At 63.4% G+C, this 68,200-nt stretch overlaps 1 protein-coding gene and 1 long non-coding RNA gene across 2 annotated transcripts; both read right to left on the minus strand.

Annotated features, from left to right (window-relative positions):
• Window positions 1–944: 944 nt before the first annotated feature.
• Window positions 945–42,280, minus strand: NOTCH1 (notch receptor 1). Its single transcript, XM_090274976.1, has 34 exons — window positions 41,986–42,280; window positions 40,192–40,273; window positions 24,533–24,795; window positions 23,654–23,992; window positions 21,695–21,817; window positions 20,979–21,212; window positions 20,491–20,646; window positions 20,126–20,311; window positions 19,834–19,947; window positions 19,039–19,152; window positions 18,516–18,749; window positions 18,323–18,433; window positions 17,609–17,801; window positions 16,216–16,361; window positions 15,947–16,060; window positions 14,233–14,352; window positions 13,760–13,912; window positions 13,123–13,351; window positions 12,299–12,500; window positions 11,559–11,712; window positions 11,238–11,422; window positions 10,583–10,715; window positions 10,122–10,379; window positions 9,919–10,031; window positions 8,708–9,279; window positions 8,022–8,450; window positions 7,373–7,521; window positions 6,463–6,679; window positions 6,265–6,352; window positions 5,986–6,151; window positions 5,206–5,501; window positions 3,963–4,110; window positions 3,784–3,881; window positions 945–2,749 (listed from the first exon to the last, which is right to left on the minus strand). Exons 1-34 carry the CDS (start codon window positions 42,044–42,046, stop codon window positions 1,295–1,297), a joined length of 7,635 nt encoding a protein of 2,544 aa, XP_090131102.1. The 5' UTR covers window positions 42,047–42,280; the 3' UTR covers window positions 945–1,294.
• A 990-nt stretch (window positions 42,281–43,270) lies between these two features.
• LOC150013898 (uncharacterized) lies at window positions 43,271–46,950 on the minus strand. Its single transcript, XR_016510833.1, has 3 exons — window positions 46,906–46,950; window positions 44,020–44,192; window positions 43,271–43,352 (listed from the first exon to the last, which is right to left on the minus strand). It is a non-coding gene; the product is annotated as an uncharacterized LOC150013898 (long non-coding RNA).
• Between the last annotated feature and the right edge of the window lie 21,250 nt (window positions 46,951–68,200).

The raw sequence follows: 68,200 nt of genomic DNA on the forward strand, positions 1-68,200 counted from the left end.
TGGGTTCGCTCAGGAGCTGCGGTGGCGGCAGCAGGTCCCAAGGCCTGGGTTGTGAGTGGGATTCATTGGACACCCCTCATCAACACGACCCCCAACAGACTTGTTCTTTCAGATTTTTTAAACAAAATCCATCTTTAAAAATGTATTTACACTCTGCCACAGGCTTATACTTGATATTGCAAGAATCTGCTCCTCCCCTGGGCCCATGACCCACCCACCCCCAAACCAGGAGGGGTGCCCCTAGAGCAGCCTCCTGTTGTCCCTAAGGCCACCACCTCTGGTGCACCCCACTCAGCCCTGGGACCAACGGCCTCTGTACACCAAGGCTGGACACAGCGATGCCACAGAGCCTCACGGTAGCTTGCTCTGGCAAGTCTATAAGAACAGCCCAGTCCACCTTCAGCTGAGCCTGGGGGACTCTGTGCACACTGGGGTGCCGGGGCCTTTGCCAGCGTGGCCCAAGTAGCATCTTCCCCCAGAAAAGGGCAGCATCCCTCTATGCGGGCTAAGGGGGGTCCCGCCTGGCCACACCCAACATGTCACGCCACACAGCGCTGCAGTGCCAGGAGCAGAGCTGAGGAGCTTCCGGAAGGAACAAGACCTGGCAAGACCAACAAAAGCCTACCTAACGGTGACCCCGAAACAAAGATTCATGATCCGTACCCCAAGAGTGCCCCGTCAGAGCCCAGTTCCAAACAGCACGAAAAACACCCAAAGGTACAGCCCAAATCCTTTCAGCTCCTGCTTTATGTGCCAATTCATCCACATGCCACAGGGGGGAAGGTTTTGCCTCCCTTTCTCTTGATGCTGGGGGGCGGGGGGTTCTGGGGAAATCGAGGCTGGCCCAGGCACCCGGGAGAGCTTTTTGGACAACGCTGTCTCCAACCTCCCTTCGCTGACATTATTTCTTTTTGGGTTTTGAAAAAAAGAAATCAATAAATAAATGGCATTTATAAATCATGAATCTTTGCTTATATATTTTTTTTACAAATACGCAACAATCTCTATCCTAAGTGGAAAACTCATGTTTGAGAACTAATTTGCTTTCTTGGAACAGACAGAAGTTTCTACCTGGAGCCAGAGAAAACAGTACATATAAATAAAAAGGCAGTGTTTCCACGTAAAATAAAAGTACATAAATAAATACTAAAAAAGAAAAAAAAATTCAAATCCTTGTCATCTTATTTTGTACAAAAACATGTTTCTTTAAAAAACGAAAAAGGAGAAAGGCAAGCTCCTTTGGTCAGCCTGGTGCGCGTGCAGCGGGGCCGGCGGCGAGGTCCGCGGCGCGCGCTCACTTGAACGCCTCCGGGATGTGGGTGATCTGGGACTGCATGCTGGTGGGCGGGCTGGAAATGCCCTCGGACCAGTCGGAGATGTTGGAATGCGGGGACGAGCTGGACCACTGGTCGGGGGACTCGGGGGACGGGGTGAGGAAGGGGTGCTCCGGCACCTGCAGCTGGTGGCTGGGCGTGTTGTCCACAGGCGAGGAGGAGCAGCTGTGCTGCGAGGGCGGCGTCAGGAACTGGGCCGTGGTCATGGCCGGGGCCAGCGGCGCGGGCAGCGGGGCGGGCAGGGCCTGGCCCTCCTGCGGCAGGACGGTGTGCGCCGCCAGGCTGCTGGGGCCCAGGGGCTGCACGTCTGCCTGGCTCGGCTCCCCGCCCAGGAAGCCGCGGCCCAGGTGGCCGTTGGCGGCCGCGCTCACGCCGAGGTGCGGCTGGGGGGGTGGTGGCGGCGGTGGCGGCGGGAGGCCCGGCTGCGGCTGCGGCTGCACCTGCTGCGTCTGCACCAGGTGAGGCTGGGCGGCCAGCCGCGTGCTGGGCAGGGCCTGGTAGCTCAGCATCTGGGACAGGGCGGTGGCGGAGAGGCCGCTGTGCAGCGGGCCCATCATGCCGTGCTGGAGGGCGGGCGCCTGTGCGCGCAGCGGGCCCGGCGCCACGCTCCCCCGCAGGGGGTTGTACTGGTTGGGCGCCAGGCCGTTCTGCAGCCGGGAGAGCCACTCGCACTGGCTGTTCAAGCCCGCAGCCCCGCCCACGGTGAAATTCACGGCCCCGCCGCCGCCGCTGGGACCCAGGACCGTGCCGGGGCTGGAGGGCACGGGCAGGTGGGAGAGGCGCGGGGGCCCCGCCTCGAAGGCCAGCCGGCCTGCGCCGCCCAGCGCGGCCATCTCAGGCTTGGCTGCCACATTCAGGCGGCCCACGCCTAGGTGGGCGTCAGGCATGCCGGGCAGGTGGCTGAGGGGCACAGACGGGGACGGCTGGAACGGGGAGGGCAGGAGAGGTGGCGAGGCCACGTCTGACAGGTAGCCGTGGGGCGATTCCAGGGAGTCCACCGGCGACAGCACACTCGCGCTGTCCAGCAGGCAGCCCTTGCCGTCCTGCGGCTTCTTCCTCCTCGCTTTGAGGTCCCTGGCCTCCTTGCCGCCTCCGGCCAGGCCCTTGGTGCTGGCCTTGCGGGCCTTCTTGCCCTGCATGGCCGACTTGAGGTTGCCCAGGTAGCCGTTGGGTGAGCACAGCGGGGGTGACAGGGTGGGTGTGCCGCCCAGGGCGGCGCCGTGCAGCTGGGGGCTGCGCACCAGGCTGTACTCGTCCAGCAGCCGCACGATGTCGTGGTGCATGCGCTCCTGCGCGATGTCGCGGGGCAGGCGGTCCATGTGGTCTGTGATGTCCCGATTGGCGAAGTGGTCGAGCAGGACCTTGGCGGTCTCGTAGCTGCCCTCGCGGGCGGCCAGGAACAGAGGCGTCTCCTCCTGCAGACACGGGAGGGGGGGACAGGGCGGGTCACCCACAGTGCCCGTCTCCTCCGACCCGACTGCGGCACCCCACCGTTACCTGACCCGACCGAGCCTTCTTAAAAACAAAAGCTTTAAATGCATCTCGGAGACCCGTCCAGAGGCGGACTGTGGGATCCTGCTCTCTGACTCGGAACGCTTTACCCCTGTGCGGGTCACGAGTCCCACGAGAAATCTAACAAACTGTGGCCTCTCTCCCCCCAAAGCTGCACAGACGCAAACGTGGCAGCAGTTTCAGGGGCCTAGGGACCCCTGAAGTGTATGCATGGGCACCAGGGTAGGAGCCCCCCATCCTGATGGTCCCCAAGTCACCCTGACTTCCCAGCTCCTTCCCTGGGTCTTAGTCTCCTCGTCTGTAGGGTGGACAGGCCTGGGGTCCCGGCCAGGCCCTGGCAGTGGCCTGAAGCCCCCAGGGACTCAGGAGCCGTGCCAACAACGCCCCCTAGTGCCCAACGCTGCCGGAGACCCCAGGCTCAGAAAAAGCAATGGGGGTCATCAGAGCCAAGGAACAAGGGGGTCCCTACTCCTCACTGCCAAGTATCCAGAGAAACCCAGTGCAGGTTCAGGAAACAAGGGGCTGCCTTGGTGTAGGGACGACTATAGCAATGGTGGATGAGAGGGTCCATCTTGAGCCATGCAGTGCCCCGAGCCCCCCAAACCCACCAGCGTTCTGGCTCAACCTGCGCCATCTGGGTCACCCCGCCCTGCCCGGGGACAGCTGAGGACAGAAGGTGAGGTCCAGGTCATTCCCTACGCTAGGACGAATGTCCTGTTGTGTGGCAGCCCTGACACTGGGGAGCAGACCAGTAAGCACGGGTCGGGAGAAGGAAGAAGGACCCAGCCTACGGGGTCCGCGTCCATCCGTGCGCCCTGCTCTCAGCGGCACCTCACAGCTCAGGAAGCCGAGGCCCAGGAGTTCAAGCCACTGGTTTGGGGGCCCCCGCTGAGAAAGGAGAGGCGCTGGGGAGAGACCGGTGCCAGCCCCAGCCCACCTTGTTGTTCTGCATGTCCTTGTTGGCACCGTTCTTCAGGAGCACGACAGCGGCCTCCACGTTGTTCACGGCGGCGGCCCAGTGCAGGGCAGACTTGCCTGTGTGGGAGGCAGGGGGTCAGTCGGGGTGGGGCGGGCGCGGGGGCCCGTGCCCCCGGGCTGAGCTGCGGCCCCGCTTACCCAGGTCGTCCACGGCGTTCACGTCGGCATGCGAGCTGATGAGGTCCTCCAGCATGCCCTCCACGGCCAGGCGGGCGGCCAGGATCAGCGGGGTCGTGCCGTCATGCATGCGGGCGTCCAGGTCTGTGGCTCGGTTCCGGATCAGGATCTGGGCAACAGGGAAGGTCTCTGGCTTGGCAACGTGGAACCCGAGGCCCTGCCACGGTCTGAGTGGGCCCAGCAAGACTGGGCTGGAGCAAGAGGGCCGTGAGGGCAGGACTCTGCTGGTTGCTGCTGGGGACGCCAGGCCAGAGGGCAAGCTGTGCTGTCCCCAGAGTGCGTGGCCCTGGCTCCAGACACGACAGCCACGCTCAGGACTGCTGAGCTCTGCTGTGTCCCGTCAGCCCACAGGGCAGTGCAAGCAGCCTTTCAGGTGCTGCCCAGCCTGGGCCGCAGGCCGGAAGGATGATCGCTATTTGCTGGTGAGTGAAAACAGCTGGGCACTGAGCAGTGCGCAGGACTAGCCTTGTTCCTGCAAAGCCTGCGGGCGTTTGTCTCTGCGCGAGAGCCTGCCACCGCACCTGCAGCCAGAGCCTGCCTCCCGGGGCTCGTTTACACTGTCCTCTCTCAGCTAACCCCAATTCGCAACTTCTGATTTCCATAGGAAAACGTGCTAAAAATAATAAACTCTGCAGTGACTGCCCTGGGATCTGCCCCATCTCACCTGCCCATCTGCGCAGAGCAGGGCTGCCCAGAGCTCAGGGCTTTGCGGCAGGGGGACCACTTAGCAAGTGGCTTACACAAGGAGCCTCCGACAGGGACATTCCCCAGAGACCCAGGCAGCCAGATCCCGAAAACCACCTCTGTCCTGGGCTCCCCAGCAAGGCCACGTCCCAGGCTTGCAGGCCACAAGCAGTAGCCTCTAAACCCTTCACAGGCTTTGTTTCTGGCCACAGCTGGTGGGGAGGAGCGAGGTGTCAGGGGCCCCCACCGTAGGAGGGGAGCCTGTCTCAGGTAGGGGTGAGGAGGCCCTACCCCCGGCAGGTCCCTTGGACCTCCTGCTCTGGGCCTTCTCCAGCCCGGCTTCCCTGTGAGGACGACAGGTGGGGTCTGGCGCCCTCCCCAGCCTCGTCCCTCACTTGGGATCAAGACACCAGCTGTCCTGTTTAGGTTACATTGGGGTCAGAGCTCCAGGTCCACATGAACTGAAGCGCCTCCCAGGCCAGGGCGGCAGGGCACCAGGGGGCCGGCAGCAGCTGCCCACCTGGAAGACACCTTGCGCATCGGCAGACACGGCCGCGTGCAGCGGGGTGCGTCCCATGTTGTCCTGGATGTTGGCGTCAGCGCTGGCCTCCAGCAGGCGCTTGGCCGCATCAGAGCGTGAGTAGCGGGCGGCCAGGTGCAGGGCGGTCTCGCCGGTGCGGTCTGTCTGGTTGTGCAGGCTGGCGCCCTGGTAGATGAAGTCCGAGATGACGGCTGGCGCGTCCTCCTCCTCCTCGCTGTTGCCCGTCTCCAGGCCCCCTCCGCTGCAGGAGGCGATCATGAGGGGTGTGAAGCCGTCTGCGGTGAGAACAGGGGTGGGGTGCCGTCAGGACAGCCCCGACGTGGCGGGCAGCCTGTGAGGACGCGTGGTGGCCCTGCACACTGGGCCTGGGGGCCACCACCGTCATTCTGAGCTTCCCAGGGGACAGAGCCTAGCTGAGTGGCCAGAGGACCCGTGGGCAGTAGAGACCTGCGGCTTTGTGTATGACACCAACCCCCCCACCCCGAAAAGAGACGGTGGGAAATGCAGTTGGGAAATCAACGCTTTGGCCGCCTCCGAGGCGGCGTGTGGGGGAGGAAATCAATTGGCAGGGCAGAGTGGGCTCGGGGATCACCGGGGGGACGCCTGGCGAGGGCTGAGTGCCCCACCCCCACTCAGCTTTCTGAATATCGACCCCAGGAGCCCAGGGGAGGGAGGCAGGTGGGCTGCGGGGTCAGGGAGGCGCAGGCTGCCGGACGCGAGCGGCCCTGGCCGGAGCCCCTGCAGGCCGTGCTCGCGTACCAGGCCCGCGGACATTGACGTCCATGCAGTCGGTGTCGGCCTCGCCCTGCGGGGGCGTGGGGGCCATCGCGGATGCTCGCAGGTCGGCGGCGTCCAGGTGCTGCTGGGTCCACTGCCGGTGGTCTGTCTGGTCATCCAGGTCAGGAAGGACCACGGGCTTCTCAAACTGAGTAAGGCAGGGGGCAAGCAGAGAGCCACACCACATCACGTCGGGCGGGGGGGGGGGGGGTGGCGCGGGGGCGGGGGGCACCCAGGGGAGCCCTGGAGCCCCCGACTCACCCGGAACTTCTTGGTCTCCAGGTCCTCATCACCCCACTCGTTCTGATTGTCGTCCATGAGGGCGCCATCTGAGGAGTTCTTCAGGGGCCTGGGGGCGGGAGGGGGCGCGAGGCTGAGCAGGGCCCCCCGGGAAGCCCCGAGGCCTGCCGGGCCCCGCCCCCCTCGAGCCCCTGGGAAGCCACAGCAGTGCGCACTAACTTGAGGCCCACGGAGTCCTCGCCGAGGGGCTCCCGCCGCTTCTTCTTGCCGGCCTCCGACACCTTGAAGCCCTCAGGGAACCAGAGCTGGCCGTGCTGCCGCCGGCGCCTGCGGGACAGAAGCACCCCGCAGCCCACGAACAGGAGCAGCACCAAGGCGGCCGCGGCCACGTACATGAAGTGCAGCGGCGGCGGCGGCGGCGGCTCCACCGTCTCACCTGCGGGCACAGGGGCCGGCGGCCGGCGCCGGGGCATCAGGCGGCAGCTACGCGGCAGGCCGGCGGCCGGGGGGCAGCGGACTGGCTCTGCAGCCGGGCGCCTCCTCGCCCGCTCTCCTCCACCCCGCCCCCCAAAATAAGGTCATTTCTGCGCGATTAATCAGAATTGCAAACTATCGCTAAATTCTCTCCTGCACCAGCCGGGTATCTGGAGGCGGCTTTTACTTTTCTCTCCTTTAAGGAGGAGGATTAGCCAACCTGAAATCGCTGCGCTCACACTGAGCTGTTAAGACAAAGGATTTACGGGGATTTTCAAGATACAAACTTCAACTCTTCACATGACACCGATCAATGCTTCTTCCCTCTCTCTCTCTCCTTTTTAAAAAGCTGTAATCATTTTTGAAATAATACCCAACAAAGGAAAATCGGGGGGGAAGGGGTTGGGAGAGAAAAAAGCTCCCACTTTCTGGCAGATGCGCTTGTCCCCGGGGCCAGCCCCACCAGCAGCTGTCACTACGGTAGGGAGGATGTGCCAGGCAGAAAATTCCAGAAAAGTGCTCCCCAAACTCTGGAAGGCAGGGCGTGCACCCGTGGGGGGCCAGTGGGGGGAAGAGCAAGCGTGGCTGGCGGGGAGTGGGGGCCTGACCCCGCTCGGGGGCCTGGAGTGGAACGGGACACGCGGGCTGCACTCACTCTGCACGGCCTCGATCTTGTAGGGGATGTTCAGGCTGCCCAGCGAGGCAAGCGCGCCCAGGAAGGCAGCCACGTCGGTGGCGCTCTGGAAGCACTGTGAGGAGGACTGCACGCACTGCCGGTTGTCAATCTCCAGGTACACGATGGACCTGGAGGACGAGTGGGGGACGCGAGGGTCAGGGCCGGCCACAGGCTTCCTCCTGATGGATCCCCAGGGAGACAGGTGCCCCTCGAACTCAGGGGGGTGGGGGCCGGCCTGGAGCGGCTGGGAGCTGGGTCTGGATAGGCACATCCCTGGAGGAGGATGGTGCCCCTCACAGACCCTGCCCCAGAGTGCCTGCCCACCCTGGCTCTGCTACCCTCTGTGGTCCCCTTAGGTGCCAAAATGTCCCTTTCTGTCATCTCAACGGGACCGAGACCTCAAGCCCGTTCTCCCCTGGGGGCTGAGCCCAGGCCCCAGGGCACGGGCCTTAGGGTCTGGAGCCCTGGGTGGGAAGGCTGCGTCTGCCCCTTGCCTGTGGCCGGCCCTGATGTCCCGGGTCCTGTCGGAAGCTCGGGCTCTTACCGCCAAGCAGGGAGAAGAGAACGCTGCTCTAGGGGCAGCCCTGAGGGTCCTGTGGGGTTTGGCCCGTGCGTCCGAGCCACTCACCCACGGATGTCCATCGGGTCCAGCTCCCTGCGCCAGCGCGCGCCCTTGCCGCCCGGGAGCAGCGCGGCCTGCACCTGGCCGAGCAGAGCCCCGGGCGCGGCCCAGCCGTCCACGGAGCGCTTGATGGGGTGCTTGCGCAGCTCCTCCTCGTGGCCGTAGTACGGGAAGATCATCTGCTGGCCGCTGGCGTCCTGCTTGAAGACCACGTTGGTGTGCAGCAGGCGGCTGAGCTCCCGCAGGAAGCGGAAGGAGCTGTTGCGCAGCTGGTCGGGCGGCACGAGCACCACCACCACCAGCGTGCCGGCCGCCAGCCGCTCGGGCACGTGCTCGGCGCAGTCCAGCCCGTCCCACTCGCACTCGGCGCTGTTGCAGCCCTGGTCGCAGTGCCCGTCGCTGAAGTGGTCCTTGCAGTACTGGTCGTACAGGGGGCTGCGGGGCGGGGCACGCTCAGGCCTCCGTGCAGCCCGGGCCGGCCCCGCCCCGCCCCAGGTTCAGGTGCGGAGCCCCGCCCCGCAGCCCAGGCCCCGCCCCCTACAACCACAGACCCCGCCCCGCAGCCCAGGCCCCGCCCCTACAACCACAGACCCCGCCCCACAGCCCAGGCCCCGCCCCTACAACCACAGACCCCGCCCCCGCAGCAAGACCCCGCCCCCGCCCCGAGGCCCAGGCCCCGCACGCCGGCTCACTTGCACTGGCCGTCCGTGGCCTGGCAGTCGAAGCCGTCGAAGAGGCAGCCGGCGGAGCTGCACTGGTTGTCGCAGTGGCCGTTGCTGAAGTACTTCCAGCACTCGAAGGACTGCGTGCAGTTCTGCCACGGGTCGTTGAAGTTGAGGGAGCAGTCGCCGCCGTCCCAGCCGCACGCGTGGTTGTTGCACCGCAGGCTGCAGACCTTGTTGCCGGCCTCCTCGCGGCACTCGGGGAGCTCGCAGGCCTCCTCGAGCTGCGGCGGGGCGATGTCCAGGCCCACGCCGCCCCGGAAGCTGTAGTCCAGGATGTGGCACCGGAGCCCGTTGAACTTGGCGGGACACAGGCAGCGGAAGTACGGGTTCTCGGATGTGGGCTCGCAGGTGCCCTGGTTGTAGCAGGGGTTGCGGCCCACGCAGGGGCTGCTGGCCGGGAACTGGCACTCGGGGCCCGTGAAGGGGCTCAGGCACAGGCAGGTGGGGCTGCGCGGGCCCGAGATGCAGGTGCCACCGTTCAGGCAGTGCAGGCTGCCACAGGTGCGCGCATCATTCTCGCAGGTGGCGCCCTCGAAGCCCTGCGGAGGTGGCACAGGGGCGTCAGGGCAGGCCAGCTCCCCACGCCGCAGGGCCCTGGCCAGGCCCCCTCCCGGGAGAGGGACTGGCAGCCTTTGCCTGAGCAGCAGGGCCCTTTAAAGTTTCTCTGTGAACATAAAAAGCTCGGGGATTGGCAAGGAGGGAGGGAGGGTGCATGGGCAGAGCACAGGGTGTGTTCAGGGCACTGACAGACTCCACATGATGCTGTGACGTTGGACATGTCACACTATGTGTTGCCAGAACCCAAAGAACACAGCGTAACACCAGGAGCAACTCTGACACCCTGGGAAACACTATGGACTTAGCTTAATTACAATGTATCCACCTTAGTCCTTCAATAGTAACAAGGTCAATAGTAACAGATAGTAACAGAAGACCACAGGAAGGCAAGATGCTAATAATGGGAACCTAAGAACTGGTAGGATGGGAGACGAGGCAACTCTGCTTCCGCACAATTTTTCTATTAATCTAAAACAGCTCTAAAAATGAAGTTCACGGACACCCAAGGCAATCTCCAGGGGTATCGGGAGAGAGGAGCCCTCCGGCAGGTGGGGTTCAGCTGCCACCTTCAGGCCAGAGAGCCCTCCCACGCCCACCGCCACCCCCGCAGCAGCACCTACCGCAGGGCATTTGCAGATGAACCCGCGGGCAGTGTTGGAGGCCACGGCGCAGGTGCCACCGTTCTTGCAGGGCTTCCCTTTGCAGCCGTTGATGACCGACTCGCAGCGGCGCCCTGGAGATGAGCGGCAGTGAGGCTCACCCCGCCCAGCCCTGCCCCACCTGGTCCTGCCCAGCCCCCGCCCGCCAGGCCCGCTGCACCCACCGGTGTGGCCAGGGCGACACTCGCAGTGGAAGGCATTGACACGCTGCACGCAGTTCTGGGTGCCGCGGGCGTCACAGGGGTTGGACAGGCACTCGTTGACGTCACCCTCGCAGCGCTCGCCCACGAAGCCGGGCAGGCAGGTGCAGCTATAGCCGCCCACCTGGTCCACGCAGGTGCCGTTGTTAAAGCACTTGGGGCCGCGGGAGATGGGGTCGATGGGGGGGTTGCAGTCATCCATGTTGATCTCACAGTGCACCCCTGCAGGGGCCCGGGTGCGTCAGGCGCCTGTGCGGGCCCAACGCTGGCCCTGGCTCCCTCCCGGGCGTCCCTGGACCAGCGGCCTGGCCAGGCTTCTACCATTAGCCCTGCACCTGCCTTTTGCCCCCATGAGGCTCTGGCTGGGTCCGGGATGCCCGACTGCCCACTTTCTCCTGTCCCGCCTGGGGTGTGGTGACCCTTACCCTGTGTGCCCCGGGGACAGGAACATTTGTACATGTTGGTGAGGTCGATGCAGGTACCCCCGTTCTGGCACGGGTGGGACAGGCACTCATTGATCTCCTCGGAGCAGTTCACCCCGTGGTAGCCGGCCACACACTGTGTAGGGAGACAGGTAAGGGGCGGGGGACTGTGGCTCAGTCGGTAGCTGAGGCACGATCTGCCACCCCTCTGCTGACAGAGCCATACAAGCTGCCCTCTTGCCTAGTGAAGCCTTGGGTTCCTCATACATGGCTGACCCAGAGGGAGACCCTTGCCCAGCCGACCCTGGGAAGGGCCATAGTAAGTCACTGCCCAGAGCAGGGGCCAAACCCTATCCCCTGGGATAGACAGGGGCGGGGTGGGTGGTGGGGGAAGGCCTCAGGGAAGGCGTCAGATGAGCCCAAACAGAAAACCCTATAGGAGGAATAACCCTCCTCCTACTCCTCTTTCGGGGGTCTCCCACAGGACACCTCCTCCAGGTAGTCATCCCCGATTACCCTGGCTCTCTCCCAATGGGACTGAAATGTGTCTACATCAGTTGGGCTTATTAGTCTTGCCTATTGTGCAAGCTCCTAGCCCAGTGCCCAGCATTCAGTGACATACCAGACACACACACCCTACCCCAGGACAGTTCCCCACCTCACAGGAGTAGCCTCCAGGGTAGTCAGTGCAGGTGGCCCCGTTCTGGCAGGGGCTGGGAGCACACTCGTCCACCTGGTCCTCGCAGTAGCTGCCCGTGTAGCCCGGCTGGCAGCGGCAGTGGTGCGTGTTGCCAGCGTCCATGCAGAGCCCTCCGTTCCGGCACAGGTGGGTCACGTTGGTGTCTGCAGGGGACGTGGCAGCGGGGAGCATGAGGCCCAGGCCCCCCCTCCTGGGGGACGGCCGCCAGGGAAGCCCAGGCCCCCCTCCTGGGGGACGGCCGCCAGAAAAACCTGGGCTGGGAAGGGTCATGCTCGTTACCTCGCTGCCGTGCAGCTGCCTCGCAGGACACGCTGGGGACGTCACAGTAGAGGCCAGTCCAGCCGCTGTGGCACTCACAGCGGTACAGGACGTTGGTCTGCCAGCACTTGCCACCGTTCTTACAGGGTGAGGAGTCACACCAGCGCACGAGGTTCTGGGGACGGCAGGCTAGCGCTCACTCCCCCACCCCAGGGAACCGCCCGCCCTCTCCCCACAGGTGGAAACCAAGGCCCATGGCCTCCCACTGCTGGGGAGTGGCCTGGGGTTGAGCAGGGGTCTCTCCTCTCTCTGGGCCTCCAGGAAATCCAGACCACCTTTCCTTGAGGGAAGATCTTTCTTCAGAAGTAAACAGTTTTGTTGGAAGTATTTGTAATTGATGTTTTATGTGAAAATCTCCCAGGAAAATCAAGCTTTAATGCTTTTGTATGTTTTCTATAAAAACACTGGTTTTTATCACGGATCCCCCAAATTACCTAGTCTTTACTGTCATTCCAACAACCTCTGCTACCTGACCTGCATGGCCACCCTGTCCAGCCCGATTCCTCAGATGGCAGCAGGGGCCAGGCTGGTGACCCGACCCCAGGAGCATGTGACCGAGGCCACCCCTGCCTACTGATTCTGGTTCTTCTCTGCTCTGGGCCGACTGGAGCAGGCCTAGCAGGCGGCTGCTAGGAGGGGCCCCAAGCTGGTGTCCCCCCACGGCCACCTCCTGCCAGACACCCCACTGCCCACTAACTCACCTGGCAGTTGAGGCCGGTGTAGCCCAGTGGGCAGGTGCACTTGTAGGTGCCATAGCTGTCCTGGCAGGTGCCGCCGTGCAGGCAGGGCCGTGAGTCACACTCGTTGATGTCATGCTCGCAGTAGCTGCCCGTGAAGCCAGGTAGACACACACAGGTGAAGGAGTTGATGCCATCCACGCAGGTGCCGCCATTGAAGCAGGAGCTGGAGGAGGGCAGGCCACAGGGGAGAGGGTGACTGAGGCCGCAGGACCCTACCCAAGCAGGCCCCTCCATGCCGGCCCTCCTCCTCCGCTCAGACTGTGGCCAAAGGGGCCTGACAGCCAGCACAGCACAGAAGCAGCCTGACTGACCTCAGGGAGGCCAAGGGAGGCCTCAGCGCCCCAACACAGGGCTAATGCCTCAGCCCCTCAAGCCACATCGCACCCCCTTTGTCTTCCTTGTAAGTCTCTCCAAGAGGCGCTTCTCACACACACAGGTTAAGGTAAAAATGAGAGAGAAGCAAGCACTTGTAGAAACAACACGGAAAATAACCATGTCAGAAAACAGGGATGAAGACACTTAATGCTGAGCTTCCTGGCAGCCAAGGCAAAAAAGGAAACAAGATGGGTTGCAAAGTTCTCCTTGTCTGAAAGGAGGCACACCAGTTCGTAAACCACCAGGGCTCCTGATTCTCTCCTCATCAATGGACAATGGCCCTCTTAGAGAGCAATACAATGAACAATGTCTGACTCAACTCAGGCAGCTCTGAGCGTGACCAGGTGTGCCAGGTTCCAAGTTTCCCTCCCGCCACAGCCCCCCTGTTTGTGGGCCAAGGCCCTGCCCACCTCTCCGTGCAGTCGGGCGTGTTGTTCTCACAGTGGATCCCACTGAAGCCCGTGGGGCAGGTGCACGTGTAGCTGGCCACACAGTCAGTGCAGTTGGCACCATGGTGGCAGGGGTTGCTGGCACACTCGTTGATGTCCTCCTCACAGAAGGCACCTTGGAAGCCGGGCAGGCAGTCGCAGAAGGCCATGTTGATGCCGTCTGTGCAGGAGCCACCGTTGTGGCACGGGTCTGGGAAGGGACAGGAGGGCAGGCCTGAGCGGCAGGCAGTGGGGAGGGCAGAGATGGCTCCTTGTGGGCTGTGATAAGGACTAACTAACGAGAGCCACCGGGACAGGCACTTCTGTTGGGGGAGGAGTGACTGGAAACCAACAGGGAGATGTGGGATGGCTTGAAGCTGGGCAGCCTTGCTCTGGAGCCTTCTGGAACCACCCAGAAGTGTATCGCTCAGTTCAGGCAAGGCCGTCTCCCCAGCACTCCCTCCAGCACCGACCCGGCTCCCCCTCCGAGCTGCAGCCAGAGGGACTGAGCTGGCTTGGCCTCTCTGGGGGTGACAGCTGGTACAGCCAGGGCCACCCCTGCTCCCAGCCACACCCTTCCCTCCCATCTCCGAGAGGGACAACCGGTCAGGCCACTCACTCGGCCGGCAGTCGTCAATGTCCGTCTCGCAGTTGCGCCCCGTGTAGCCCGCCTGGCAGTGGCAGCGGTAGCCGCCATTGGTGTTCTGGCAGGAGGCGCCATGGCGGCACGGGCTCTTCACACACTCGTTGATGTCGACCTCGCAGGTCTGCCCTGGGGGGTTGGGGGGAGTAGGGAGCTGTCACTTCTGCCCCCTCCAGGCCTTTCCCCAGTCCACCCAGGAATGGGGCCCCCTCAGCCCCAGGCTGGTCCCTGGGGGATGCCCAGATAGAAAGGAAGGGCAAGGCCAATTCCTGTTTCTAGAGTCCCCCCCTCGCAGGTGGCTCAGAATGCCGTAGCTCACCTCCAAAGACGCGGAGCTCACCACCTCCCACCCAGGAGCCAACTGGGCCCCCAGGGACCTCCCTCCCGCCCTGTCCCAGCCCCTCCCGGAGCTCGGCAACGCTGGGCATGCAGGCAGCAGGTGGCCTCACCCTGCCAGCCCGCGGGGCAGACGCAGGAGAAGCTCTCGTAGTCCTCGGACGCCTTGCACTCGCCACCGTTCCTGCAGGGGCGGGAGGCGCATGGGGCCAGCACCACCTCACACGTGGCTCCTGAGGGCAGAGGGATACACGGTGAGACCCAGGGCACCCGGCCCAGAGGGAGGACACCACGGCCAGTGCCTGCGGGTCCTTCCTCTGTCGGAGCCCTGGGCTGGGCCCGAGCGGGGCGAATGGGGCTGCGCTCGGGGCCCCGTGTGAGCTCCTGGCTGAGTCAGGACCCGACCTGGGAGCTGTCGACAAACCAGAGGAACCCCTGGCTCCCCACAGGCTGCAGGACTCCTATGGGGACGCCCGCACCGGGAGCACCGGCAACAAGGGCTGCCAGCCCCTCCACGATGTCGCGGGGGCTCGTGCCTGCCACAGGCAGGAAGTGCCATCACAGGGGGCCACTGAGCAGAGGCGGGGAGAGCAGGGAACAAACCATCCACTGTCGGGGGTCGTGCCAGCCTCAGGCCTGAACACCTACATGCAGGGGAGCACCGGGCGGCGCCGGGACGTGCGGGGCAGGGCAGGGAGCCCCGCTAGAGCCCCGTGCACGCTGGGGTCTTCTCTCAGTGAAAGCACCCGGAGTTGTTTTCCTGTTTACGGCCCACAGGGCTGAGTCCAAGGAAGAGGAAGCGTTATCTTCCTGGTGGCCCATTATCGCCCTGGCCTGCTGGTGCGATTTTCCAGGGCCTTTCTTTCTCTCGGTTTCCACGGTGACTGGGGCCGGCAGGAAACTCGCCAGAGTTTCCGACAATTGTGCGGAGGGAAGCAGGAAGCGGGCAGACGGGAAGCCAGTCAGCACAGGCCGGCTCCTCCCGCCAGGCCCTCCGCTGGCCTCTGACAGCGACCCGGCCGATAGCAACCTGTCCAGAGGGACTCAGGCGCCCGGGCGTGGAGGCTCTGGGCGGCCCCCGGGGGGCGTCCTCACTGAGTTGGGAGAGAAAACCCAGGTCCCTAGCTCTGGTCAAGGAAAACTCTGCTCTGGCTTTGGGCCACCCGATGTCATGGGAACCACAGGCGCAGCCCTGCCCCTGCCGCAGGCAGGGCCCACCTCTGACCCCAGGGGCAACGCCCTCGGCCCACCCCCAGGGGCCCCGGTGGTGGCAGAATTTTGATTTTTAATTCTTTGCGTATCTGTCTTGGGTAAGGGACATTTCCTGTGATCCCCTTGGCCGGGACAAGAACAGAGGCTGGGACACCCAGGAAAGCGTCTCCTGCCTCTGCTCAGTGGGAACAGAGGCTCCTTGTTTCCTGACACAAAGAGGGTCTGCCGTCAAAAGAATCCCTCGCCTGGACCTCGGACGGGGAGGGTGGCCTGGCCCGTGGGGCCCATGGTGGCGTGCCCCCCGGACCATGGAGCGGGCAACCCAGGCAGAGACCCTGCCTCTGCAGCCCTTCCCACATCCTGAGCAGGCTTGCCACGTGAGCTATTTAGGACATACTTAGACTAACGTTTTCTCTGAGGCAGCCCATGTTTTCTTTGTGCTCATCTGGCAACGATACCTGCAGGGTGAGACCCACATGCACCCAGCCTGTGGCGCAAAGTATAGAGCGGAGCCTTGGAGAATGGTTGTTGAGCAACGCAGACAAGGCCAGCCCTGGGAAGGCCGCTGCGCCCCCAGGCCCTGCCAGCCCCGCCCCCCGCAGTCCCCGCCCTCACCTGTGTAGGGCAGCAGACAGTTGCACTTGTAGCCCGCCACGTCGTCAATACAAGTGCCCTGGTTCAGACACGGGTTGGATGCACACTCGTTGATGTTGGTCTGGCAGTTGGGGCCTGACCAGAGAGAACAGCCGTCCGCCGTGAGGACCCCCCATGAGTGCTGTGCCCTGAGCCAACCCCAGCAGGTTTGTGCCGCGTCCCGGCTCTGCAGGGCCCACCTGGGGCCCCGCTCGGCAGCAGGAGCCGCACCTCCCCCCCGGCCCGCTCACCACTGAAGCCTTCCCGGCAGGTGCACACGTAGCCACTGGTCATGTCCTTGCAGGTGCCACCGTTGACACAGGGGTTCGACTCACACTCGTTGTTGTTGATGTCACAGTTGGCCCCACTCCACCCAGGGTCGCAGTCACACTTGTACCTGCAGAGGGGACCGCACTGCAGCTCAGGGTGGCCGAGGTGGACGGGCCTGGGCTGTGGCATTCCCAGCTCCAGCCCTCTCCCGCGGTTTGATGGCATGGAGGTGCCGGTCCCCGCTGACACTCAAGTCCTTTAAAGTGAGGCAACAGCACCCACACTGCCCAAGACAGTGGCAGCGGAGTGGCTACAGGGAGGTGACCAGAAGGCTCTGTGCGGCACTGGCTGTGTGGCCACCCTCTCTGTGCAGAATGAGGGCCCGGGGTCCCTGCCCAGGCCAATGGCCCCATCTACATGTGCAGGGCACATAATGGGTGTCAGATAGAGCTTCCATTTCCTCTACACCCCAACACTCTGGCACCCAATGGGGGTTTACGGGCTTGGTGCCACAGAAGTGCCCCCAGTCAGAGGCCAATCCTAAGTCCCAGCTTGCCACCAGTACTTTTGACCAACCAGCCAGACGTACACAGGGGTTCCCACACCCCCTCAAATTTGGTGACTTGCCAGGACAGCTCACAGACTCAGGAGAGTCCCATAGAGGGTCAGTGGTTTATCATACAAGATTAAATTTGGGAAGAGCCACATGGAAGAGACGCACAGGGCGAGGGATGGGCAAGGGCTAGGAGCGCTCACACCCGCCGCGGGCGGCCACCCTCCCGCACCGTGACGCGCTCCCCAGCCCCGACCCCTTGAGCAATCAGCAGGGGCTGTGCCGCGCAGGCATGACAGGTGGCATCACTGGCTCCTCTCCACACTGGCAGGTTCAGACTGAAAGGTCCCGCCCCTGTAATGACAGGCTTGGTTCCTGGCACCCGGCCCCCACCCGTAGGTGACTTAGCCACCTCATCTACGTAAGCTCAGGCGTGGTTGAAAGGGGATTGTTGTGAATAATAGAAGATGCTCCTTCCACATTCACAGACCCAAGGAGCTGCCTCAGGAGCCTGGACAGACCGAAATACCCACTTCTTATTAGGTCTCAATAACAACAGAAACACTGGCTGCTGCTGCCCACGGGCCTCCGGGATCACTGGAGACCGGCCTCCAGGGCCAGCACGGTGGCCCGTGAGGACACGCGGCCTGGGCAGCACCAGACAGAGGCCAGGGCTGAGCAGCTGCCTACGCGGCCCATTTCGGGGCACAGACAGATCAGTCCTCAGGGGCACAGCCACCCACTGCGCGGCACCTCCCTGGCCTGCTCCCCGCCAGCAGCACACAAGGCCATCTTCCCAGGGGCACGGAGCGCGGCCGTACCCGTTGAGGCTGTCCCGACAGGCCCCGTGGATGCAGGGGCTGCTGTCGCACTCGTTGACCTCGGACAGGCACGTGGCACCGTGGTAGCCCTCGGGGCAGCGGCAGGTGAAGCTGCTGACACCGTCCTCGCAGGTGCCCCCGTTGTGACAGGGACTGCTGGCACACTCGTCCACGTTGATGTTACACATGCTCCCTGCGGGGAGCGGGGGGGCGGGGGGGGGGCTCAGCTCCTGCGCCAGGGCCGCCCGGAGAGGACGAGGGCCCCTGGGGAGCCTCAGTTCCCCGCTAAACCGCAGTTTTTGCAGTGTAAGCCGGCCGAGCAGGCGTTTTACGGGACAGCGTCACATGCACCTGCGCAGCACCAGCCAGCCTGGCTCGGCCCTCACTGCACTCGAGTCCCCTCCCAGCAGCCCCGGGGCAGAGCCTGAGCCACCCCGTCTTGCTGCAGGGGGGACACCTGAGGCCCAGACAGCCAGGACCTGCTCGGGGCAGATGGTGGCCTGGACGCTGGCTCTGCCCTCGGCCTCGGGTGCCCGGTGCCGGCTGGAGCCCCCGGCCTGGCATGGCCTTTGCCACGGTCAGCCGGCCAACACTGGCTGCTGACAGCCAGCCGCCCGGCAGTGGCAGCACCGTCCTACCCTCGGCGCACCCAGACCTGGGCCCCCCCAGGCCCCCAGGGACCGGGCTGACCTTGACCCCTGAGCACAGCCTCACCAGTGTAGCCCGGCTCGCACGCACACTCGTAGCCGTCAATCTTGTCCAGACACGTGCCCGAGTCGCAGGGGCTGCTGGCACAGTCGTCCAGGTTGATCTCACAGTTGGGTCCTGGGGAGCGGGTGGCACTTGGGGGTCAGCTCCTGAGCGTCCCCGCCCTGCCCCGCCCCCCCACCGAGCCCCGGCCAGGCACCTGTGGTCCCCTTGAGGCACAGGCAGAGGTAGGCGTTGTCACGGTCCTGGCAGGTGCCCCCGTGGCGGCAGGGCTGGCTGTGGCACTCGTTGATGTTGGTCTCGCAGTGGTGGCCCGTGTAGCCCGGCTGGCACAAGCAGGTGAAGGCGGCCACACCGTCCTTGCAGGAGCCGTAGTGGCAGGGGTCGGGGTCACACTCGTCGATGTCCACCTCGCAGTGGGGCCCCGTGTAGCCTGCAGGGCGGGGGCGGGGTTCAGGGCTGCTGCTCCCTGGGCACGAGGCTGTCCCCTGCCCTGGGACTCTGCCACCAGACCCAGTCGCTCATGTCCCGACAGGGGAGGACTCAAGGCTTGTCTTTTACCGAGAGACGGCCCCACGGAGGGGTCAAAGCTGAAGTGCGCACCTGGAACCTGGACAAGGGACCCCCGACCCCGGGGCCCTGTCGCCTTCCTCACCTCAGCTCCGACGGTCCCCTCCTCTGGGCCGCGCAGGCCTGCCCGCCCTCTATCCGCGTGGCCTCACCTTCCGTGCACACGCAGGTGTAGGTGTTGGGCCCGTCCAGACACTTGGCGCCGTGTGTGCAGGGCGTGCTCGCACACTCATCCACGTCGTGCTGGCAGAGGTTCCCGGTGAAGCCTGCGGCCGGGCGGCGGGGGCGGCGGTCAGAGGCGCCGGGGGCCACGACCCCGCGGCCGAGCTCCGGCCAGCCCAGCCCAGGAGGGCCCGGAACAGGCTCCCCCCGAGTGTGCTTCGGCAAGGGCTCGGCAGACCCCAGATTCCTCTCTGCATTTCAGCTCCCGAACTTTGGGCCAGCCCCTCCTGGTGCCCTCACGGGAGGGCCTTTGCCCAGAAGGACTGCGCTGGCCATGGCCAGAGCTGGTCAGTTGGAGCATGGGGTTCCCCTCGGGCGTCTGGGTGGCAAGTTACATCTCAGGAGCCCAAGACTCTGACCCTGCGGGGGCTCTGCAAGCCCTCCCAGCCCTCGAGTCCAAGGGCTCCCCCAGCCATGAGCCCTCCTTCCGGGAGCCGGGCTGGTGCCTCCTTTGCCCAAACCCGTCAGGGATCCGGGGAGCCCACTGCTGCTCCCGGTGTGCCCCCTCCTCCAGGGAACCCCAGCAGCAAGGACACTCTGGGCCCTGGGTTCCCCCACCTGAGACAACCACAGGCAGCAAGGACGGGGCCCGGCACCCTGTCCAGCCTGGACACCCCCCACCCACGTCTGAGGCTGCGGCAGGATGAGGCCTGGGCTGGGCGGGACCGGCCACGGGAGCACCAGGGCCCTGGGCCCTTGCGCGCGGGGACGGGGACGGGCCGCACCTGTGGGACACTCGCACAGGAACTCGTTGATCTTGTCCAAGCAGCGGCCATTCTGCAGGCAGGGGCTGCTGGCACACTCGTCCTTGTTCACCTCGCAGTACACGCCCTCGTAGCCTGGGGTGGGGGAGGGGGAGAGCAGGGGCCCCGATGGGACTCGGACTCGGCCCGGAGAGCGAGGCCCAGCCCCTCCTGCACCCAAGCTGTGGCCCGCTGGCCCCCCGGGGCCGCTCCGCACACCCACGCCGGCCCTGCCCTCGGGGGGTCCCTGGACGCCCGCAGCCGGCCCACGCACCGGGCATGCAGATGCACTGGAACTCCCCGATCTGGTCCAGGCAGGTGGCGTCGTTCTGACACGGGCTGGAGACGCACTCATTGACGTCGACCTCGCAGCGCGGGCCGGCGTAGCCCTGCAGGCACCGGCACTGGAAGGAGCCCAGCGTGTTGATGCACTTGCCCTTGTGCTCACACGGGTTGGCACCTGGGGGTGCGGCACAGTGAGCGGCAGCTCCCAGCACCCCGGCCACCGCCCATCCAGCTGGGGGCCCTCCAGGTCAGTCACGCCCCCTCCCACCAGACGGGGGACCCTCCGAGGGCAGAGGCCACTTCCAGCAGACCCGCCAGCCCCCCGCCATGGCACATCCCCCGCCCGGCCCTAACCTAGCGAGCACTCGTCCACATCCTGGCTGCAGGCTGGCCCCGTGTAGCCCGAGGGGCAGGTACAGATGGCTTTGCCGTTGACCGGGTTGGTGTCACAGTTGGAGCCCTCGTTGCAGGGGTTGCTGATGCAGGCGTCATTGAGGTGGCAGAGCAGACCTGGGCAGCGCGGTGGCAGTCAGCGGGCACGGCCCCTCCCCCGCCCGGCTCCCGCCCACCCAGACGCCTCCAGGAGGAGCTCCCACTGGGGTTATTCCAGGAGGCTAAGCCCCGCTTGGCTGCCCCGGGCATCCCCTGTCCCTCTTCCCTCCAGAGAGGTGCCTTTGGGTTATCTTTGGGGACCCCGAAAAGCCAGCCCATGTGTCTGAGCGAGACCCCGGGTGCCAGGCCTGGCCCAGGAGAGCACACAGAGGCAGGTGTCACCCGTGCCGCCGCCTGGCCCTGGGGACCCTCAGCCAAGGGCAGCGAGCGCCGGCAGAGCCCGCCCTCACCCGTGCGGCCGTGCGGACACTCGCAGTAGAAGGAGGCCACGCGGTCGTGGCAGGTGGCGCCCTGGAAGCAGGCGGCGCTGGCGCAGTCGTCGATGTTCTCGCTGCAGTCCTCGCCCGTCCAGCCGTTCACGCACACGCAGTTGTAGCCGCCCAGGGTGTTGTGGCAGGTCCCGCCGTTCTGGCAGGCGTTGGGAATGAGGTGGCACTCGTCCATGTCCTGGGTGCAGTACTGGCCTGTGGGGGCAGCGGCGGCCTCAGCCACAGACTGGGGCCCGCCTCCACCAGGAAGCCTTCCTGGGAGGACTCCCGAGTCGCCAGCCTGAATCGCATTTTCCCCTTCCCCCTCGGCACCAGAGGGGACTCGTGTCTTCCTGCTCTGACTGTGCCCATAGATGCACTACAGTCCCCACATGCCCACCACTCCTGCCAGACAGCCAACTGGCCAGCGTCCCTCTGTCCTTCCCAGCAGGCTGGGCTCACACCTGGGACTTGTTTATGGTACTGGGCTGCTTGGGCCCAGGCTGCAAACGGCCCACGTCTGTGCTGACCACTGGGCTGGGGGCCTGAGACCTGGGCTGTGGGCAGAGGGGTAGCCCCAGGCCACACCCTCCTTTCTGGCCTGGACAAGACCCTCAAGCTCCTCACCATCACCCCTCTGGGAGAACAATGTGACAAGGGGGTGGTGTCCCTGCTCAGCTGCTTCCCCGAGTACGTGCCTGTCCACTCGGGCGGGCAGCGGCAATTGTAGGTATTCACGCCGTCCACACAGGTTCCCCCATTCTGGCAGCTGTTTCCGGGACAGTCGTCAATATTTTCTTCACAGTTCTGGCCGGTAAAGCCTACAGCAGGAGGAGCCAGGGGCCCGGTCAGCCCTCATCCTGTGATGCCCACTGCCTTGGGGTCCTCGGGGTCCGTACCCCATCCTCTGCCCTCCCCACTCCTCTCCAAGGAATCATTTTGTAAAGGGCAGCTGGACAGATAGACCCTGCACACAGGTTCCAAGGGTCTGTCCCAGGAGCCCTTCTGTGGCATGGTGCCTCCAGCGGCCCCTGTAAATGGGCATCACCTGTGGGCCAGGCACTTGGCCACGGACATGCACTCTTGCCAGGGCTGCGGGGCCTTGCAGATGGGCAGCCGTGGAGGCAGGACCAAGCGGGCAGTCCTGGGGGAGCCAGAGCCGCCGCCGTCTCCTCCCCAGGAAAAGACGTTGTGCCCGGCTCCTCCCCCGGCCCGGGGCCAGCCTCTGCAGCAGCCTCCTTGCCAGTCAGCTATTAATCCACTCAGCTCCCACTGGTTCAATAATCAGCCCAGAGGTGTGTCTGGCAATAGCCAAACCTGTGGTCGGTTACTAATTAACATCCCTCCGGGCGCCTTTGAACACCCGCTTGTCCTTGGAGATGGAGCCCCACCCCTGGCTCCCCCTCAGCTGCCCTGGAACAAAAGCAGCAGGCCAGGAAAAGCCAAAATGTAAGTCAGAGTGGCTTGGGGAGCACCCCAAATCAGAGCCCAGAACCTGTGGCCCACTTCCCACCATGCTGGGGAGCCCCGCGCCTTGGGGGATCTCCTTCTGAAGTGGGTGGGGCTGGAGCGCTGGGCTCAACCCACAGCCAGGCAGGGCCAGCACTGAGGTCTCAGGCCCGAGGTCACACAGCCCCCAAGAAGGCATTTGAACTGAGAGCCTGGGGCGGGCCCGGCCAGAAGGCTCAGCCCTCAGCTCCCCAGAGACTGCCTACAGCCACGCGGGGCGAGCCGGTGGCGGCGAGGGGAGCACCCAGTGACATGCAGGAAGCGTGCCTGGCGTCTGCACGCAGACAGCGCTGTGGTGGCGGGCCCAGGGCACGGCGGCCTAGAGAGCACTTCCTCTTCGCTGGGCCCGGGCTGGGCCGGGGGGTGTGGGGGCCGGGGCAACCCCCAGGTCACTCACGGGTCAGCGGCACGGAGCCCCGCCCAGCACCCACACTCCACCCGCTCCCCTGCGGGGGTCCCACCTCCCCACCAGGGTGTGCAGCTGACAGACCAAGAGGTTTCAAACCTCCTCGTCACTGTTATTTTTAGATCATCAGCAACAAAATGTAGTCAAACAAAAACTGTGATGGGAAGACCAGTGTGACCAACCAGTGCAGTGGGGCGGCTGGGGGGACGGAGAGGGGAGGGCTGTGCTGCCCTCGCCCCCACCCCACCCCTGGGAGACAAGCAGGGACAGGAGGAAGGGAAAGGCCACCACGGGGGGAAGTGGCGATGCCAGCCCCGCAGCCCCGCCCCCAGGAAACGGGGTAGCCCCAGGGTTGCACAAGAGGTGTGCTCCCTACAGCGTTTTGCAACTTGCACAAGGGTTCCAGGGACCTCAGGATGCGGGGGACTCACAGGCGGCAGGTGCCTACCGCCCCAGCAGGCTCAGGGGCCAGGCCTCCCTGAGGGACCCCCCGGCAAGGGGAGGAGTGTTGGGGGTCGCGGGCCAGCTGCCCAGCCACAGCAGGCCCACCCCAGTCAGCAGTGGACAGGTGCGGGATGGGGGGCAGCTGAAATAGTCCTCACTCAGGACTCGCCCCCCGCCACACCAGGGCCACCTTCTGATTTGTGGTCGGGGCGCATACTCTGTCCAACCCGGCCCGCCCCCCTCCACACCGAGCCCCCCATTCCTGCACACCCTGGCCCCTGAGGCCGGCGGGCCATACCTGGCAGGCAGGCGCACTCGTGGGTGGTGTCCCCCGTGGGGCGGCAGGTGCCCCCGTTCTGGCAGGGGGAGGGGCTGCAGGGCACGTAGGGCAGCTCGCAGCGCGGGCCGGTGTGGGTGGCCCGGCACACGCAGCGGTAGGAGCCGACCTCATTGACGCAGGTGCCGCCGTGGAGGCAGGGCCCGGGGACCTGGCTGCACTCGTTCACGTCCTGCCGGCAGGTGGGGCCGTGGAAGCCGGTCGGGCACCGGCAGACGTGCGAGCCCTCGAAGGGCAGACACTGGCCGCCGTTGGCACAAGGGTTGGAGGCGCATGGGTCAGCTTGCTGGCACGTCTTTCCTGGTGGGCGAGGGGGACAGGGTCGCTCGGGCCGCCCTGCTCCCCGTGGCCGGGGCTGGACCCCAGGGCGCCCTCTCGCTCACACTGAGGACCCTGCCGCACAGCACGGCCATCTCTCTGCAGACAAGGGACTTCCCGGAGGCTGAGTCACCGTCCCAGGGCACACGCGGGGGCAGGGAGGGGGCCCCAGATCTGGCGGGGCCTGTCTGCCTTTAGAACCCGCACTCCTGGAAGCTTCAATCTAGCTCCACAGCTGAGGGAGGACCCCCGTGCCCCGGGGTGGAGGCCCTGCAGCAGGGCAGCTGAGACCCAACAACTCCAGGGCGGGAACGGGGACTCCAGGGCGGAGGCCCAGAGCCGTTTCTAGATCACAGACCCCAACCGCCCCAGGAAAGCCCAGGACGCTCCCCTGGCATGCAGACGGAGACCGGGCAGCTGCCAGCATGTCACACAGCTGGGGCAGGGCCGGGGTCAGCCCGCCCTCCTGAGGGCTGAGGGCGCCAACCGGAGTCCTTGGGGCCCAGCCCACCACGCCCTCACCTGACCAGCCCGGGGGACAGAGGCACTTGTAGTCCGTGAGCGTCAGCAGGTCGCAGGTGCCGCCGTTGCGGCAGGGGTTGGCAAGGCAGGGGGTGTCCCGGGGCGTCAGGCAGAGGGGCCCAGAGAAGCCCAGGCGGCAGCTGCAGGAATAGTCCACCACGCCGCCACGGTCCGCCACGTGGCACGTCCCGCCGTTCTTGCAGGGGGCGCTGAGGCAGGGGCTGTGAGCCTGACATCGCTGGCCCGCGAAGGCCTTGCTGCAGCTGCGGCAAACACAGCAGAGGGTCAGTTCCCCCGGCGGCCCTGCCTCCCGGCGCCGCGTCTTTGGGGGCCACGGCTACCCCTCGTGGAACGCCGGCAGCGGGCACAGCAGGGCGGGCTGCCCCCAGAGGTCCGCCAGGGGCATCGGACGTGTTCTGGGACCAGGGGTATGACTGCACAATGTCACAGATGTGCCAAACGCCACTGAACTGGACACATTAGAGTAGTGAATTTTATAAGTGTATTTCACCTCCCTTAGAAAAAAGAATTTCTTACTTGGGGGAATGGGCTAGAGACCAGAACGTTCGGCAGGACCCGGCTTAGACTTCCAAACCCTCGTGGGCGGCTGGGGCTGTGCCTGAGGAAGCCACCAAGAAGGGGCCGGGCAGAGCAGCCACTGTCGTGGGGGTGTGGGGGGGGGAGTGGCCGGCGCTCTGTAAAACCGTGCCCTCTTCCTCTCCAGGTTTTCTATGATGAATATGCCACATGTGGGTAATTAAAGCTCCGTGTCTCCTTCTTTCAGCAGCCATACAACACAGACGTGACGCAGAACTGGTTCTGTCAAGGGTTGTCCCTGGTGGGGGCCTCGCTGGGCCACGGCGGGCCCCCACCCCACCCAGCACCCAGCACCCGACACAACTTTTTCCTTTCAGGTTCCAGCCGTCACAGGACATGTCCAGGCAGCATTAGCCAGGAACAGAACCAGCCAGTTTACAGCGAGAGAAACCAAGGTGCCAAAACAAGAGTGTCCCTCCTGAGTCTGTGGGGCTGGGTGGGCTGAGGGCGGCCACACATGCAGGTCCATGTGCCCCCCAGACGCCAAACACACCGAGCAGACACCTCAGGAGCAAGTGAGCTGGGGGTGGGGCGTCCTGCCTCTCTTCCCCAACGCAGGAGCCCCCAGGCCACCTGTGGGCCCAGCCTCTAGAGCTTGGGCCACAAATCGCCGGCCGGGGTCACCTCGTGGCCTTGCCCTTGCGGGAAAGCTCAGCAGAGGCTCTGGGACCAGCCAGGCGTCGCTCTTCCCAGAGGCAAAGCCTCTGAGGCAGAACATGCCCGCCCGCCCGCCTGCCCGCCCACGGCGGCCTGGGAAGGCAGCCCCCATGCTGCGCCCACAGCCCTGGGTGCCGACTGGGCGGGGCCTCACACAGGGACAGGTGTTGGTGTGGAGCCTGGGGTCCCCGGGATGAACAGGGGGCTTGGCTCTCCTGGGCATGGAACCGTTCGCCTTCCAGAGCCCGCCCGGGAGGAGCTGCCCCCGGCACTGGCACCTGAAGCTGCGGCCACATAAATGCCTGCAGTCTGGTGCTCAGTCCCTTCCCTGCCACACCTCCCGTCCCCCATGAGCAGGGCGGCCCCAGGGGAAGTCCTGCCCTAGAGGGGCAACAGGGGTGGTCTGGGGGGCCGGGGTCTCAGCGTCTCTCAGCAACTGGGCTGCTGCCTTGTCCCTGTGGCTTGGGAGGCATCTGTGTCCCTGAAGGCCTTTTATCTGTGGCTGCGCTTGGGCAGGGTGGACGCAAAATGGCCTCTCGGGCCACCATCTGTTGCCAGAAGCCAAAAGTCCCAACCCAATTGGCTTAAAGAAAACAAGCTGCCCCCCCGGGAGGCCCGAAGAACAGACGAGAGCCCTGGCTATGGCTGCCGCCCCCGTGGCATGCAGGGGGGCTCCTCCTGCCGGCACCCACCAAGGAGCTGGGTGCTCAGGCACCCAGTGCCGGGGCCCTGCAAGGCCACACTCCCCGGGTCCGGGAAGGCGGCTCCGCCCCCGTGTGGCGTGGATCCAGTTACAGGCCGCCCGGTCCTGGCCTGAGTGCAGGGGCAGCACCTCCCCCAACCCACTCAATGGCCTCCATTGTCAGGCAGGAGCTGGCTACCGCTCCCTCTTGAAGAAAAGGCTCTTTTTTCTTTCCCAGCGGTGGACGGGGCGGGCAGGCGGTGGGCGCTGGACAGAGGGCACTGCCCACCAAAGCGGCGGGAGGCTGCCGGGTCCACGCCGCCCTCCCGCGCTCTGCGACCCAGCCTCACCAGCTCCAGGAGGAAGAAAGGCAGCCCGATGCCCTGCGTTTTGTGGGCTAGGCCTCCCTCACTGATCTTGGGGGACCCCTACCACTACAGCAATGCCCCCCCAGCACCCTAACATGTCAGGGTATTGGGTGTCCCCAAATGGACCAGAAAGCCTCGTCTAGTATGCACTCACAATCTATCAGCCCGGGGCATTGTTCCAGGGAACGCATCCTTCCCGTCCCCCCCCCCCCCCCGCCCTCTAGCAACCTGGTCCTGAATGGGGACCCCGACATGGAGGACTGTGGGAGAATCCGCTGGAGCAGGCATATCACAGCCAGCCAGGCTGCCTGAGTCCAGGCCGGTGCGAGGGAAAACACGCCCAATAAATCAGGCCTCGGCGGCACGGACAAAGGGCAGCCGGGCAGCAGGTGTGCCTGAGGCAGAGGACGCAGGCGGCAGCTGCTCCCAGACAGGCGCGGTGGGCCGCCAACCCTGGCGGGCGGGGCAGGGGCCGGGGAGGCTCCTCCTTGGGGGAGCAGCAACTGAGAGGGCCCATTGTACCCCTGCTCCCGCCCAGGCCTGGCGGATGCGCCGTGAGGCACGCTGCCCAGCCCCGCCGGCTCCCGGGTTGGGCCAGGGCACGGCCTCCCTCCGCCACCAGCACCCCATCTGCGGAACAGGCAGGGCCACAAGGGAGGTGGGACTGCAGAGGCAGGTGCTTTGGGGGGTGGGGGGGCGGTGCGAGGGGAGCCAGGGAGGGAGGATGCTAGGTGTGCAGGGCCTGGGCCAGTCCCAAGGGCCACTCCTGAGCCCTGGACTCCAGCTCTGGTGGCCTCCAGCCCATGCCACCTCTCCCCCTGCACCTGTTTGCAAGTCTGGCCATCAGGCTGAAGTTCCCAGGGATGGACACCTGTTCCCTCCTCTGCCCACAGTGACCAGACTTCCCTAAGAGGGCAGGAGTGGCTGAAATGCCCCTGTTGGGACACAGCCAGGGCTACAGGGTGGGTGACCAAGCCCCTGGGGGCCATTCTGTCCTTGACACCTGTCCTGGAAGGTCTGTGTAGGTGCATAGAGGGGACAGGTGCCTGGGGTTGGCAAGGCAGTCGAACCCAATGTCTGCTTGAAATTCAGGGACTTCCTAGAGTGGCCCAGGCAGGCCAGGGCCTCGGTGACCCAAACCACCCCTCCTGCCAACCCTGGGCCTCTCCTGTTGGGGACAGCCTGGAGAAGAGCCCTGTCCACTGCACTGCCCAGCTCCCGGTGCCCTGCGGCCCACGCTGGGTGGCCCTGAACGGCTGTCCTGAAGGAGGTCACCTCGGTGCCTGCTCCCCCACTCGCCTTCCCTCCCATCCCACATGCAGCCCTGGAACGGTGACAGGTGAGTGACAGGTGGGGTTGGGGGCACCAGGACGAGACTTCAGGGGGCTGGGCTTCCGGCCGCCGCCCGCCCGCCCGCCCGCCCGGAGGCGCGTCAAATGGCTGCCGAGCCTGCTGTCCCACAGCCTGGCCTGCGCTTTGTTCCCGGACTCAATATTTCCACTGTGCGAGGCCCCCTCCCCCGCGGCGCGCTCCGCGCTCCACAGCAATGTGATTCCACAGAGCATCCGGAGGCAGATGTTGCTGCGACCTTTCACCCGGGACTAATTCTAAATTGTGCTGTTTTCCTTTCTAAGCTAAGCGGCCATCTGCCACCCCCAGGGGACAGATGACAGCTCCCTCCACCCCAAACGAGTAAAGGAGAGCCATTAAGGAGCGCGGAGCCCACGACTCAGCTCTGCCCTCAAGGAGTTTCCGGTCCAGTGGGGCTCACCCGGGGCCAGCAGACCCTGTCCCCCCCCCCCAGCCCCCCGCCAGCTGGGGGCCACCCGTGGCAGGAACCAGAGACATCATGGAGGTGCTTCCTGGGGGCTCCATGGATGGGTGGGTGACATGGGGTTCCACCAGGGGAACTCTGGGGGGGCCTGCCTGGGCCCCAGTTTCCCATGGGTGCAGTGGGAGGTCTGGGGACTGCCTGTGTTCAGAGGGCCCTCCTGCCCATCCCAGCTATCGCCCGACCGCCAGGGCTCATGCTCTGGCCAACGGTGCTTGGGTTCTCTGGGCCAGGGGGGCGCCTCTGTTCCAGGAAAGCACTGGGGTCACAGGGGCCTGCCTGGCCCAGAGGCCCGCCCGGACTGTTCGCGGTAGAACGAGGACTGGAGGTCATGTCTGTGAGCAGGGGCCAAGACTCCCAGTGCAGCAAGGGACAGGCCCGTGGGTCACACGGAGCTGGGCAGCCTGCACAGGCACCTGTGGAAGGGACCACCTGGCTGTAATTAGCCAGCCCATCCTGGCCTCCTCCTTCCTGTCGTTAACCAGCTCCAACCAACTCAGTGTCACGGGGACCCACTGCTGATGGGGGGCCAGGGCACGTGGCTGGCTCGGTGCAGCATCCCCCCCACCCCAAGCCTGGTCTGCAACACTAAGCAAAGACCCATTAAGGCACAAAACCAGGGGCCCCAGCCAGGCAGGCAGCCCCCCAGCCCCTGGGCAGCTTGGCTGGGAGACCCTGCCAGCCCTGCCCTGGGAGAAGAGAACCACCCCTGTCCCAACCCAGGAAAGGGGGCGCCGGTGGGAGACTGAGGCCAGGACAGCACAGGACCGAGGGGCATGGGACCCTGGATCCCCAGACTCCTGCCCCAGAAGTGGCGGGGGTGAACAAGCCCAGCTGTCTCTGGCCAAGGCTAGGGGGTGTGTTCCTGGGACCTCGGCCCTGCGCCCCTGCCCTCCCAGGCAGACCCAGTCTAGCAGGGGCCTCCCGCCTTCCAGGACGCACGGGTGCTAAGGGGTGATGTGCTCACAGCAGGCTGGGCAGGGGTGCGGGGACCTCTTGGCCTGCCCCCTCCTCCCCCAACCCAGGGTCCTTTCCCACTAGGAGCAACTGGAGAGCTCAGCTGTGGAACAAAGCCCCAGGGAGACATGAGAGCCAGGGTGACCGGTGCCAAGTAAGTGCTGCGGTCCCTTGTCCTTACCTCCCAAAGCCCCCAGGACAAAGAGCCACAGCACAGAAGGTTCCAGGTTCTTTTCCAACCTGCAGAAGCCTTTGACAGGACACCTGTCTGAGGGATGGGCCAGGACCCCGGCCAGGTCCCTGCCGAGCTCTGAGGGGCCTGGAGTCTAGTCTGCTCCCCATCCTGCTTCCGGCCCCCTTCGGCACCTTGACAGGCAGTCAGGGGCCCAGAGCGGGGGGTCAGGTGAGTGCACCCGGGGCGGCCCAGCACGGGCTTGGGGTTGTGGCCATGGCACGGCCCAGGCTCCCAGGGCCTCAAGGAAGGAGGAAAGGGGCAGGGAGGCTGGGGGCCCAGCCAGGTCTGATGCAGACAGGCCCCAGCCCAAGCATCAGCCGCCCCTCAGACCAGAAGGGCAGCTGGGGGCCCAGTCGGGGTGAGTGAGTGGGGCTGTGTGGCCCCCGCAGGCCCCGCTTCCTGGCCCGAGCAGCAGCTCACAGCTCTGGGCTCCTGTCTCGCATCTTTTTCCCAAGCGGCGTCTCTGGGTGGTTGGAAATGTGCTGGTTTAAAGAGGGAGAGCAGGAAAAGCGCCGTCTGCCTTCCGTCCTGGCCCCGGGGAAGCCCTTTGTGTGGGGACGGAACCGTCCTCCGGAAGCCAGCTTTCCCACTGCGGGGAACACAATGCCCCCGGCTGCCCCACCCGCGACGTGGGAAGTGGGTGCCCGTCCGAAGGGACGGAAAGACCAGGGCAGAGGTCAAGCTGCTTCCCGGACACAGCCCAGCTGCAGCCCAGGCCACCTGTGGGGGGCGGGGGGCGGGACACCAGGCCAGCAAGCACAGGGTCTCCTAGGAACCACTGCCCTGAAGAAGCCACGGGCTGCCCCCTTCACTGGGAGGAACATCCCACCCGGTCCCCAAAAGACAAAGCCCCAGGCTAGAGACGGGCTGGAATGTGTACTTCCCTGGGCTCTCCCGATGCCCACTACACCGAGTGACCCCCCCTGAGACCCACGGGCACAAGCCTGTTGAGCCCCCACAGCCAGGGAAGCCAGGGACCCCCAGAACTGCCAGAGGGCTCTGCTCCCAAGGAGGGCGGAGCCCAGTGCCGTGAAGGAGCGATGGGTGCTGAGGCCGGGCGCGCAGGAAGGGCTTAATCCCCAACTCGGTTAATTAAGTCAGCAATTGCCAGCTGAGCTCCGCGCCAAAGCCAGAAACGGGCCCGGCAGTTTCCTGCCTCTGCTCAGAGGAGCAGGCGCTGTCGCTGTCTCGGGCGAGTGGGAGAGGGGAGGGCGGCCCTCTCCTGGCCAAGCAGGCAGACTCTCCGGGGCAGCCCCCGCCCAGGGTCCAGCGGCCTGAGAACTCAAGGGGAGGATACCAGGGGCCCCCTCCCGCGGGCCCCGAATGAAGAGACGGAGGCCACCCCCACCTGCCCGCGGCCGCGCTGGCTGCAGCTCGTTGGAGGCTCGTGGCAGCTCTGCACGTCCACACGGGCTCGTTTCAGATGAGAAAACCAGGCTCACGCAGGCTAGGCCGGCGGTGCCACCTGGACTTGAACGTAACTCAGATTTCCTTGCCCCGACTGGTGGCCAGACTCAGGGTGGGGGAAACGGGGGCCTGGACAGTCAGAGCGGGGCTGCCCCCAGAGGCAGCGAAGGGCCAGCAGGCGCCCTGCGGGCGCGGGGAGAGTGTGCGCCCCGGCTGCCCTGATCACCTGAGCAGACAGTGCATTCTTACATCGTCCCCGGCTTGGCTGAAACACAAAACCCAGGGCGGGGGTGCCCTCGGTGAGAGGCCTGGGAACTGTGGGGCCTCCCGGCGGGCTCCTCTGGGCCCCTTGCTCCCCTGCGCCCCTCCGTCCGGTAGGAGGGCTGCACCAGCGCGGACACCTGTCACCACCCTCGCCCTCAGTGCTGGTGGCAACTGCTGGCACTGGGGACGAGGGGATGGGGTCGGCCCCCCACTGCATTCTTCCCCTGCTCCCAGGATACCCCCGGCTCTGGGCACCAGGGACCCTGGCGGGGCCAGCTGTGCGCTGCTCCTCAGTAGGCCACAGCACAGGGCAGAGGCTTCACGGGCAGTACCCAGAGTCACCCCCATCCTGCCTGGGTCACCAGCCAGCCCCCTTTTCTCTGTGCCCTTCTCGCCCAGTTCGCACCAGTCTGAACAGCCCCACCCCGCCCGGCAGAGCACTGGGCCCCTGCACACCTGGCTGTCCCCACGCAGCCCTTCACGTCACCCCAGGCCCAGCAGAGCCACCGAGGTGCCTGGGGACACCCCAAACGCTAGGAGACACAACCCAGCCGTCAGCACTCAGGCCGGGGTGGACGCGGGACACAAGGGCCCCGGGCGGTGGGTACAGGCTGAGGGCTACCTGGCGGCTTTTTCACACCAGGAAAGTAAAGGTTCTTGTGCCGGCCGGGACCCGCGGCCCTCCATGACCTTGCCCCAAAGCGGGGACTGGGCTGGTCTCTGGAAGAGGCTGCGGAGCAGGAAGGGGCTCCCGGAGTAAACGTGGGACGCTCCTCGGCAGGCCTGGAGAGCGAGGCACGCAGGACCCATCCGCCTTACTCCTTACCGCCCGTGGGAACCGCGTCATCTCCAAATAAGACGCCGAGTTTAAAATAACACAGGTGGCAAGGACGCGCTTCTGCCCGTCAGGAATGCCCAGGGGAGCTTCCCATCCAGGTGGCCGTCCTCCCAGGAGGAAGCGAAGCTCAGAGCCGCCAAGGTCACACAGCCCAGGAGTGGGAGGAAGGGTGGATCCCACGGCTGTGCCACTGACCCCGGCACCACCCGGGTCTGGCGGGGCCGCGTCCTGGCCGGGAGAAAGCCCAGTGCAGGGCAACAGCCTGGACGCATCTTCCGCAAACCTGCCCACCTGGCTCCAGCCCTCCCCGTCGCTGTCCTAGGCGCAGGTGTGCACACCAGAGACACCTGCTGAGCACCTGTGCTGTGCCAGACCCTGGGCCCCGGGCGCCAGCAGGGTCTGAGCCCCTGCCACACATGTACACCAGGAGATAACAGATCCACCAGGCCTCCCCTCCCCAAGTCTGACCACTGGGGCACCCCAGGAGGACCAACCTGGCTGATGGAGTGGAGGGACCCTCAGGTTGACCCACAGGGCCCAGAGGTGGTCACACCAGTGGGCTCTCCATGGAAGGAGGAAGAGACAGAGGCCCTGGGGGCCGAAGTGTGGCACGGACACCCCTCCCCTTGTTCTCACTGGGCCTGAGCTCCCTCCCTCCGCCCAGCCTCAGCTCAGCATCTCTTACTGAAAAGCCGTCAGGGAAAAACACACACTCAGAACTCTGGCTTCTCCCCCAAACCTCTTGTTTCCAGTAACTGCAGTTTCCGCTCACCAGCAACTGAAACCGAGAGGAAACGTGGGAGGCAGGTCCCCAAGCCCTACGACAGCCCCTGTCCCTGCTGTTCATACAGGACAGATCTTTCCAGAGGCTGCCCACCTTCACTCACAGGAGCCCACCCGCCGCAGCCCTGGCCCCGCCGTGGCCCTTGGTGGCCGGGGACACTCGGCCAGGGCGTGTCTGTGGGGCTAATGGCGGCAGCACCTGCCCAGCGCCTCGGAGAGGACTCAGCAAGCCTGGGCACCCCCAGCAAAGGGCCTACGACCAGTGTCACTGCCCCCGAAGGCAGACCCCTGTGGAGTGCCCAAGTGCGCAAGGACCACAGTCAGGTTTCCCCCCAGCCTCCGGCTGGTCCAGGGTGGAGCAGGGTGGCCCAGGTGTTTGGCGGCCACTTCTCAAAGCCCAGCCCCTCTCCTGGGCCTGCCCGTGGCCTTGGCTTGGACCCGGGGAGGTTGGCCCTCAGGGCAGTGTCAACAGAGTGACTAGAGGACTGTTTACGCAGCTTCAAAGGACAGCCAAGTCAAGCACTTCAGAGACGCACACTGACCATCAGCCCAGGGACAGGGCAGGCGGCCACTTGTTTGGTGACTATCTGAACGCCCAACTGTGGATTCAACCTGGCCTCCCACTGGTGAGAGCGGCTCCCGCTCCGTGCCCACCTGTCCTGAGTGGCCCTGTGCAGGAAGGGCCAGGGGAGGCGACACCTGTCCTGAGGCCAGGGGCCCCGCCTTGGGGATGAGCTCTATGGGTGGAGGATCCAGAGCAGCGTTCGGGGCCGGCAGCCACGTCTGAGTGGCCCTCGGGGCTTGGGAACCACAGGTGTGGCTGTCAGAGGCTGGGCTTCCCTGGTGGACCCCCTAAGGCCACACGAAACCAGGACCCAGGTGCTCCTTCCAGGAAGCTTGGAGCCTGGACTGCTCAGGTGGAGAGAGGCTCCCATCAGACCCCCAGCCCAGAGGAGCCCAAGACCCCCAGGGCAACAAATGGCGGGGGCTTGGGGACAGGTGCACTGCCTGGCAGGAGGCCGAGCCCCTCAGGGGTGTCCACCCAATGGACCCCCAATCAAAGAAGCGGCTTCGCATCAGGGAGAGAAATGCTTAACCCAATTCACCCTGAAGTCACGATGTCCCGGTCCCTGCCCCGAGCATGGGGGAAACGGAGGAGGCGGCTTAGGGGCTCCATTGCCCAGAATGCTTCTGTCCCAGGGGCAGCGGGTGCAGTGGGGGAGGAGACTGCAGCCAGAAAGGACCGCTCAGCGGTGAAACATTGGGGAGAGGGTTTCTGTTCCCCGAATTCCACAGGTCTCACAGATGCACAGAAAGCAACCTGTGATGCGGGACCTTCCAATCCCTACCCCTGGGGACAAGAGGGGTCCTGATGCTAACGTTCACACGTCTGCCTGAGGAGAGGGACCGCCGTCAAGGGTCCCCAGGCCGCTCTGCTGCCCTGCAGGAGACAAGGGCGCCCCCCAGAGCCTGAGGGCAGCTGCGAGGGGACCCCATCTATGCCCAGGAGAAAGGGGTCAAACCCTGGCTCCCAACTGTCCGTGCTCTCCCGCCGGCATGGAGCCCCTGAGCAGGCTGGGGGCAGGCAGGTGGCCACACAGGCCCAGAAAGGAGTGCCGCTTCTTCCAGGTAGCTTTCCAGGCCCCCAACACGCCCCACGCTCCTGTCCTCTGGATTTGTGTCCAAGCCTGTACAGAGGCCTCGGATGCCGGTGCCTGCCGCGGGCCCATCCTGGCTGGTCTCAGGTGGGTATAAAAGCCCGTGATTTGGGGAGTGAGGCCCTGACACCCGCTACAGCGTGGGTGAGCCCCGGACACACGCCGGGCAAGGAGGCGGAACACGAACAGCCATGTGTCGTGTGAGCCCACCCACGTGACCTATCCTAACAAGCAGCCCAGAGGCAGAATGTAGCAAGGGCCTGCCAGGGGCCGGGGAGTAGCCGCCCAGCGGGTACGAGGTCTGTCTGGGGCAAGGGAAAGGCCTGGAACTAGATACTGGTGCTGGCTGCACAACCCTGTGAACACAGCAAACGCTACTGTGCTGTACCCTTCGATGGACTGAGACGGCAAAACATATACACGTAACGTATCACCAAGACCCCTGTATGTAGACCCATCCCTTCCAAAGCTAGTCGTCAACTCCTGTGTGTTCCCAAGAACAGGGCGCAGCGGGGCGCGGCCTTGGGGCGGGGCTGGGAGGAGGCAGCTTCGGGGAAAGGGCCCTCCTCTGCGGGCCCGCCCCTCTCCAGAGGGCCTGTCAGTCCCTGCCTGCTCCCCAGCAGGTGCATCCCCCTGGCAGGCCAGGTGGTGAGAACATCAGGGCCCAATGCTGGCCCCAGACTGGCAGAACCTGCCTTGCCGCACGGCCAGGCCTGACTCCCTGGCACCTCTGCCCCCACCACGCTGCTGCCCATTGCCACCACCCAGGGCACCTGCAGGCCCTGCAGGGACACAGCTGGAAAGGAGCTTTGGGGCCACCTAGCCCAACCCCCTTATGTTCAGATAGGGAAACTGAGACCCAGGGAGGGACCACGGCAAACCAGAGCCAGGGTGGCTCCACATCTCCTAGACCCTCCGAGGTGCGGCACGGGTTAGGGCCCATGTGGCCCGCCAGACAGCCAAGCCTCAGCCCCGTCAGGGACAGTGAGGACCACACACGCCCTGACCCACAGACAGGGTGCCCTGAAGCCGGCCGCTCATGAAAGCCTCTGGGAGACGCTGGAGAGTTTTAGGCATGCCTGCACAGGCATGTGAAAGCTGCCACAAGCTGGCCTCAGGGCCCCGCCCCCACACCCAGCCTCAGTTTTTCCCACCTGTAAACTGGGCATAAAAGGGGCAGAGCCAGCCACCACCCGGAGGGGGTGAGAGCCCGCTGAATCACACGTCTGCCCGGGTTTCATGGTGCCGGCAGGAGCGGCTCTGGGTGTGGGGTTATTACGGTTCCATCATTAAGGAAAGCAATCTAGACGCGCAGTGAACTCTGCAAAGCCACATCCTTTCGCTATTTACAGGCGAGACATGAAACAGGAAAGGTGTCCTTCCCGCCCCAGGAGGGCGCCACTCCTCTGCCCAGCCAGGCACTGCCCCGAGGGCCCCCTGCCTGCCGGCGACGGCTGCTGCTGCCCGCCAACGGCACGGTGCTCTTGGGGAGCAGAATGGCCAGCCCCTGGAGTCCCAGCACCCAGACCCAGCTCCTCCATCCCATTGAGCTGCTCCTCAGTCAACTGTTTGGCCCTGCCCCCACCCTCTTCCTGCTCAGAGCAGTTTTCTTTCTCTTTCTAAAAAATATTATCACCATCCTATCAATGGAAAAACTGTTGGCTGCTGCAGAGAGGCGGGGCCTGGCCCAGGAAGGTACCTTTCTTTCATGAAAGCCTGTTCCTTGATGTCTCCCCGCGGTGGAAGTCGGTAAGACTTTCTAGTTGACGCTGTGTGTTGACATGTTTTTCTAACCTGCGTCTGTCCCTGAAGCCCAGGCACCGTGTCCCCAGAGGAGGCCCTGTCGCGGCAACCTGCAGCTGAGGATGAGCGCAGACCTGTTCCTCCCCCGGCCTTGCCAGAGACTTGCAAGTGACTCAATGGAAACAGCCAGAAGAGGTGACAGACACACAGAACGTTTGTCCCTCGAAGCCAGGTGGCTGGCCTCGTCACTTTCCGCCCAAGCCACTTCCTGCTCGAGCCTCTGAGCCTCCTCTTTTAAAGGGAAGTTGTGGCCTCAGCCCTGCTTCCTCGAGGAGTGGCCACAGAGGACCTGGCAGGGTGGCACGGTTAGGGGCACAGGGGAGAAAGGCTGTGCCAGACCCCAGCAGCGCTGTGTGACCTTGGGCCAAGCACAGACTTCTCTGTGCCCCGCTTCCCTTCCCGTGCCCCATCCACACAGTGTTGCCAGATGGCTGGGAGCCGCCCCACGTGGGCGCTACCTACGCCGAGGGTCACATGCCCATACTCTTGCCTCTCCTGCCCCCACACGAGAAAGTCAGCTCCCTGAGGGCAGGGGCTGCCTGACCTGAGCCTGCCATGCCAACACCTAGAGCAGAACCCCGCACCCGGCAGTGCCCAAAAGTGCCTGCAGAAGGAGGCTCAGAGGGTGGCTACTGCGTGGCACCACCGTGAGCGACCAAACCCTCCGGCTGGGCGAACCCCTCCCCAGGCCGGGCCCGGCCCGGCCCCCAGGCAGCTCCTCTCGGGCTCCCTGAATCCACTCATCAGCCGACTAAACATCTGAGGAGGAGGATCCTGAAACCAGAGCCATCAGCTCAAAAGGAGAAGGCTGGGGAAGACAGCCCACTCGGTGCCCACTGCACGAAACCCTTACATGCCACCGAGGGATCCCGCATGTACGACCCAACTTCAGGTGGCCCAATGACCCAAGGTCACGGAGCTAAGGCCACGGAGCCAGGCACCCAGTACAGGCGGGCCCAAAGCTAAAGCCACCACCCGCCAGCCAGCTGGACCTGCCCTTGGGCTCCAAGCATTGGCTGCTCTCCCATGTCTGTGGTCACCTGGGTGGCGCCCAGTGAAGTCTGACTTCCCCGCAGGCAGGGGGACCACCTTCTTAACCTGCCACTGGGAACTGGACAGGACCAAGGATGCACACTCACCCCAAGAACGACAGTCATACAGATCCTCTCCCTTCCCCAACCAAGAGAAAAGAGGGGGAGTGCCCATAAGTGTCTCCCCCCCTCCCCAGCACCAAGCGGCTGGCTAAGAGGCTGGAGATGCGCAGAAGGCTGTAATGGCCACCCCGCCCCAGCCCCGGGGGCCTGCCCGGTGGCCACCGCCCACAGCAGCTGTGCAGAGACAGCTCCACACACGGGGACACACGGGGACGTGCAGAGAGCCTTTCCTCTGGGCTGCTGGGGCTGCCTGGGAAGACACTTGCACCTCTTTTTCCGATCCTGAGCCCGGCAGGCACCTGACTAGCGGCTTCTGGGGGAAGGTTCCTTGTCTTGGGGGTGGAAACAGATGATTCAGCAGGTACTAGCACGCCTGGCACCATGACGCTGCTTTCCCACGCCCTGTCCATGGGAGGCCAGCAAACCGGCCCAGTCAGAGAATTTCCCGAGGGTCCCAAGCCAGCGGCACCAGGAGCCTGCACCCTGGCACCTCCGAGGAAAGTGGGCAGTGTCCCCCGCAGCCAGACCAGATGGGCCTCTCCCACAGGAGCAGAACCCCGGGGCCTCGGGAAGCAGTGCAGGGTGGGGCTGGTGGGAAGGCGTGGGCCCCAGAAGAGGGGGCAGCCGGGGCCCTGCCCCCCAGTGGCCGTGACACCCAGAGACCACACAGTGAGCCCGGGCCTGCGCCCCTCCACACCTGGCCCTGGCTGGGGGCCTGACCCTGCTCTGGTCCCGCGCCTCCCCCATGGTGCTGCCCAGAAGTGGGGCCTCTGAGGACACCGCTTCCGTTCGTCCCCCCAGCGGGTCTGTGGGGTGCGCACAATGGGGTCTCTGTGGGCCGAGCTTGGCTGAGTGCCAGGCCACGCTGAGGCAGGCTTTCCACCAAGGGTGGGGGCAGCGCTGGGGCCCCAGGCAGAGACAAGGCCAGGACCCTGATCAGTGGCCTGGTTTGGGCTGGTGGGGGGGGAGGGCACATCGCATGATCACTCTGTCCCCCTGGTGTCTCATCCCAAGGCCAGCGCACCCCCTTTCTGGCCCAGGGTGACCCCAGCTTCCCCTGGGCCAGAGTGCCTCTACCCCATGGAGGCTCTGAGGAGACACTGCCCCCACTTTCCCCACAGAGCACCCTCCTGCCTTCCCCAAACCCTCTGCAGAAGTGCAGAGACTCTCATCCCCCCCACACCCCCACAGGACTGGGCAGGCGGAGCTGTGCATTCTGGGAAGCCACGCATAATTAATCATACGGCATTAATCCACCTCCCCCAACAATAGCCACTGCCCTTCCACCGAGTCCCAGCTGTCGGTCTCTGAATGAAGGGAAACAAGATTTAGGGCATCAAGCGTCGGTGAGGCTTCTGCAGGAGGAAAAGGCCCCAAAAAAAGCAAAAAAAAAAAAAAAAAAAAAAAAAAAAAGTAGTGTGCATTCATTAGCATCTGACAAAGACACAATCCGCTTTGTCCATTAAACTGCTCACAGGCCTGCTTAATTGGCTTCAGTGTGGGCAGGGTGGGAGCTGGGGGGGGGGGGGGCTGCTGGCCCACAGGCTGGGGTTGTCAAGGGAATGGGCCCTCTGCGCTTGGAACGAGGGCGCGCCCGATGGCGGGTCTGGGGAGCCACTTCATCCTCTGGGGCCTCCAGGGGGAGGAGGGGGCCTCCCTGCAGCCAGCAAGCACCTCCTTATTATTCCCATCAGGGATGAATCCAAGTTGAAGGGCACTGGCCACAGAAGAAAAACTTCCCCCAGGCTGACTGGGGCTCCCTGGAGGGCAGACTGCAGCCCTGCACCCCACCCCCACCCTGCCCACACACGCCCATTTCACAGCTGAGGTGCAGAGGACAGGACAGAAACCACCCTTCTTCCAGCAGGTGACCCCACCCCCAACCTCCCAACCAGAAGGAAGGGGTACGGCCAAAGGGCTGGTCCTGACTTCTCCCCGCCCTGCCCCCCCACCCCCCAGGCCCAAGGAGCAAGCTGGGGTGCCAGCGGGCAGAGAAGACTGGGTGTGGGTTTGAAGTAGTCCATTTCTGGCTGAGAGGCGTGCCCGGCCTGGAGAAGGGGCTCACCTGCCCAGAAGAGGTACTCCGGGGCTGGCCCTCTGTGTAAATGACCCACAGCCTCCCTGGCAGGTCAGCTGTCTCTCTGGGACTCTGGGAAGAACCTGGGTACCGGGAATTCCCACTCAGCACCCGCGAAGGAGCGCGCGAACCTCCAGAGGCCAGGCCAGCTCCACACGGGCAGCAGCATAATTGCGGGTGATTAAGTAATTGCCAGACTTTGTCCAATAAAAGTAGCACGTGACCACGCCCAGCCTTCTGGGCCATCTCCAGAAGACAATGGCCCAGTGTTCTGTCCCCGCCTGCCCCGCTGCAGAGGCAGGGGCTCCGGTCCACAAAAGCAACAGGTCCCCCATCCGCACTACTCACACGCAGGCCTCCGTGCCGTTGGGGAGCGCTTCGCACTTCCCGCCATTCAGGCAGGCCTCGCTGGGCTGGGAGCATCGCAGGCCTGGGGGGGGACGAGAGGAGAGGTCAGCATCCCAGGCACCAGAGCCCTCGGTGGCCGGGGAGGGCCCACCCCAAAGGGCATCGCCCACCCCTCGCCTCGGAGGCTCTGCTGTATAATGGGGGAGCTGGGGGAAGGGGGCCCCAGAAAGTCCTTGCGTGAACCCCAAGGGGCGACAACATTCTGCCCAGAATGTGGAAATGGGGGCCCGGGGCAACAGGTTGGCGCGGTGGCAGGTGCACTGGTCATGCCTACAGGGGGGCGGGTGGGCTGAAATGCCACTTGGACAGCAGAGGAGAAAAGCTGAGATGGCCCTGGGCCGTCCTCCTTAAACTTGGCACCCCACCCCGCTTTCACCGGGGAGCCCCGGCGAGGCTGGGGCCCATATCCAGCCACCGGGATTGTCTTGCTGTTCAAACACGTCCTGCGAGGGGGCGGCGCTGGGGGGGGTGGCCTCACTGGGCTCCCGATCGTGGGAAAATGCGACAGCTGCAAGGCCAGCCGCCCCGCCCCGCCAACAAAGCGCCGCCGGCCGAGGAATCAGAGCAGCCCATTGTCGTGCCAGGGCTGCCTCCTGGGGCACTGGGACTGCACCCTGGGGACCTGGCCCCGCCTCTGAGGACACCCAATACCTGCTCCCTCGGGCATCTTCAGGGCTGCTCCCCCACCCCCACTCTACCCCCCGGGGGGGATGGAGGATGGAAGATGCACCATTTGGAAGGAATTTGACCCTATTGCCTGGAAGAGATCAATTAATCAAGCCCCTCTCACCGGGCCCCTCCCAGAAGTTGGGACAGGGCACGACATGGAACCCTACCTTCTGGAAGAGGGGAGCTAATTCTATCCTCCAACGTTTAGGGGAATTGAATTAATCACCATTAGGTTCCTCAGAGATCCCCTCCAAGTGAAGTGGAGTGAGGAATGAGCGCCCCCACCCCACTCCGTCAAGATTTCCAAACTTGAACTCCGCAAAGTGAAAGTCCCCCCAGTCGCAGCTGAGTCTTTCACGCCAGCCCCTCCCCCAAATTGTCTGTGAGCCAGGATAGGCGGCAGCGACCCGGCGTGGGGAGGGAACACTGGCGGGAGCCCCGGGACCCATGGGTCCCGGATCCGCGCCCCCTTCCCCGGCTTTGCGCCAACTCTGCTAACAGGGTAGGTAGACCGGGCCCGCCTCGCGCCCCGCACCCGGCCGAGCAGCGCGGCTCGGTAAAGGCGAACGCGGCGCCCCCGACCCCACACTCCGCGCCCCAACATCCGCCCCTGGCGCGGGCCAGAGACGAAGCAAAAAGATAAATGGCCCCCAAAGCAACAGGAAACCAAAACCTACTCGATTCAAATCGAAAAGTGGTAGGCAGTTCGCACGCCCCGGCGGCGAGCCCCACGCGCACCTAGTGAAGGGCGCGAGCCCAGGGCTGGGCCTCCGGGGGCTCCCAGCGCCTTACGAGGGGCTTCAAACCCGACTTCAGACTGGGCGCCAGGAGTGGACAGCAGCGTCCCCCCCGACTGGGGAGGCGGCGCGGGGGAGGGTCCGTCCTTCTCCCCCAGCCCCAGACGCCGGCTGTTCCGCTCACCCCACCCCCACCCCGGAGCGCACGGTCCCCCTTTCTTCCCATCCCGGACGCCCGCTCCCAGCCACCCGAGGCGCGCGCTTAGGGCGCCGCCAAAGTTTCCGAAGGGCGCGGAAAGTTGCAGGCTCGCGCTGCGCGGGCGCCTACCTCGTGCGCCGAGCGCGGGCAGCAGCACCAGGCAGAGCAGAGGCGCCAGGAGCGGCGGCATGCCTGCCCGCGGGCTGCCCGCTGCGCCCGGTGGCGGCCTCCTGAGCCGAGCCGGCGGGGTTCGGGCACACACTCGCGCGCCGGGAGGTCCCACGGCCGGCGGCGGCCTGCTGTTGCCTTTCCCTTGGCTGGCGGGCGGCGCCGGGCTTTCGCGGCTACTCGCCCCGGTTCTGCGCGCCGGCTTGTCCCCTCGCTGCGCCGCGCCCCGGCCCGCACCCCGTACCCCTGCGCTCCCTCCCGCGGCCGAGGCACTACTGAAGAGCAGGGCGGCAGTGCGCTCCGTGCGCTCCGCCCCCGCCGCCCCGGCCCCGCCCTCTGGGTCCCGCCCCCGCCGATCCCTCCGCACCTCTCGCCCCCTCTCTGGCCGCGCCCCTCCGCGCGCCCCGACCACCCTGCACCTCCTCGGGCTGGAGATCGCGTCCGGAGCCCGGGTCCGGCGGTGCTGGGGGACGTGGAGGTGCAGGGACTCGAGGGCCGGCCCTAGGGACTACTTCTCGTTCGAAAGTTTTCAGAGGCCAAAAGTTTGGTCCAGGGCTGCGGAAGGATCCAGTTTTGGCTGTGCCGCTCTCAACGGCAATTGGCACGATTAGCATCTCAATAGCAGAAGAGGCGAGGGCTTGGAAGGGGAATGGGGAAGCCTGCGGGGGGTCGTGCCCGGCGGGGAGCTGAGCCCCGAGAGGCGAGGCGGAGCGGCCGTAGCCAAGTTTGGGAGAACCTGGCCCAGGGGCTCCACCCCCAGGCTCCCCGCGGTCGCAGCTTTAAGTCTCTGGGAGACCGCAGCTGGAACCCCCTGCTTTGACTGCCGGAGCACTTGACCCAGAGACGCAGCCTCTGGGAAGGAGGCCCTGAGTCCCACCAAGGGCACAGCCTATGGCCACCGCCTGGCGGGACGAATTGCGCACCGGCTCCGAGGAGGGACCCGCCTCTAGGCGCTCCTTGTTCACTCACTGCCCCGCCCCTTCTCCTGATACCTGTCACCCAGGGTGCCCCGCAAAGCGCAAAGTGTGCGGGCCACGCAGAACCGCTGCTAGCACCCGTGCAGACCCTGGGCCCACACGCGCTCCTTCCGGATGATTTATTTCTCCAAACCGATGCCAGATTTGGGCCTCCTGTGCCAACGCGTGCTACGCGCTGGGCACCCAAAACGCCTGCCACAGTCTAGGAAGCCAGAGTTCTCAGCCTCGCACTAGGAACAGACGGATTGTCCCGTCCCGACACGGGGCGCTGAGCACAGTGGTAGCAGGGCCATGCACCCAGCCTCGGCACCCTGGAGGCCTCTCTGGACGAGGTGGATGCCAGGGGCGAGCCTGAAAAAGGAGAGGGCACTGGGGGAGAACCTGCAGGGCTGCAGAAAACCCCGAGGCTGAGAGAGAAGCACCCCTTGGCGGGGAGGCCCAGAGAGGTGGGCAGAGTCGGGGCAGCAGTGGCAGACGGCACACCTGCCCCAGGCCAGCCCTTCTTGGGCACCTGTTGTGGGGCAGTGGCAGCAGCTGTTGTGAGCACTGGAGGGACAGGACAGCCTGTCCAGGCCGTGGGCAGCTTCTGCTGGGAGCCTCCCTGGCCTGCCTCCTCCCAGATACTGGCTGCATGTCTCGGGGTGACCTCTCTGTGTCAAAGCTGGGACAGGAGGCGCCTGGAGGCAGCGGAGATGTTTATACAATCGCTGTAGCCCAGAGGAACAGATTTTATAGAAGGAAGAGGGGACTGCAAAATCCCTCCGCTGACCCCCCCAGCCCACAGATGCAGGGCTCTGCACACCACATGCCTCCTCTTCTTGCAGGACTGAAGGCCTCAGGCGGGGCGCTGTGCTGGGAGCCACTGCCCGCGTGCTGCCCACTGAGCCCTGTGTCTCTGCCCGTCGGCCAAAGGTCCACAGTGACTACTGTCCAGCCCTGACTTGGGAGTCAGTTCTCTCCCTTCTGCCAAGGAGCCTCACGGGAGGCGCGGGCACTGGAAGAGGCAGGGGCATCTTACCTGGGTCTGCCCAGCTGCGCCAGGTCTACTCCGGGTCTCCACCTGGGAGCCGGACACTCTCATTGGCCCACGGAACAGACAGGCAACCAGGCCACCCAGCTTCCGACCCCTGTGGCACCAGGAGCTGAGGAGGGGACCCCAGGAAAGCCAGAAGGGGCCGAGGCTGGGAGAGGCTGGGAAGGGGCTCCTTCCCCTCCAGGCTGGGGAAGGGGGTACAAAGAAGCTTTCTCATTCACAAATCAGGTGGGCGGTTTCTGGTCCCTCTTTCTGAACTTTCCCAGGCCAGGGGTCTTGAGGGAGCAGAGGGATAGGGGTCCTGATGGGCTAGGACCTGGAGACTTTCTCCTAGGGGGTGGGCAGCCCTGGGTGGTGAACAAGAAGGTGAATGGGGGGCTCCTGCCCTGCTGACGTGGGGCTGCCACAAGGTGGACAAGGCAGTCCCCCGCACGGGCATCTCCACGAAGCCACCCGCACTGGGTCTCCAGGCGCCAGCACCTTTCCAGGCCCGAAAAGGAGAAGACCCTCGCACTTGGCACCCAGGCCCACTGGGCTGGGTCACTTCCCTTTCTCTCCCTCTGGAGATCCTGGGGTGCCTCATCAGGGTGGGCTGGGGAGGCTGTGTTGACACTGGTCCACTCCTGTCCCCCAAAGAAAAGCCATTTGTCCCCCTCCTGTGGGAGGTCCAGCATGACTTGTCCTCTTGGGGGCAGTATCTATGTTTTCAAAGGTCGCCAGGATTCTCAGGTGCAGCCAGGCCTAAGAACCCTAATCCTGGGCTTCTGATCCCCTGCTTCCTGCACCAATTCCTCAGACCACTTCAGGGGCTGCCCGTGACCCCTGGGGTAGGGGCCGCACAACACCCCTGGTCTTTCTGGCTCCGGCCAGGCCAGGGTGCTCTGCCGCCTTCTGCAGTGCGGGGAGCAGGTCAGACCTCCGTGCAGTCTTGGGTCTGCTGTATTTGGGGGACAGTGGCCCTGAGGCAAGGGCAGGGGCGGCAGGGGCGGGGTGAGGGCTACCAGCTGGGTTGAGGGTGGCGGCGGCCCTGGAGGGTGCAGTGGGCCGGCCTGGGTGCAGGGGCCCGGCTGGGGCCGTGGGGGAGGGGATCCCTGCATACAGACTGCAGCGGTGCCCCTCCACCTTCTGAAGCTGGTTGTAAAACAGACCTGCCCTGCTGGCGGAGAGAGCGCCCAGCGTCTGAGAGGTGTCCCGCCTCTCACCCCGCCCCTGCCGCCAGGGCCAGACCCACACCCGGCACTCGGGGCCATCACTGCCCCCCGGGCTCCCCTTTCCCTTCGATGAAGTGCTTGCTGAAGTCCTCTATGCCTTTCCCCCACTTAAAACCAACGCGGAACCTCCCTCAGGGGTCTCAGCGGTTGTTTTCCCAGGATGTAGTTTTAATGGCTGTGAGCTGCTTCCGGTGGACAGGCCCGGCTGAAGCGCAGTCCCCTGTGCTGGCCGCCTGGCTGCGGGCAGAGCGCCTCCAGTGGGACAGGTGCAGGGGGTCGCCGCTCTCTCCTGAAGGGGGGGTTCAGGAGGACCTCCAGGGCTCCCCTTCATTCTTGGAAGGAGGCTGGGGTCTGGGCTTTGCTTCCCTGCCTGCCCCTTGCCCCCATGCAGGGGCCCACTGTCACCCAGGCCCAGTGTGCACCCTGAGCCAGCGTCAGGGCTGATGGGGTGGCCCCCATGCCCACCCCCCAGGCTGGCTGTGCTGGGCCCGTTCCCTTCCCCACTTTCTGTGTGTTTTGTGCTGCCCTGCAATGACCCACCCTTCTCGGTCTTCACCTCCTCCAGGAAGCCATCCCAGAGCCTCTGGGCCTCCCCACTCCCCACACAGTTTATATGGTGTTGGGATGCAGTCCCTGATGAAGGGACCTGTCACTGAGGGTCCCTGCCCCTGCTGGGGATGCTGTTCCCACAGTGGTCACAACTCGGGAGCCCCAAGGCCTCTTGGCAGCTGAGGGTCAGGGCAGGAGTTGGTGTGAGTCCCTGCTGCCCACGAGGCCTGGAAAGGAGGGTCAGCACCCCAGAAGTAGGCTCGGAGCCTGGGGAGCGTGCTGCCCGGGCAAGTCCCCGGCAGGTGGCCTGCCTCCCTGCAGGTAAGCCGAGGAGGCTGGCTGGTGCCCCTGGGGCTGACCTGGCACTTGTCTTTCGAGGAGTGAGCCGAGGGGTGGCCAGAGCAGCGCAGGTCCCGGCGGACACCTCCCGCCCGCCTTTCCAGGTGGTTCAGGGCTGAGACCATTGCCCCTGGACTGCTCGGTGCACAGACCCCAGCGGCAGGAGGCCCTGGCATGGCCTCCCAAGTCCTGAGAAGGGAAGGCCCTGTCCCGCCCCCCAGACCTCCTCAGCTGCCCACAGGGCTTGGGCTGAGTGGGGCTGAAGTTGGGTCCCTCAGGGTTCAGTTGTCACCTCTGGGCAACCCAGGCAGCCAGGCAGCCTAAGAGAAAGAAAGGCCAGGGCTGGGGCGGGTGGGGGTTGGGGGGAATCTAGGGCACCTTGCTGGCTAGGGGGTGGGGTGGGGGGGTTGGGGAAGTGCTCAGAAGTGGGCCCCGCCTGCCCAAATCAGGGGGGGTTGCAGGCAGGAGGGACGGGCTGGGGCTGTGCACAGGCTCAGAGGTGTGTGTGAGCTCAGAGCTCAGAGCTGACACCTCCAGGTAAGGGCTCTCTGAGGCCCCCCTCCAACCCCCCACCCCCGACGACAGGGGAGATGTCCCCTGTGGACCCGACTGGGCAGCGGTGCTCCCGTAGGGTCGCGGAGCCCAGCCTGGCACCAGGGTCTGCCTGCACCAGCCCCCAAACCCACGCGGGGGTCCTGGGACTTCTGCAGAGCCTACTGGGGAGGTGTGGCTCCCGGGAGGACCAGGTCGGCTCCCGGAGCGTCCACCCTACCTGGCCCTGCAGGCTGTAGCTCAGAACTTGCTCCAGAAAGAAAGGGCCTGAGGGGACGAAACTGCTGTGCCCCACCCCCTGGGCTGTGGTTCAAGCGGGGCCTCCAAAGGCCTGAGTCACTGGGGAAAAGCCAGCCAGGCTGAGTCCCTCCTCCCCAGTCTATCTCCTTCCCTTCTCCCCCCTCCCCGCCTCCTCTCTCTCTCTTCTTCCTCCCTCTCTCCGTCCTTCCTGCTCTCTGCTCCCTCCTTCCTCCCACCCCTTCCCCCTCCTTTCCCTCCTCTCCCTCCTCCATATCTTCCTTCCCTTTTTTCCTTTCTGGGGTTAAAAATAGCTGGAAATTTCCTTTTTTTTTTTTAAAAAAAAAAGTCCATTTTTATTTTTACAGAGAAGATAATAGGCTTCCCACGGCAGAACACGTCTGCCCAGCAGCAATCGCTGGAGGGCCCGGGAGCCCCCACCGCCTGTGCCCTGCCGGTCCCCCAGGTGGGGCTGCCCGGAGGAACTCTGAGCCCCTCACGGCTCTCTCCCATTTGCTCCAGACACATTTAAACATGTTCAGAACTTCCGTCCTCCCCCACCCCCACAGCCCGCTGTGAAAAAGAAACCGGGGCCGGGAGACGGGGGCTTGGGTTACAGAGAGCGCCGGGAGTCCCGTTCCTGAAGTTAGGGGAGCGCCTCGTGCGCAGGTACGCACACATGCACATGTGTGAGCTATTTTCCCGTCCCCGGGGGGAAGGGAAAAAACCCAACAACCCTTAAGCAAGACCAGAATTCTTCTGTATTTCTGCCTTGACAGCTCAGGAAAAAAATTGCCAAAAAGCAGAGGCGCTGCTGAGTGTTGGCGTGGGAATGTTAGTTCAGTCGGAGATTTGCTCTGGGCCATTTCAATAAAAACAGGCAATGGTGGTTACAGCCGGGGGACGGCTGCCCCGGGGGCTTCCGTGGCTGGGGAGGGGCTTCCCGTACCACCACCCCCTCTGTTATTTCTTGGCCTCTCTGTCCTCCTTATCATCATGGATAAACACTTGGTGCAATCATTTAAAAACCAGCAACCAGATGGGTCTCCTGCGCCCGGGACTGCCGGGCTCCGGCTGGAGGGCAGCTCTCGCAGGTCCCCCGGGGCCTGTCTCCAAGGGCGCTTCAGCCCCTGGAGGGTCTCTGCACCACATAAATCAGACGGACTATCTCTGGGGCCGAGGGAGATAAAAATACTTGCGTGATGTAAAAGCCGGCGGGTCACAGGATCAGGAAGCACGTTCATAGGGGCAGGCAGGGCCCTGAGGACCCAGCTGGGAGCTGGGGCTGGTGGCCTTGGGAGCCCACAGCCACCATGCCTCCTGGCCCAGGATGCTGGTGCTCAGCCAAGTGACCCGCAGCGACGCCCGCATTCAAGGCCGGGTCCTGAGCCAGAGCTGAGCACAGACTCTGCACAGGGTGGGGGCTGGCAGTGGGGGAGGGGCATGTCTTGCTACCAAGGCCGACCCACGATGCTGGGGGTGGGTGAGGGAAGTGTCTCCCTGGATTGTCGTTCTACTGTTCCCATTGCTTGAGGGTGGGGCTCAGGGCTCTGCTGGTGGGTGGTGAGTGTGCAGGTGGGGGATAGTCCCCCCTGCCACCTCCCCTTGGTGACTTTGGGTGAGCTGGGAAGTCCCTCTCTGCAGGACACCGCAGTGGGCCTCTGCAATGAATGTGACTTGTGCTCCCTAGTTCCTCCCTGGGCCTGTCTACCCCTCACTTAGACCATCCAGCCTTGGCCCTGGCTGGCGTGACTCAGTGGATTGAGTGCCGGCCTGCAAACCAAAGGGTCGCTGGTTTGATTCCCAGTCAGGGCACTTGCCTGGGTTGTGGGCCAGGTCCCCAGCTGGGAGCACATGAGAGGCAACCACACATGGATGTTTCTCTCCCTTTCTCACTCCCTTCCCCTCTCTCTAAAAATAAATACATAAAATTTTTTAAAAAAAGAAAAAGAACGTCCGTCCAGCCTTAGAGTTAAGTCCAGGGAAGAACCCTGTGCTCCGCGCCCCCACCAGCATGGAGACACTTTGTCCCTCCAGTGCCCAGACCCAGGCCGGTGCCAGGGACCTGATGCTGTGTCCTTCTTGGTGGCACTGCCTGCTCTAGGAAGGAGGAGGACAGTAACCGGGTGTGTGGCGGTGACGGGACGGAGTGGCGGAGGGCTGGGTGCCATTCGGATGGGAGTCAGCACAGGAGGCTTCCCCGAGGAGGTGACCGGGAGCAGAGACCCCAGGGAGCAAGGCAGCAGCCGCATAGGTGGCTGGGGAAGGACGTCCCTGCCGCAGAGGGTCCCAGCAGCACCATCCCCTGCAGTCCTCACCCCGCAGCTCTGCTTCCACAGGGACCGGCCGTGGAGGCCAAGGCCAAGGCCTCTGCCCCTGCCAGCCACAAGTGGGCCCTTCCATTAAAACCGGGGCAAATTCAACTCTGTCCACATACCCGTTCCCCTCCCCGCACTTGACTGCCTGCCAGGTGGTGACTCCTGGTATGTCACTCGCCGCCCGCGGGATGTTGTGACTTGAATTATGTCCCCTGAAGATATGTGAGACAGGTCCCCCTGGAGCCTATGACATGGGACCGTATTTGGGAATAGGGTCTTTGCAGATGCGTAGTCAAGTTTAGGTGAGGTCAGACTGGGGTAGGGTGGGCTCTCATCCAGGGACTGGCGTCCTGAGAAGAAGGACTTTCAGACACAGATACAGAGGCAGAGGTGGGGGTGATGTGGCCGCAGCCCGGGAGCACCAGGGTGGCCAACAGCGGCAGGAGCGACCCTCCCGGAGCCGCTGGGGGGAGCAGGCCCTGCCGACAGCAGGATTTCAGACTTCGGGCCTCAGAGCTGGGAGAGAATTAAGTTCTGTTGTCTGAGGCCTCTGAGTTTATGCTCATTGTTATTGTGGCCCCAGAAGACTAATGCAGAGACTAACACAGGTATTTTAATGCAAAGGAACCTAGTATTTTTTTTTAATTAATTAATTTATTTTTAGAAAGGGGGAAGGAGAAAGAGGGAGAGAATCATGAATGTGTGATAGCCTCTCACACGCCTCCGACGGGGTTCCTGGCCCACAGCCCAGGCCTGGGCCCCGACAGAATCGAACGGGCGACCTGTTGGTTCACAGGCCGGCACTCAGTCCACTGAGCCACACCAGCCAGGGTGAAACCTAGTTTTTAATTTTGGGAGCTCTGCATGAGGCTAAGGGGCACGGCAAGGAGGTCGGGTCAGGTCCCCAAGGGGCAGGAGCCTGCTCCCTGGAGCAGGGAGAGAGCGGAGGTGTGGCACCTGCCTCCCCGCCCCCGTGGCTGCAGCAGGCCCCTCTTCAGGCAGAACCACGGAAGGAGATGCCTTTATGTCTGTTATATCATATAGTGGGACTCGGCTTGTCGGCACAGCCGCCGGGGCACTGCGCGCTGGCCCCGGGCGCTCTGGAGGCTAAAGGGCTCCTGTCCTGTCCCTCCGAGTCCACAGAGCCAGACCCATCTGCCTCGGGCCATGAGATGACCGCCCATCCCCAGCAGGGCCAGCACTCTGCAAGAAGGCAGGTGAAACGGGAATGTGCTGTCCCCGGACACAGACCCCAACGGGCCCACCCTGGGATGGGGGCAGGAACTCCAGGCTTTCCGGAAAACACACGGAGGGCAGCGGAGGAGGAGGACTTTCTCGAATCATCCTGAACCAGGTCCCTGAAAGCGCAGCCTGGGCTGCACCGGTGTCCCCCCTCACGCCCTCCCTCTGGCATCTGTGCCTCCCTCGCTGTTCCCTGGGTGCCACGCCAGGAGTGAGGGCCGTGGGCTCGCCCTGCGGGGGCCAGTCTGCCAGCCCAGCAGGCAGGAGGCCAGACTGCGAGCCGGGCACGAGGAAACCCCGTCTGGCTCATCTCCTCTTGCAAAAACATGGCACTTTGCTTCCAGAGGTGCTGCAGCTGCCAGCCTTGATGGTCACGGGGCCCAAGGTTCCCTTCTATGTCGGCATGGTGCCAGCGCTCAGGGCCACCGAGGACACCCCGCGGGTCGGGGGCAGCCCCGCAGGGAGCTGGCGTGGGAAGGAGGACCCGCAGGACTCTGCGATGGTGGGCTGGGTTTTGGGGCCTCCGCCCGGCCACGCACGACTGGAAAGGCGGGAGGCTCCAACCAGCTTCCCACCGGGCCCTGGGTGACACTACCTGGCCTGTGTCCCAAGAGGGCCCCGGAAGGAAGGGGCTGTGAGACACAGGGAGCAGCGTGTCACGTAATTTTTTTCAGGCCAAGGCCAATTCAGGAAAAACAACCATGTTTGGGTTTACTGGCTACATGCTGTTTTTTCACACCAACGAAAACGTATTTTTCCCCTGAAGGGAATCACAGCTCCGCCACCCCGAAGCTGCCTTTTGGGATATGGACTGTAAGCTCTTTAACAAGAAACAAAAGACTCAGAAAGAACCTTTGACCCTCCTCCTTCCTGCCTAAGAGATTCAGATGCAGAAACCTCCAGGAAAGAGGCCTTAGGATGTCGCCTTAGCCTAGTTTGAATTAAGTGTGGGAACAGGAGGGTGTCAGCCTCGGTGTTAGCTAGATCCACCCCCCCGCCCCCACACCCTGTCCCGCTGTTTCCCGGTGGCCGAGGGAGAGTTTTCCTGCCCTGTGAGTTCTCACCTTCCTCAACTACCTGTAAGCCACCTGCTCTGGCTTCTGGAACCGAATACCCCCCACCCTCGCCCCTTGGCTCAGAATACCGCCTCCCGCCTCAGGAATTGCGGTCCTTGTGTGAATTTCCCCCGCAGGTTATTAGAATCTGATTCTCTCCTGGCAATCTGTCTCTGCTAGTTTGACTATAGCCCAGCTACAAGCACTTAGAAAGTGGAAGGAAAGGTATTTTATTTATCAAAATTCAAACAGAACCAAAAGTGAAGAGGGGACAGTTACATCGCCCACCACCCCCAGGGGAGGCCGAGTCTGACACAGGACAGAGGACTTCTCTCCTCTTTATGAGCCCGCAGGGCGGACAGTCTCGGCCTGGGCGCCTGCTGCAGGGGGTGGCTGCTGGCTCCCATCTCTCAGGCTCCTCCGGGGGCCTTCCCTAGACCCCCCCCCCACTGACCGCTGGGCTTCTGCACCCCAACCCCGCAGACGGGGACGTGCTCCCGAGGACAGGAGCGGGCAGGACACTGCCAAGGCGTCTGCAGAGCCTGGTGCCGCATGAGAGTGTGGAAGGGGGCCACTGGGATATGGGGCCTGAGAAGGAAAGGACCACAGCAGGGCTCTCGGGGAGCTGGAGGCAGAGCCAGGAGGGGAGCCCAGGCCTGCTTCCCCCCCCCACCCCCCGCCTTGGCCTCTCCAGGAGCCCCGCCCGCCCCCCTCTCTGCCCACCTGGGCTGCCCAGCCAGCCTGAGAAAGGCCCTGTGGCTGTGACCTCAGGCTGGGAGCAGACCCCTTGGCCCAAAGCCTGTCATAGCTCATGCTGACCCGCCCACTTCCTTCCCAGGTCACCACAGCCCGGCTGAGGGGGGCACCACCTGCCACCTGGGTCCCTAAGCCCTCTCCCCCCCGGACCCCGCCACGGGCACCCTCCCTCCAGCCCAGGCCCCTCCCGCCCCCCTGTGCCCACTTTCTTAGCCCAGGCGCAGCGGGGCCCTCTGGCCAGGTAGCACTGGAGGGGCAGGGGTCAGCTGCACTCGGGAAGTGGCCCGGCCCAGTGTTCTCAGTGTGCTGAGCTGTGCCCGCCGCCTTCATCCCAGGGCTGAGCAGGTGTTTCCGCGCCCAGGCGCTCGGGGGGTACCTCAGAGCCTCGCGGCGAGAATCAGAAGCTCCCGGAGGCCCCCCCAGCCAGGCCAGAGTTTGTTTACTTTTAGAAAAAGGTCTCCATCCACCTTGGCAGGAGCCGGGCTGCTGTGCGTACTCCCGAGACCACCTGCGCACTGCCCGGCGCTGCGCCCAGCCCGTGAGCCAGCCAGGAACCGGCCGGACCGGCCTGGGCCTTGTGGGCAGGCCTCCTTTCTGTTCCGAGATCACCAAGGGCTCAGCGACTGGCTGGAAGCCACAGAGCGGGCTCCGCGACTCCTGCATCCTCACGCTTCCTCAGGCAGGCCCAGCTCTTCTGCATTGACTTTCCCGCCTGTAAAGTGGGCCAATGACACCACCACCACCCCCGTCCCCAGAGGGCTGCAGTGAGGCACGCGGGGGGGGGTGGTGGTGGTGGTGGCAGAGGAGTGGCTGAGACCTGCCCCCAGCATCGGCCCAGCAGCGGTGAGAGGAGGTGCGGAGCCGCAACACACTCAGGTTACAGCAGAAAGTGCGGCTTCCCAACACGCAAGGAGGCGGGGCGTCATCTGGGGGCCTCGCCTGGCAGTGGGGTGTCCGGCCAGCTGTACATAGGGGGGGTCCTTCAGGTCTCCTGCCCCACCCCAGAAAGGCCAGACCTCCCAGGATGGGTAATGTCCCCACCCTGAGGACTGTCCCCAAAGAGGCTGGGGTTTGAGGCCTCATTCCGTAACTCACCAGCTTGGTGATCATGGATGGGCCGCCGGGCCTTGCTGAGCCTTCCTTTTTCCCTCCAGAAAATGGGGATATTTCTTTCTACCCACTCACCCAGGTTGGCCAGGGCTTGAAAGAGGGGGTGTGGGGTGAAAACGCTGGATGAATTATGAAGCGTTTAGGGTCTTCCTGCCAGGCCCTCGGACTGCCAGCACCCCAGGCCGCCTTGGGAAGCTGCACCGGGCACATGGTAATTCACAAAGCAAGGGAGGCGCTTCACAGTTTGTTTATACCACCGCCTGGAACCCTCCCCACCGCGCCCCGTCCCTGAGATGTTGAGTGGCTCCTCCTCACGCAGTGCCCTAGTCTGGGATCTACCTGGGGTTTGGAAGGTGGAGGGGCGGGTAGTCACCACCCTGCTCCCAAACCAAACGGACCACTTGGAAATGTGGGTGGGGCCTCCTGGGTTCCAGGCTCCGGAGCCCCTGGTTCAGATTCAGACTTAGAGAGCATGCACTGAACGCCCCCCGAGCCCAGCCCCGCGCAGCGCCTGGGCCCTGTGCTCTGGCCTTCAGGGGCTGCAGCCTCGCGGGCGAGGGCAGGTAGACAGCCCATCGAGGCACAGGGCAGGCCCTTGACCAGAGGAGACCCCTCCTCTGCTGCCTTAGTGGGGTGTGGGGACAGCTTCCTACAGGAGGGACAGCCAAGCAGAGTTGGGCGACTGGAGGAGCGGGAAGGGAGCTAAAGGAGGGGCTCTGCGGGCAACCACGGGGGCCTCCCCAGAGCCCGGCAGCCGGGCCTGCGGCCGCCCACAGAGCCCAACAGTCCTTTTGGAAACTGGCCCCAGCAGAGCCGGGCCAAGGCCAGCCTCTGGGGTGCAGAAAACAGGAAAACCCACGGGGGGCTGAGCTCCAGGGAGAGAGGAAAAGGCCGAGTCAAAGAGCTTTGCAGAATGTTTAGAACAGGCAGGAAGCAGTGACTTCTGTGCCTGCGTTCCCCCCTGTGGCCGAGTCAGCTCGCAGGCTAAGGGTCCCGCCCCAGGGCCCCGCATGCGTGAATCTCAGGGAGCCCACTGCCCAGGCTGAGATCAGTGCCTGCTCAGCACCCCAGATGAAGCCCAGGCTCCCCCGGCCGGCTGATGGCCCTTGGGGGCCCCGCCCTCCCAACCCGTCCCTCCGCTGTCCCCTGGCATGCCGCCTCAGCTGGGACTCTGGCCAGCCTGCCCGGGCTCCCCAGCTGGAGCTGTGCCTAGGAAACTGAGGCCTCTGGGGGGAGGGGCGGGCTACGTTCAGCCTGGAAGTCAGTGGCGTGTCTCTGCCTCCGAGTCTGGTGGCCTGAACCTGGCCACAGGCTGATTCTCTCTGACAAGAGTGTCCCTATCAGTGGAGCCATGTGAAGACCCCAGGACCTTCTCTGCACAACCCAGGCCCCAGCAGCTCATCCCCCCCAACTGCAGCCTGGCCCCATGCGTCTCTCCGCATGAGAGCTATTTGAAATCTGATAGGCCACGTCGCGTGAGGCCCTGTACACGGTGGTCCTACGTGGCCAGGGCCTCGGGGATGTGGCGGGAGCCGTGGCTCCGGGGGAAGCGCCCGGCTCAGCAGAGGCCCGTCTCCACCTCGGCCAGAACCCAGGTTCATCCTGATGTCAGTGCACAGCGAGACGCATCCTATGTTCGTTTTCTGGCCCGTGATTCTCCTTCTGGGGGTTTCAGCTGAGAAACTAACGCGGAGCCCAGGTGGCTTGCCGCTCGGACATCGCCCGGCAGCGTTATTTACGACGGAAACCTGGACACAGCCCAGCCACGCGGGGAGGCTGGCACGGAGACCAGCGCACGTCTGTCTAATTGAATGATTGGTGAAGTGTCTGTACAAGTTCCAGCAACGTGGGAAAGGCTTCTTGTGGGGGGCGGGGGGGGGGCAGGAGATGGAGTCATCATCGCCAGGGTTTCAGAGGGCAAAGCAGGCCGGAGCCCTGAATTTAAGATGCAAGCAAGCGGGGGGGGGGGGGGGCGGGGGACGCACCCCAGGGTCTGCCTGGCTCGGGGTGGTCGAGAAGAGCAATTTGGGTTCCCGCCACGTTCTGCTCTGGGTCATGGTTCCTGGTGGGATCCGCTTACAAAACTGTGTGAGTCCCTCATCGCGGCTCAGAGACCCTGCGCCTGGTCCCCAGGGGCCGGGGTTCCTGGCAGTGGGGTCTCCGGAAGGGAGCTGGGAGGGAACATGCCAGCTGCCTCCATCTCCTGCGGGAGGGCCACTGTGTGGGCTGGGGTGAATTAGTGACAGCGGAGGGGCCAGTTCTCACTGCTGGGCCACCCCATTTGGGATCTGCACCCCCAGGGGTGGCCACTGGGATGCATGGAGTGAGGGGTCCCCTCCAAACGAGCCTGCTCTTGGGGTCTACACTGTTGCCCCACTCTTAACAAGGACATGGACTGGGCTTAGCTGGTGTCCCTGCTCCATGATAGGCCTGCGGCTCAGGCACAGTGACAATGAGGAGGAAGGGCAGCCCTGCCCAAGGAGAATCAGGGAGGGCTTCCCTGAGGAGGAGGATGGCCCAGCTAGGCTGACCTCCAGGGGAAGAAGTACGACTTCCGGGCCCTGGTGTCAGCGCCCTCAGGCACTGCCTGGAGGCCCTGGTGGGCAGGGAGTTCCAGCCTGTGTCCGCCCAGCTGGGCACAGCTGGTGGGGGGGACCTAGGACTGGAGGAGGTGGGGAGGGTAGTCGGGAATTCAACAGGGGGAGGTGAGCACCCACACCCAAAACCAAGCAGACCCTGGAGTGCGACACAGGCCTCCTGGGGAGGGTGTGGTGTCAAGGACCTGAGCCCCAGAGGCCTCGTGGGTCCAAGGGAGCATGGGGTCTGAGGGGGACGCCCAAGGACGCCAGGTTGGGGGCCTGCTGCACCCGGGCCTGCCCTCAGCCACCCTGGCCTCAGCAGGGTGGCACCGCGCTCTTCCTCCTAACCTCACTTCCAGAGTGACCGTGGACAGGCCGCAGGTGGCAAGGGTGCCCCAGGGCTGGGCCCTGCAGTGTGGGCCTGGGGCGGGTCAGGGTTCTTGCGGGGGGCAGGGAGCAGGGGGTCACAGTAGCCCGCATGTATCTCAGTGGACAGCACTGTCCCTTTTTCTAAAGCGCTCTCGTAGCCCGGGGACATAGGTCCATTTACGGCGGGGAAGCTGTCACATGGTGAGCCAAGGCAGGGGCAGGACTGGGTCCGGGCAACCTGCTGCTGCTGGTTCCTGGGATACTCCGGAGTTCTAGGTGCACCTTTGACCTCCAGGAGTTTTCCTGGGGAGAGGGTCTGAGCCTTCTCGGGACCCCCAGAGCCCTCGGCACCACGCAGAGGTAAAGGGTCAGGGCTCGGGGACCCACACACAGAGCTAGGCGAGCCTGGGGCCTGAGGGCTGCTTGTCCCTGAGGGCTGCTTGTCCCTTAGCTCCCAAAGGGAAAATGGAGGTCCCTCCCCGTGCCCCCCGTAGCCCTTTGCCGCCCTTCAGGAAAGCAGCTGGATGGTCTGGCCGGCTCAGGGTGATGGGGAGCAGACTGGGGGACGTCAGGCAGCACGGGACGGACACACCTGGACAGCTCCACCGGCCTCCTCACGGTGAATCATCTCGATACTCACACAAGACCGTGCACGCCACGCCAGGCTGAGCGGCAATTTCTCTCTCCCTGCTGGCACGCGCAGCTGGGTCAGGCCCAAACAAGCCTCACACGGGGGTGCAGGGTCCCCCATCCCCTCCCGGGGGTAAAGACACTAGATTCCCCGCACGGGTGGCCATAGCCGGCCGGGCCCCTGGGAGGAGATGTCCCAGAGTCTGGGTGCACACCCCACCCCCAAGGGAGAAAAGCCCCAGGACCTGCCCTGTGACCTGAGCCATCTAATCTCCCAGGTCCTCGGCTTTTTCACCTGAGAATGGGGACAGGGATCCCCTCCTTGAAGGGGATGGGACATTAGCAGCCAGGGCTGCATAGGCTGTTTTGAAGATGTGGCTTAGTGGGGACAGGCTGGGGCTCTTCCCTCAGCATGAATGAATGGATGGGTGGATGAGTGAATGAATGAACAGATGAGTGAATGAATGAACAGATGAGTGAATGAATGGACGGGTGGATGAGTGAATGAGTGGAGTCCTGATGCACTACAACATGATGAGCCTCCAACATTGTGTCCATGAAATAAACAAGACAGGAAAGGAACGTGCCGCGGGGTCCCATTGACAGGAAGTACCCACAGAGATAAGGGGGTGAGGAGAGGAGAGGCTGCCGGGAGTGGGAGTGGGTGTGCACGCTGACAGGAGCGGCCTCCTCGGGGAGGGCGACAGGTGCTCCTTGCTCAGCACAGAGAATGTGCTAAATGCCACCAAACTACCCACTTTAAAGTATCTATGTGTCTGTTGTGTGAATTTCCTCAATGGAGAAAACAAGGGAATGTGGCGGGGGGGCCCTCCAGGCGGCAGGCCTGCCCTGGCCCCCCTCCCAGGAAAGCGAGCGCGGCTCAGGGAGGAAAGTGACTGGGCCAAGGGCACTGGGGTTGGGTGGGGTTTGAACCCAGGTCTCCAACTGCCAAGTGCAGAGGACGCCCCCTGTCTCGGTCCCCCCTTCAGGAACAGACCTGGGGTATGGGGAAAGGTGAGGACCAGTTCCGGGGCCAAGGGCCTGTGTCCCCAAAGACATCACTGGAGGCGAGAAAAGGCCGGACCAGGCCTGGGGACAGGCGAGGGGGCAGGCCCTCCTGTGGGGCCACGCTGGAGGCAGTCCGGATGGTCAGCCCTCCCACCCACATCCGGGGTGGCTGATGGCCTGGTCTGAGTCTGACCCTGTGTATAAACAGCTCCTGCCCCTGCCCTTCCTGTCCCTCCGGCCCTTCACCCAGCCAGGCCTCCCCTTCACCCTGCTGTCGCCCAGGGCCCAGCTGGAGCCCAGGAGCCGAGCCAGGGCCCCATGCCAGAGGCCAGAGCTGGGCTGAGACCCGCTTCCTGTCAGGCCCCCAAATGGGAAGACAGACCCCCAGCACCGCTGCTCAGGATGGGGCCCACCTTAGCAGGACGGGGCACAGACCCCTCTCGGCCCTGATTCTGGGTGTTCTGGCCACTTGCCGGGGGCCTGGGAAGATCTGGGACCCCTGTCCTCCTCCCACCTCTACATGACTGAGCTCTACCTCCTGCCCCAGAGGGCCCTCCCTCCTGCAATCCCTCGCCGTTCACTGCACCTCAGTTTCCCCATCCTCACATTGGGAACTTGGCCCTCCCAGCACTGCGGACCCCGTGCCACTCACCTTTGCCCATGTTCCCACTCCCAGTGCTGCCTCTACCAGGGAGCCCTCCCAGCTTGTTCTGATTCTGACAGGAACCAGGGGCCAACTCCATGGAGCTGGAGCCAGAGTCTCTGAGTCTCACTGGGCTCCGCAGTGAGAACAGCAGTCACATCCCTCAGAGCTCTGCCACCAGGGGCCCTGGCCTGACAGATGCTGCCTGTCGGTGTCCCCTCGCTGGGGCCACGGATGCCGGGCCAGGGCCGGCCAGGGCCCTGTAACACTCTGCCCTCTCTGTGGCCTCCACGGCTTCCGCGACAGAGTGACGCCCCATGGCTGCGGCAGAGAGAGGGACAGACCCGTGGGCCACTGGGCCTCCTTCCCCCTCAGGTTCAATGGCCTCTTCCCCAGTCCCCTTAGGCCCACATGCCTCCTGGCCTTTGCCAGGAGCACCCTTCCCGTCCCCTCCCTGCTCCTGAAAGCACAGCCCAGGACCTTGTCTGGGACAGTGGCAATCAGACTGTGATTTCTAGGGTGCTGACTCCACTGGCTTCCTGCACCCCATTTCACAGGCAAGGTCTCGGTCCACAGGGACACGTATGGGAGCCTCTGAGCTGCCAGCAGTCACCCCTGAGTCTGCCGGACGGGCTGCCCCAGCGTCTGGGACCCCACAAGGCCTGCAGCAGCCCCTCATGCCCTGCGGGGCCCACAGCCTGTCAGAGGGGAAGCCTTTCCCCTCTGGGGGCCTCTGCAGGTTTCCTTCCTCCCTCCCTCGCCGCGGCCCCAGCCCCCTTCCCAGCTGCCCACGCCCCACGGCTGAGGGCAGACAGCCTCTCAAGCCCGGGGTCTCCTGCCCCATTTCACTGCTGAGATCGCTGAGGTCGCAGGGAGGCTGCCTACGCGCACGGCGCCCCTGGGGCTGGACAGGCACGGCCTGCGCACCCACCAGTCCATCCCTCCGCAGCCTCTGCCGCCACAGGGGTGAATGGCGGGAAGACTCCGCAGCTCAGCAGGGACGCGGGGCTGGGGAGCAGCATCTCAGCGGCCCGGCATTCTTGGGATGCCTGCACCCCATTCAGCAGCGGCGGCACTTGCTGTGCAAACACTCAGGGCCTCACGCACAATGGTTCCCGCCGGCCTCGCCCGGCCAGCCAGACCCCTCCTCCACCTGCCCCCACCCCCATTGTCCTTCTCTCTGGGGGGGACAGTGTGGGGGGGGGACAGTGTGGGGGGCCACTGGGAGGGGTATCCAGGCCAAGTCCCTTTCTCCGGGGCAGGATGGGGCTTCTTGGGGGCTGGGAATGCCGGGAGAGGATGAATGGCCTTGCAGATGAGATGCTGATGAGCTGGGGCCAAGCCCAAGGGGAGGGGCTGACTTGCCCCCTCGCCCGTCTCTGAGCTGAGAACAGCGTGGACGGGGAAGGCCGCTCCTGGCTTCCCGTACTGCTTCCCTTTGTCTGGGACCCGAGCCTCGCAGGTGGCCCTCCACAGCACGGCTTTTGTCACAATGCCTTGTCATCCCACCCATGAGGCCACCCTGTGGCCTCTGCCAAGGCCAGACTTCAGAGGACACAGCCTCCCTGGGGCCAGCAAAGCCGTGTTTGATGAATGAATAAGCAACCCCGTCATTCTGCAGCCCCTGCCCGCACACACCCAGAGCCCTGACCCAGACCGAGAACGGCAGCCTGGCTTTGGCAGGACCCCAGCCCCTGGCTCACCACCCTCCCCGTCCATCTGCCCTTGTGTTCTGCTGGGAAGACATTCCCCTGTTCACACAGCAGCCAGGCCCCGGGGCGTGTGAGGGGCACTTCCCGAGACCCAGGCCGGAAGGCAACCCAACCCGGGCCGCGCGGGGCCCTTCCCCAGGCCAGCTTCCTCTGCCTCTGCTCTCCCACAGGACAGGCCCAGAGGCCACTGCTCATGCGCACCGCGTACGGATGGACCCCCTCGTCACCTGTGCCCTGCCGTGGGTGGGCGCGCAGGCCTCCGATGGGCCTCTGGGGGGCTCCGGCCACCTCAGGAACCTGTCGCTGTGACGGGGGACAGGAAGCCTTCCCAGAAGGGGGGCCTGACGGCCGGGGAAAACGACGGGCTTTCGTAATCAGATGATGCCAGATTGCCCTCTGCTGAGGTCGCGACCCTTTCCAATAATAATAAGGGCGCGTCCCGGCGTCCCACCGCTGCCGCCAACAGTGCGCAGTCAGGGACGAGGGCAGCCTGGAGGGCGGCCATGCCAGCCGCCGTTTTAATCTGCATTTCCGTTACCGGGAGCGAGGCTGAGACCTCAAGCTCTCACAGGCCCGTGGCGCTTCCTCCCGTGAATGAGCCTTTGCTTCTCCTCGTCCCCCTGGACCGCCAACTTGCACAGCGGGTGGCTGGCGCTCTGCACGCGAGAGCAGGGTGAGCCCGCGTCCGCGCAGCGCGCTCTCCAGTCCGTCCGCCGCCCGGCCGACCAGCAGGCACGGGTTTGTGTCGGGGCGGGGAGGGCGTGCGGCGCAGAAATGGTGTTTCATGTTATTGACTTTATCAAAAACATTTTTCTTTTTTTTAAAGTATATTTTATTAATCATGTTGTTACAGTAGTTCCATTTTTTTTTTTCCCCTTTGCTCCCCTCTGCTCAGTACCCACTTCCCTCCAGCAATCCCACCCCCCTTAGTTCATGTCCATGGGTCGTGCATATAAGTTCTTTGGCTTCACCCTTTGCTATATTATTCTTAACTCCTCCCCTGTCTGTTTTGTACCAACTGATTATGCTTCTTAGTCCCGCACCATTTCCCCATTTCTCCCTCTCCCCCCTCCCAGCTGATAACCCTCCAAATGATCCCCATACCTGTGATTCTGTTCCTGTTCTGGTTTGCTTAGCTGGATTTTGTTTCTATTTTTTGATTCACTTGTTGATAGTTGTGAGTTTGTTGTCATTTTAGTGTTCATAGTTTTGGTCTTCTTTTTCTTAAGTAAGTCCCTTTGACATTTCATATAATAATGGCTTGGTGATGATGAACTCCTTTAGCTTTACCTTGTCTGGGAAGCACTTCATCTGCCCTTCCATTCCAAATGATAGCTTTGCCAGATAGAGTAATCCTGGTTGCAGGTCCTTGCTTTTCATCACACTGAATACTGCTTGCCAGCCCCTTCTTGCCTGCAAAGTTTCTTTTGAGAAATCAGTTGATAGTCTTATAGGCACCCCTTTGTAGGCAACTCTCTGCTTCTCTCTTGCTGCTTTTAAGGTTCTCTCTTTATCTTGAACCTTGGCATTTTAATCATGATGTGTCTTGGCGTGGTCCTCCTTGGCTCTAGCTTGCCTGGGACTCTCCGTGCTTCATGGACTTGTATGTCTATTTACTTCACAAAATTTGGGAAGTTTTCTTCCATTATTTTTTCACATAAGTTTTCAATTTCTTGCCCTTCCTCTTCTCCTTCTGGCACCCCTATATTGAGATGATGACATGTTTAAAGTTGTCCCAGAGGTTCCTAAGCCTCTTCTCATTTTTTTCAATTCTTGTTTCCTCATTCTATTCTGGTTGACTGTTTTGTTCCTCCTTATGTTCCAAATCATTGATGTGAACCCCGGTTTCCTTCCCTTCACCAGTGATTTCATGTGGCTTTTCCTTCGTTTCACTTAGCATAGCCTTCATTTCTTCCCTTATGCGTTTGCCGTACTCAAGCATATCTGTCAGGCCTGTGAGCATCTTTATCACCAGTGTTTTGAACTCTGCATTTGTTAGGTTGGCTACCTCCTTGTCGTTTAGTTCTCCCACTAGAACCTTGATCCGTTCCCCCTTTTGGGCCATACTTCTCTGTCTCCTCATCTTGACAGGCTCCTCTGTGTGTTTGTCTCTGTGTCTTAGGTAGAACTGTCACACCTGTTACATTGTAAGGGGCAGAGCCTTAGGGATTTGTCAGTACAGGGTGACCCATTTCACCACGTTGTGGCGCTGTGTGTGGGGGAGGGTCTGAGAGGGAACAATGCCGCTTGCCCAGCACTCACCCCTCTTCCAGGCACTTCTCCCACTTCCGTATGGGACTGGCGCCCCTCTAGTTGCTGCCCTGGCTATTGTTCCCAGAGTGGGTGGGTCTGCGGACGTTCTAGGACCGTGGGGGCCCTTTAAACAAATGGACTCTGCTGAGACCGGCAGTTTCTTCCTCTGCCCCAGCCCCCACTGGTCTGCACAGTCAGAAGCAATGAGGCTTGATTTTCCCCGGGGCTGGGACAGTGAGCTTCGAGGTCTGGTGAGGAACTGGGAATGCTCCCCAGGTGTCCCTCCTGACTTTTTAAAACGTGTGAGCATGCTTTCCACCGACCTGCCGCTGCTGCTGCCACCACACCGGGTCCTCTCCGGTCCTCCCACCTGTCTGGGTGAGTGTTTCTTCTTTATTTCTTTGTTTGCTGGACTTCCATGCAGCTTGATTTTCTGGAACTTCTGGTTGTCTCTAGTTCTGAGGTAGTTGTGTTCTTTCTTAGTTGTGGAGGGAGACCCAGCGTGTCTGTCTAGACCTCCATCTTGGCTGGAAGTCCCTCAAAAATTTTTTTAATTTAAACTTTTCAGTTACAGTTGACAAACAATATTAGATTGGTTTCAGGTGCACGAGATCATGATTAGACATTTATCGAACAAACTGTGTGTATTTGGTTTTGGGGTTCTGGGTCACACTTGGAAAGGTCTCGCCTCAAGTTCACAGAGACATTTCCTCCTTTTTCTAGCCTTTGTGGGTTTATTTTCCACCTAACCTGTCTGACCTCTCTGGAACTGATTTTGGTATGAGGTGTGAGATCCGGCTTTATCCTTTCTGGGTTATCTGGCTTCCCAGGTGCGCGGGGGGTCCTGGTTTCTAACCGATTTGAAATTCCTTCTCTGTCACACGCTAAATTCCCTTACATATTTGCATCTGTTTCTGGGCTCTATTCTGTCCTGTGAATCCACCTGCTTCTTCCGCAAAATCATCACAATGTTTTAATTATTGTAGCTTTATAACACTTCTTAACATCTGGTGGGGCTTAGTCCCCACTTCTCACTTCGGCAGAGACTGTGGGAGCCCACCCCAACCTCCACAGCCTTCTTCCTTTCTCCTTTGTAACCTGATTTTATTTGAGGCAGCAAGGCACCAAGAGTCCACATTTCCAGGTTTATTGCAGAAAGGCGTGGTCACAGGACGAGGTTCTTTCTGGCCGGTGAGAGGGACGTAGAAGGGAGGTGTGGCACTGTCCTGGAGGGCGTGAGCGCTCCTCCTTCCCTTCTCCTTCTGGTTGCCTGGAATGTGGAGGTGAGGACTGGAACTGCAGCAGCCATCTTGGGCCATGGGGTTAACTTGGGAGGGAACCCACCCAACAGGAGGGTGGGGCAGAGAGATGGCAGGTTCTGAGTCCTGAGCACCACAGAGCTGCCACAGGCCTGGGCTGCCTGCTCACTCGGAACGCCCATCTGTAAACCTCTGGATATGAATGTCTGTGATATGCAACCAAGCCTCATCCAGATGGAAACACACTTGTCCTTCTTCAGAGTTTTCTTGGCTGTTTTTGCTTGTTTAGTTTTCGACATGAGCCTTAGAATGAGTTTTGTTTGATTTGAAAATAAATCTTGTTCATTTTTAAGAGTGAAGCGTCAGTATATTTATGGATTTATTAATAAGAATTGATGTCTTTATTATATTAAGTCTTTATATAAAAACCAGGCTTTTTCATTTGTTTACATCTTTTTTAGGTCCCTCACCGCATGGGAACGCTTTCTTAACGCGACTCTGCATATTTCTTATTGATTTCCAAATATTTCCAGCCAGTACCCTGAGGGGCTTCTCTCTCCTGCATTGCCTAATGGGTTAATGTTTGTGTGTATAAAGGGTCTGGAGACCCCTCTATTTATTTTGCTCCCAGCCACCGTAAGGGATGGTTTTATTGTTAGAAACTTTCAGTTTTTTCAGGTGTTGGATAAAATCGTGGGCAAACAATGCTCTCTCTTCTCTTTCCGGGGGGCTGTACCTTCCTTCCTTTCTCTTGTCTAAGCAGCCTGGCTGCACCTCCAGGACAGTGTGACCCGCCAGCGGAGGGCTCTGTCCGCCACCACCTTTAATGGCTACGCTTCTAGAACTTCCACATGAAGCTGGTTTGGGGTTAAGATAGAGATTTTATCAAGGTAAGGAAGTAGTTATCTAGTCCTACTTTATTGTGATTTTTTTTTTTTAAATCCAGAATTTTGTTGAATCTTGTCAAAAGCCTTGGGGCATCGGTGGAGATGAATCTCTGTTTATTTGTCTGTTGAGCTACCAAGGGTGAAGTGTAATCCCATAACTCAGGGCGCAGAAAGCACAGGTCCTGGGCTCAAAGGAGGTAATTGGAGGGTTGTGAAGGGACTGTTTACAAAGGTGTGGGCAGGGATCAGGGAGCCCAGGCGGGGTGCTGCCCCAGGGCCGTGTGAGCCTGGGCCAAAGGCCAGGTCGGGAGCGTGTGGGCACCTGACGAGAGGTGTCCCCTCTCCCGCCCGCAGGACACAGGGGCACAGGTCCCAGCCCGGCCTGTGCCTTGGTGGCATGGTCCCCAGTGGGGGGCAGGACAGAGCCCCCCAGGGCCCAGAAGGAGGAGAGAAACACAGGCCCCCCTCCGCTGTGCGCCGGGCCCTGCCAGCAGATGCTTCCCTAGGACCGCGGACTGATTTTCACAGGTGAAGTTTGCCTGCCGTTTGATCCATTTTAGTGCCATGTCCCTCGGGTTGGGTATTTACACTGTGCTGTTCTCATGAAATAAAATGGGACGTCTTCCTCTCCTCCCCTGTGGCTGCCGCAGCTTTGGGGTGCTTTGGTGCGGCCAGGGCCCCGGCGGGGGGCGGCCGAGACGCACAGGAGCGCTCTTCTCCAGCCACACCCAGGTTTAGATTTTCCGCGCCTGTTCGTGGACGTTTGGTTCCAGCTTTCCACGTCACCCAGGTTTTTCAGATCCACGTGCACAAGGCGGAGCGAAGTGGCGGAAGAACTCGTCTGCACAGGCCTGGTCCCCACATCTCATCGCTTCCTTGGGGTGCCTGCAGCTCCCCCTGTTCCCAGAAACCCAACTAGCGACCTGGAGGGTGTCCCGCCAGGCCACGCGGAGCGTCTCATGCGCGGTCAGCTGCTTAGGCACGGCCGCCCGCACATCCTCGCTGCTCCAGAAGGTCTGAGAGGCGTCTGGTGGTGCAGAGGGGGAGACTGAGGCACAAAGGGGCAGAACGCCCGGTCTGCGCAGAGGCAGACGGACCCAGCACAGCTGCCACCAGCACCTACTGAACACCGAACAGGTGCCAGGGGCATGCCCCCGGGTGGCCCCGTGGCCCCCTGAGGAGCAGCCAGAGTCGGGTTGTGGCCCCCAGACCCTGCAGGCCTGCGCCCTCTCGCACCTCAGCCCCACTTGCCCTTAGCGTTGCCTGTGCCCTTTGGCTAGGACGCACTTCCTTACACAGCCGCCTGGCTGGTCCCCTCACCGCCTGCACACGTGGCACTGCCGGGTGCCACTTCCTGAGCACAAACCCCACCTGGCGCTCCACGTTTTCCCCGCGCCCTGTCCGCACGCCGCCGCCTGCCAGGCCCCACACTGGCAGAGACCTTCGTCCTTTTCTCTCTCTCACGGCTGCGTCCCCAGGGCCCAGAATGGCGCCTGGCGACCGGTGCGCACTTTCTTCGTAGGTATTTGCAGGCCGGTGAACACAGAGGGCGAGATTCACACGGAGGTGCTGGGGGAGCCGACGACCCAGCACCAACGAGGCTGGAGGACCCTGGTCACAGCCCGTCGGGGCCATAAGGCTTCAAGACCCATAAAAATGTCCACAGCCGCCCAGACGACAAGGGGCCTGTTCAGAGTGCACCTAAGGAAATGACCCCGCAAACCAAGTGGAAACCCATAGAGGAACAAAGGCTGAGCTGGGGGCGCGAGGACAGACAGCAGGTGACAACCAGCCACTTCTGAGGGTTCCGATCCGGAAAGGGGTCAAGGGGCTTAGGGGAAGGGGGATGTCGGGGCCAGGTGGGTGCTTCTCCCCATGTGAATCGGAATAATGACAGGGCTGTGTCGGCCTAGCAGGCTCGCAGCTACCACGCACCCTTCCGCTCATCGCTGCTGAGCCTGGGGACCTTGGGACACAGAGCCAGGCCCAGGGCCTGCCACCCCCCACCCCCCCACCCTCTGGGGCGGCTGGTTCTCTCTTTGATTCTGCAAGGAAGTTCTGTGAAAGGGAGCAGTTCACTCCCGGGCCACCTCCATGCTGGCGGTAATGGGGCGCCCCCAGCAGCAGGCCCAGCCCTGTGGGAACCCTTACTTCCTAGGAGGCAGGGGCCGTGCTTGCTGTAGAGACTGTTTTCGGTGGCCCTGGCCGGGCAGCCCAGTGGGTTAGAGTGTTGTCCTGACGCACCAAGGCTGTGGGTTCGGTCTCCGGTCAGGGCGCAGACAAGAATCAACCAGGGAATGCATCAGGAAGTGGAAAAACAAATCAATGTTTCTCTGTCTCTCTTTCTCTCCCTCAAAATCAATAAATTAAAAAAGAGAGAGTAATCTGTTGTTTTTTTTAAAGACCGTTTTCAGGAAAGTAAAATAGAAAGACGAAAGGACCTGTGCTAAATGACAGAAGCCATGTCCCCTGGCGCTGAAGCTCACAGTGCCATGTGGGGGTGGCAGCGAGTGTCCCTGGGGGAGGTGTCCCCTGGCAAGCTGACAACAATGAAAGCCCCCACTCCCTGGAAGAGTTTGTCACCTCCCCCTCCCTGCCTGAAAGCCACTTGGGCAGGAACCTGGGCAGGAGCCTTGCTCAGCACATGCGCACTTACGAGGCCCAGCAGAACCCCCTTCCCCAGATCCCCGCGGCGTCGCTCGTCCCCAGGCGGCCCTGTAGAGTTCGGTTACCTGTGACTTGCCCACCTCCCCGTCCTGAGTCCAGATGACAGACACGCCTCGTTTTGCCTCACTGTCTTTGGAATTTCCACGCTTGCCTGAGTTCCCGTGTGCGCGTATTCACATTTGATTTCCTCCTGTTCGTCTGCTGTTTGCCATGAACTATTTAACCAGCCAGAACTAAAGGGCAGAGGGGGGAGTCTGCCCGGCCCACAGGGCCAGCGGTGCCCCTGCCGAGATTCTGTGTCAATTCTGCATTGACACCCTAGACGCGGCTCCTCATAAATAACCCAGCCTGGGTATTTTTGTTGGAGAAACAACCTCCCAATGCATCTGCCAGCGCCCTGTGTTCAGAGGCCCGTCCTGCGCGGGCCCCTCGGGCTGGGGGCTCAGAACAAGGCGTCCGGTGACTGTCATTCCCAATGCATTTATTTTTATGCCCAAAAATACTTGTGGGAAAAATCAGGGGGAGGCGGGAAGACGGGAAATCAGAAAGACCCTAATCGCAGGCGAGAAGGGCCGTTTGCTCCAGGGAGGCCGGCGCCCCTCCTCTGGGCCTGGGGAGGGGCAGGCTGGCCTTCCCCGGCCTGGCCCAGCGCCAGAGGAGTTCGGTGCGGGGGTCTGCATGACACACATTCTGGTCCTTCTAGGGCCTGGCTCCAGCTACGGGCTAATTATAGCCGCTGAGCTGGCTGTGGGGGTGGGGTGGGGGCCCTGCCCCCCACACTGGGCGCTGA

This window comes from Furipterus horrens, unplaced genomic scaffold, assembly GCF_987537825.1.
Source record: "Furipterus horrens unplaced genomic scaffold, mFurHor1.1.pri manual_scaffold_4, whole genome shotgun sequence".
NCBI lineage: Eukaryota > Metazoa > Chordata > Mammalia > Chiroptera > Furipteridae > Furipterus > Furipterus horrens.

Coding starts and splice junctions, on each gene's coding strand:
- NOTCH1 (XM_090274976.1), bottom strand. CDS start 42,046: ATGCCGCCGCTCCTGGCGCCTCTGCTCTGCCTGGTGCTGCTGCCCGCG. Junction 16,061..16,215: donor CTGCCGGGAAGGCTTCAGTG/GTGAGCGGGCCG, acceptor CTCTCTGGTCAG/GCCCCAACTGCCAGACCAAC. Junction 4,111..5,205: donor ATGCGCAAGGTGTCTTCCAG/GTGGGCAGCTGC, acceptor CCTGTTGCCCAG/ATCCTGATCCGGAACCGAGC.